Source organism: Poecilia mexicana, unplaced genomic scaffold (assembly GCF_051168715.1).
Source record: "Poecilia mexicana isolate PSO_F unplaced genomic scaffold, ASM5116871v1 scaffold_2, whole genome shotgun sequence".
NCBI classification, from domain to species: domain Eukaryota; kingdom Metazoa; phylum Chordata; class Actinopteri; order Cyprinodontiformes; family Poeciliidae; genus Poecilia; species Poecilia mexicana.
In genome coordinates this window covers 17,010,772-17,082,860 of record NW_028263371.1, presented here as the reverse complement: position 1 = coordinate 17,082,860, position 72,089 = coordinate 17,010,772, and positions in this window count along the sequence as shown.

Genomic DNA, 72,089 nt, shown 5'->3' with positions numbered 1-72,089 from the left:
AAACATTTTTGAAACAAATAATCCCCAAACAACGGACCATTTGTTCCTGGGCCACCGAGAACGATGACCGAGACGATCAAACTGTTAAAGGCAATTTCTTTAAAAATCTGTTCTTGCTGCTGCGCTAGAGAGGCAGCATATGAAGAGCTGCATGAGCCAAGCACAAAGCTTCATCAGAGTGGTCCAAACAGAGGCACAAAGGGTCGGGATAGTTAATGTTCGCTGAACTGCATCACGCCGCGAGGACGCCGTTCTGCAAAACATGTAAGACATGCCATATTCACTGCTGATCCATGCGATGTCTTAAAGGCAAATTAGCTACTTGAGGTGTCTTAAAGGGGCAGTATTGTGTGTTTTCCAGGCAGTCAAGTAACAACGTTACCTTCAGTTGCTTCAGATGCTATGTATCAAATATTATCTAAAGTAAATTTGACTTTGTAATTTAAAAACTCCTAATCTTTCTGAAACTCCACTTTCAGAAAGTCATCACAACATGGCTCCTCTATTAACCCTTTAACAACGTTTTTACCAGCATTGCTCTGAGAAGTAGCTCCTACAATGAGCTCAGCTGATGTGTGTTTGCTAATTGCTGTTAGCTAGTCTGTAGGAGTGGAGAAGGGCTGCTTTGTGAGACAGAAGCTCAGAAGCTTGAAAACCGCAACTGAGAGGAGGAGCTTTGTCCTTGAAGGCGGGGCTAGGTCCAACCAGGGGTTTTGCAAAGCTGAATGGTTGCCATGGAGATTAAGAATTTCTTAAACTTGTATGAAAGAATCAAGGCAACGCTCCAGGTATGTTTCTGATGAGGGAATAACATTATAACATGATGTGAAGCTAAAAAAAAAAAAAGAATTGATTTTACATCATACTGGTCCTTTAACAACATACCGATAAACTGAGCTGGGAGTGAAACTGAAACCAGTGGAGGGAGAACGGCTGAGCTGCAATGTAGCAATTGTTTTAGGATGTTCTGTAGTCAAAGAGCAAACAGAGAGAAAGCAGATCTCAGGTTGCAGTGGCAGAGTGTGTGATAGTCCAGGCTGAAGCCTCGGGCATAAAGCGCATTCCTGCACGGCATCGTTTCTGTTTAATGCGGAGGGAAACAATTGCAATTCATCCTGGTTATCGAAGCAGCACACAGCGACTTTGTCCCCTAAATCAATCCCACATGAAGTTCTGTTACTGGAATGCTAATGGGTTCAGCGCTCTGAAAGCCTGGGAATGTGTGAGGAAAAGGTTTGGCACGCTGACAAGGGGCTCTCTCAAGGAAAATAACTGGCATTCTTTCAACGCTTCTTGTCATTTATTGCTCATAAGTGGTTTTCTTTTTTTGTCCTAGTAAAAATTCAGCTGAAGAACTTATTATTTTAGGCCCCTGGCTTCGTCGAGATGGAGGAGTAGGAGGAATGTTGACAATTTTAATACGAATACCAAAAAGCACTTTTAACCCCTGGAAGTCTGAGGGATCCCGCCTTCAGCACAACAAAGCTTCTCCTTTAATGCAGTTTACAATCGTTGTTATCGGCGTTGAATTGAGAGGCAGCTCCTATAACGAGCTTAACAAATCCGCAGTTCCACCAGGTGTTTGCTAATTTCTGCAGGCTAGTCTAAAGGAGCTGAGTGGGAGTCGTGCTCTCAGAAGCAGAAGCTCAGTAATAAAGAAACTGACCTTTAGATAGCCATGAGGAGATGGAATTAGTTTTTTGTCCTCTTTTGTCCTCCACTCTCTTCATGTTGTAGACACACACTGAGCAACGTGCCGTTCTGGTCAGGTGGAATGAATAGATGACGAGTGGAAAAAAAAAGAAGCTGCAGTCCAACTTAACCCTGGACAGACCTTTAGAAAGTCTGAGGGAAAATATGATGTGAGGACTATTTAAAAAATAAAAATAAATAAAAGGTCTTTCACCGGAGAAATTGTGGATGGTTTGCAACCTTTGCACAACATTGTTTATTTATTTTTGTTTATTTTTCACCCTTGGACAGAGTTTCTCTGACATTTCTTTATTCAGCATGTGAAAAGAACTTCATGGAGAGTTTTGGCAGGTCTGTAATGTTTGAATTGTGCATTCCACTGTCAGGCTTTAGAATAACACCGTTCTCATGCAAAAGCTGCTGGTGCAAGTACCGCCCAGTGCAACCGTCACTAATGAGCCAGACCTGCTGGCTCTGGGACATTTACTGCATCCTTTGCAGCTGTAACATCGTCTGCTCTTCTTATCTTTGGTGGAACGTTTGACCTTTCTTCCAGAAGCACAACGGTGAGGTCAGACACTGATGTTGGATGGGAATAGCAATATGTGCTCTAATTCGTCACACAGGTGTTGTATCGCGTTGATGTCAAGGCTTTGTGTAGATCTGCCACAACCACAGTCAGGTTGGAACAGCAAACGTTGCTAAAGGGTGAATAGAAGAGCCATGCTTCAGAAAGAGCAGGAGTTTCTTAAAGAGACAGAGGCCTAATATCAATGTGATAAATTACAAAGTCAAATTTCTTTTAAACCATATTTAATATATACAAATACATCAAAACATTTTTATACATAGATATATGATGTGAAGAAATGTGCTCATTTCTGATTATTGTTATAAAAATACCTTCAGTTTTTCTTAGAGCAACTGAAGGTAAAATAGTTTCTTGATTGTGCTATAAAATGGCAATTTGTGCCTGAAAAAAACCGTAATATTTCCCCCTTAATATTATGGAACAGCCTAGTCAAAGTCATGACTTCAGTGGGATAGAGAATATGTGGAGGGATCTAAACATTAGGGTGATGGGAAGGAGGCTTTAAAGATTATTGTCTTGATTATTGAGAAGGGTACAAAACATGGCAATTATTGTTAAACGTACATAAAATTTTCTTATCACTATTATTATTACTACATGTGTTTGGAGTTCTTTTTAAGATAATGTACCCGACAGTATTTGGATGATTGGAAAAGTCTCCAGTTTGTTGTGGCTACCTCAGATGCAAGCACAGTGAAGTAAAACTGCAGCTCTATTCTAATATGTGTGTAGCGCAGACATGGCTCACTCCATGCTCCACTGCATACGAAGCCATACTTACACTCAAACTGCCTTTGCAGAAGGTTCTGGAGTATTCTTTCTGTTACGATGTTTCCAGAAGAGGATTGCTGGGTTGATATTCAAGCACCGAGGCTTCTGAGGAAGTGGGAGGCGTTAACATCCTGTCTGAGGGCGCTCTGTCCTCAGGCCCCAGGAAACATGGTGGTTGTCGTTATTTTAGGACAGATTACGGATTAAAAAAAACAAAAAAACATTTGCTCGTGTCTTTCAGCTGGCTCCTGCGCACTGAGCATCTTCGTGTGCGCCAGCCAACACCTCGTGGTGCCAGTTCCCCCTGTGGCTAAAAGCTCTCACAAACACTCAGGACCGAAATATCTCAGACGGCTGAAAACGGCGCTCCATGTAACAGACCGAAACCCGCAGACAGTCTGAAAATGTGGATCTATAGACGGCATGCAAACAGATGAGCCAAAGCAAACGGACTCACGTCTTCAAGGCCTTCCATAGGCCTCAATGGTCGATGCTTGGTCAGCATCGGCGAATCAAACGGCTTGCATTTAAGACCTTTACACCTTGATGTTTTTATGAAAAGCTGAGTTTGTACAAGACACCTCCCAAAAAGTTCCACTTTTATCTCGCTAGCATTTTGGGGAATTTTTTTATTCTATGCTTTACTCACACAAAGCAGAAGTCATAAATCTGCTTTAAATTTGATAAATTTAAGAATGCGATTCTCATTGTAGAGTCAACTATAGAACAGCGAAGCCAGGTGATTGGTTTTCAACCAGAAGACTGTCAGTTCGATGCCATGTGCTGAAGTGTCCTTCGGCAAGACTTTGAACCAATTCGTTTGATTATTAACATGATAAAGAGTCGGGGAAAAAAGAAGTGCAGAGAGCGCAAACCAACAGCAGGACCAGCGGACCAGTTATCGCTTCATCAGAGTGGATGTGAGGAAAATGTAATCCTAATCGGAAACAGGTGCAGTAACATTTTGATGTCGGCCATTTCTCTTTTTAATGTCTTCTGGCTTCTCTTCCAGAACCCAAACGTTCACATCAAACCCGTATGGAGGAAATGGCGAGCGGACGGCGTTTGATGGAATAATAACTGCCAGCTTTTTCCCTGGACATTTCCCGTCTGCAAAACATCCGCTTTCAGTTTTGGGCTGAATTTGTTTGTTTTATTTACTTACATAGGACATTTTCAGCAAATAAGGCAATTCAAGGCTGAAGTGTCTGGTTTCGCCGGGCAGCGCCTTTTCGCTAACAGACTTGGCTGTGATTACAAGAGGAATGAGATACTGTCTGCGCTATAGATGTGACATTATTTGCAACAAAGCTCTCAAAAACCAACACGTACTCCAGAACTGAGCCGGTGCTAAGCTTTCAAGTGTCCCCGCGCTTTGAACGCCGCGTCCCGCCTTTGATACGGATACGCCGCTCCCCATTGAGGAGCGGCGAGGCGGACAGTCTGCGCCGTCCCGATGTTGACATTATCACAGAGACAACAGCAGCAGGACTTCCACAGCGTCAGACCCAGAGGGCGCAGAGTCCCTTTAATGCAGACTTTCTCACACCATTACACACATGACCATGAGAAGCTGTTTTAGCAAAGCCTCTGTCAGACAACAGGAACTTCCAAAAGCTATGCTTTGATCGGCGAGGGAAATGTTTTTCCACCACATGCGCAAAGACCACAAAAGGAGACAAACTAAAATTGTTGGTTTTGGAGCATTTCCAAGAATTGTAACACGTTCACTAGGGGGAATCTGTTAATCAGCTCCAACTCCGTGTTGGGGGGACTGGTGTATATATGACTCGGCGAACGCGTTCCAGCTTCGTGGCTGGTTTGGCTGTTTGAAAGCCAAACACTGTGGCTCAAGTCAGGGCAGCGCGTTGTGAAGGAGGAGAGACGGAAAACGTTCCTGGCCGAGTTTGTTGTTTTCTACTCCGCAGATGGCCATAATTTCACACTGAACATGAAACAAATGCAAACAGTCTTGATGTGTTCACAAAAAAGAAAGAAAAAGATGAAATACATAAAACGTTACCAGGAAAGAATGGTTTCATTTAAATTTAATCGTTCAATTCAGTGATGGATTTAGCTTTTAAGGTGGTGGAACATCTGAAATGTCACCAAGATTGAACTGTAGAAGACAACCATTGTTTTTTTGCAACTCATGAAAAAGTCGCCAGACACAGAAAATCACCCATAGCTTTAATGCAATTTAAATTAGAATACATTAAATAGAGCCAATTAAAAAACCACTTCACGGGACAAACATGTCCAGTTGAAATCCAGTGATACACAGTGACATTTTACAGCATAATCAAGTACCTATGTTAACTTTCGTTGTCATAAAAATGCTACATGTATAAAATATTTTTAAAAATGACGTAAAAGAAATACATAAAAATGACGTAAACGAAATTTGACTTTGTCATTTAACTTGTAGTTGGGCCTCTGTCTCTTTAAGAAGCTCCTGCTCTTTCTGAAACTCCGCCTCCAGGAAGTCATCACAACATGGCTCCTCTATTAACCCTTTAACAAAGTTTTTACCAGCGTTTCACTGAGAAGCAGCTCCTATAATGAGCTCAGCAGATGTGCAGTTTTATCAGATGTTTGCTAATTGCTGCTGGCTAGTCTGAAGGAGCTGAGTGATGGGATTGTGAGGGAGCGGTGCTCTGCGAGGCAAGATTAAAGGATTTCTTTCCCAAAGTCAAAAGGCCATGAGTTAATGCAGTCTGCTTTTCTCTTGCTTCTTTCTTTTTCTTGCTTTCTTTTACAGCGGTGTACTTGCATTAACGTCTTGCTCCCTGTTCCCTTGCTCCCTGTTCCCTTGCTCCCTGCTCCCTTTTGCTACAAAGTCAACAACTTGATGCAATCATTGGTTAGTCAATTCATAATCAATCAAATGGTTTTTATTGAACTGAATTTTGTTGAACCTCAGCTGGGACTGAGTAGCCTCACAGTCAACAGATCATCATCAGCTGCTCTCCCTCGGTCCTGTAACTTGCTCTGACTCTGGTTCAGGTTCTATTTAGTGACTCGTATGGGGCCCCAGGGGGCTTTACTCACTTTGGGCTGAGGAAACCATAAATACTTCACATAAATTTACCAACAAGACTGTTTTACCACTTTTGAAGAGCTAAAGATCACAGATGAACTGTCTGCACTTCTATTGGATCTTACATGTTTTCTTAACTGAGCCCAGTTCTGCTCAGTTAGCAGAACCGGGCTCAGTTAGCTGCTAATAGTATGAAAACATGTTCTGCCCAGATGATGATGTGTTAAAATAAAATTCAAGAGCTCATAAACCAGAACTGACGACACTTTGTTTTCTCCTCTGTTCTAGGAGTGTCTTGGCAGAACATGTACAGATTGGGTAGAAAACTGGGCTGGTAAAAAAACAACAAAAAAAAAACAGCTTTGAGTGGGTTGTTAAAATGTGTGTTGCTTTTAGTTTATGTTGTATTCAGTCCAAAACTCTCAGACGCACATAATAATAGTTAATAACATTCTAACAGCAAATCAAACAAATTCAAATCAAAGTCAAATGAAATTAATTCATAAGTGCTACATAAATTGAAAAGGTGTTTATACGAACCTGCACCCCGGAGTCTTTCTGCATGGAGTTTGTATGTTCTCTCTGTGCATGGAGGGTTCTCTCCAGGTACTCCTGCTAATTGGTTAATTGGTTTCTCCACTGGGATAAGGGTGTAAGAACATGGATGAATGAAATATTAACAGAATCAACAGTTAAATCCAGACAAGACGAGAAAAATAGAAACAAAATCTGACAGACTGAAAAGTAAATAAATGTTTTGGGGGTTTAGAAAGTGCTCACAGGGAAAATTCTGTCAAAATACTTGCCAGAAAAACTAAAAATGTGCACATTTTTAAAAACTCCCTTGTCATGGCATTGTCCAGTTTATTTTAACTAATAAACTTTAATTAATAAAAATAGATTTTATTAGTTAATTTAGCTTGAAATGTGCAGAATCTGTTGAACGTGATCATCAGCGATTAATAGTGAAGGATTAATCAAGTCTCACTATGTAGTAGTGACGTCAAAAGGGACGTCCCAGTTAAAAACGACATAGCGCCACAAAAAAAAATAAAAAAAATAAACCACATAACAAAAAACACATTTTCACTCGTCCCAAGTTACATTCTGGAAAGTTTGCTTCTCTCTGAGCTCAGGATCTGCTACACACACGTCTTCCTGTGTTATGAGGAAAGTCCAAAACCTGGAAAATGTTCAGATAAAACCTGCAGAAATAAACCTGAACACAGATCAAACACACACCGTGTGTGTTTACAGCAAATTCACAGCTAAATTTATATTAGAAATACAAACAAAACACACCTCGGGCCTAAAACCCGCTCCGCATTTTTCCAAAACTCAGTTTAATGCAGTTTAATGCAGCCGTTCTCTTAAAAGAAACCTTTGACCTCAGCCCAAGTCAGAACCATGTGCTACAACTCGCATTCAGGGAGAATCAGAACAGCAGTTCCCTCCTGAGGTACCGCTGCATCGCCGCAGGAGCTTCCAGGTTCTTGTCCTGCTGAACACAGGTCAAACTTTTTATTTATTCGTATTTTTTTTTCTCTCTGAGATTGTATTTCTGCAGCTGTTCCAATAAAGTTGTTATAAAGCAAAGCGTTTCCACTGAGACCTTACCTTCCCTGGGATGACCCTGTGGCTAATGTGACTAGCAGGTTTCCTGCTTCCTGTGTCAGAGTCTGTTTCCTGGATCCTGAGGAATATGTCCCCCCCCCCCCCCCAGCGCCCCGCCCCACACGACCCCTCACCCCCCACCGAGACACAGCCGAACCCCTTCACTGCCACTTCCTTCCCCGTGTTTCCACTGACATCAGCGATCCCAGCCAGAGGCAGGGACTGACTGGTAACTGATGACGCTTCCCGCCCCGGAGCCCTCACTGAAAAAAATGTTTCTTCCAACCAACTTAAGAGAAAAAAAGAAAAAAGAACTAAGACTAATTTGTTACAGTTCATTATAGTAGTTTAGTGCAAGCCGTTATTCAGATTTGAATTTATATAATTATAATTCTGAAATGAGAATTAAAGCTTGAACAAAACAAGTAAAATTAGCTGTAACAAATTAGAACAATTTTTCAAAAATTGGTTCAGAGAGGTCTTTCTGTGCTGCTGCTTAGAAACAAAAAGCCATTTTATGAACAAAGGAGGATTTGTTTTAATGAGAAAATAAGAAAAACAAGTTGGAGGACGACGTTTTGTTGAGCGTTACATTTTCATTCAAAAGTCAAAATGTAGTTCTGAGTATATATATATATATATATATATATATATATATATATATATATATATATATAAACGTACAACCTTTTGAATTATGGTAATGCAGTTACACCAGGGTTAATGCAGCTCTGGTGTTTCTCATCACTGACCAGAGCTGCATCTTTCCTCTCTTTTGGGGAAAAACAAAGAGCGGCGCTGTGCTGTGCGTCTGCGTTGCCTCGTTTGGCCTCAGGCAGCAACACGATTCAATCTGCCTGCACTGACTCGGCCAAAGCAAGAGAAGAATTACAAAGTAAACAGCCAAACACTCAAATATGTTTTTCCTGAACCACATTTGGCTCTAATTATGGCATACGTGTGCTTGGCCACGGTTTAATTAGCTACCAGTGTGCATTGTCTCGACATTTTTCCATGAGTGATGTTCTGTTTTTTTTTTGTTTGTTTTTTTTTTGCTCTCCTGTCTTCTGTTATTATGTGGGTTGGATGATGAAACCTCAGTGTGAGTTGTTTCCTATTTTCACCCAACAGAAGATTATCTTATAAAATCATACATCGGAAAATATACATTAGACAGTAAAATATATACATGTATAAACACACAATGACATTTCTCAGTACAGTGATGCATGTTCTCTGGTATTTTTATGTGTGAGAGGGAGCGCATGAAAGGAAGCCTTTCATGATGGCCGCAGCAGAATATCTGCCCGGCCATTTCTTGTCCTGGAATCGTGAGGCAGGCATTACGCCCACACACACCTGAACTCTTCTGCAGAAATAATGTCAAGAGTTGCAGCTCCGGTCGATAACATGGCAGATTTTCTTCGTTTTTTTTTTTTTTAACACTGTTTTCTTTTCTCAGGCACAGTCACCACAGGAACGCGCCGCTCAAACACAAAGGTCAGGATGCGTGCAAAAATAAAAACAGCCAGCGGGCCCAGAGGAAGAAACAGGCTTCCAATCTGACTGCAGAAAGAGGTATAACAGATTAAATCTTATATCTATGCAGCTCTTTCTCTTTCTGTGAACACTGGAACACATCCGTTCTAATGTGCCTGGTTTCACTGAAACATGGGCACCACGGAAACATGTGAAACACTGCCATCTACAGGCCGGTTTTGTAAATCACACCAGACATGTTCCGCTTTCACTGCGACGCTCTTCACTTTGTCTGCAATCTGTTTCCCGGTAAATCTACAGATGAGTCCCCAGCGATGCAGTGAGTAAATAAGAACACAAGAGGGAGCTGTTGGTCCAGGAATATCTGCTTGACCCGGACTGACCCAGCAGGTAAACGCAACGCAGGGAGATCTTCATTAATCCTGACCTGTTGTCAAGGAAAAATATTGGAAATTATTTTCCTAGCTTAATAAAATGGTTTAAATTAGTTTTACATTCAGCTTTTTTTTTTTATATTAAATTATCTGTTTTTGTGTGTTTTTAGGCAGGTCCAATGGTTGAGTTGCTCAACTTAAGAGGCATGTGGAGGAGATATTTCAACTTGCACTACAAAAACACAAAATGTTACAAATGATCAAATATTTTTGGTCTAGCTTCTATCTAGTGCAAATATCTTATTACACTTGAAAATAGAGATGCAGCGATTTCATAATATCTGCATCGGTCCTGATACATAAAAAAATTAAATAAATAAAAAATTTCTAGATTAACGACGTCATTCTTTATTATTTATATTCCATTATATTTGCAATTCCTAACTGAATTTCTAAACCATCTGAAGGAAAGTTTGTTGCAGTTTATTTATTTATTTTTTACAAAAATATTTATTTATTATTTATTTATTTTACATTGGATGTTTTACTCCTGATCCCACTGACTGAACAAATTAAAGTTGTTTTTACATGTTTGAAATACAACATCATCTTCACAATCTGGGTCAGAGTCCTGCACTGGTGCAGAGTTACCAAATAAATGTGGAGTTTACGACATCCAAGTCAGCTCAGCTCTGTTTTTCTGTACCGGATTGGAATCTGCCGATACTAAACCTTTGATGTCCATATCAATATTGATATTAGTATCGAAAGGGAAAAAGTGGATGGGTGTATTCCTGTTTGAAATAAGACAAAGTAATTTTTTCCCATATCTTGCTGAAAAGTCACAAGTAATTTTTCAGCAAGATATGGGAGATTATTTCAACTCAATAATTCCTTAATATCTGAAAAACTACCAAATCCACTGGCATTCACTTAACTTAAAACATTTTTTCCACGTTATAAGTGAAATAATCTGCAAATGGAGCGAGTAGAGTTTTTAAAAAAAATCGATATTAAGGAATTATTGTGTAAAAACTAGCTCCTATATATTGCTGAAAGTTTTATAGTTTTGTCTGATAAGGGTTAGATAATATATTTGCTCTGGAAACTATAATTTTGTGTTTTTGCAGTGTAAGCAGGTAGCCACAGAACAAGCTGCGAACCCAAAGAAATCTACTAGATTCTTTTTTCCCCCCTTTGATTTCAGAATTCTTTTAAAGAGCTGTTGCCTGATTTGATGATAAAATAAAACAATGCAAACCAAAAGAATGCCAAAAATCCACACTGAGGTAAAACAGAAAATGACAGCAAACTTTGAGAGACTGGTCATTTTCCTGCGTCTGCGACATAAATCTGCCGAGCAACGTTAAACGTGAGTTATCCGTGTGGCTCCTGGGTGGTCCCAGGGATCTGCTGCCCCCTTTCTTTTCTGTCTCACAGTTCAGGGGCATTAGACGGATTCCTGTCTTCGTCTTATCTACGGTCGGACTCAGGCTCCTTTCTGTGGGATTAAACATGTTACTGTTACCTGTACCACTGCTTCAGGAAACCCAAGCTTGGCTTCACAAAAGAAGATTTAAAAAGAAAAAAAAAAAAAAAGGTCTTCCAGCTCTGAAATAAAAACTGTATATACAGCCAGGAGGAAGTTTGCAAACCTCGCTTTTAGGGGTTGAAACGTTTCCATCGTGTCTGGTTAAGATTTACAGTATTTGCCTGTGCTGCATTCCTCCATGGCCTCGCCAGCACCACTCGCTCCACTCGCTCCACTCGTTTTCCTCGGGGGGCCTTCTGTCAACTTTGACCCCCACAAAGAGCTTGTTAAATGCCTGTGTAATCCCTGCGCCTGTGTTTTGCGATTACATTTCCAATGCAGGTTGTTTTTGTTGTTGTTGCTCTTTTACAGGGGTCGTGTCTCTTCATGCTGTCGGTCACTCAGCAGACGTCTTGTCTCGGCCCATCAGAGCAGCGTGACTGACGTACGGCGTAAACCTTTAACTCGCTTCCCAACAAGCACTTCCTGTGGCCTCTGGGCAGCTTCCTGCTGCCGCATCACTGCTGTCGCCGCCAGACTACGATTTTTTTGTTTTCTTCTTCATCTCAAGTATGATGACGTATTAGGACCAATGTTGATTGAAAGAAAAAAAAAAGAGTATATTTCTGACAAAAAATCTCAGGAATTTTGAGTTTCTTCTCAAAAGATTTGCTAGAAAAACCTCAGAGTTTGAGAATAATCTAAGAACTTGGACATTTCTGAGCTTTGAAAGTTTAAAATTTTCTAGAAAAAACTCAGAAATGTCCATCTGGTTAGATTAATCTCAAAATTTGAGGTTATTCTGAGATTATTCAAAAAATGTAAAAAATTTTCTGGAAAATTTGGGACTTTTCAAACTCAGAACGTTCCCTGTATTTTTCTAGATTAATCTCAAATTTTCAGACATTTTTTTGTTTTGTTACAAATTTTTCCCCCCAGCCTTTCTGATTTTCTTCTTCTATGTACAACGTAGTAACGCAATCCCCCCAAAAGGGTTTTTGGGGGGAAAAAAAAGAAAAAGGATGAATGCAGAAGCCTCGATGGTGGCGGTGGGTCTCTTTGAATGAAGACAGCGGCCTGACAGGGAGACGTCCACAGACATGCTTCTCCTCAGCCCCGGTGTTCACCTTGCTGTGGAATGCGAAGGAATGCAACTGGGATGGAGAACAATCCAGGATGGGAACCAACTCGCCTCCCCTCTTTACGTTTACACATAAGACGACTGTGTGTGTGTGTGTGTGTGTGTGTGTGCGCGCGTGAGAGTCGTGGCTTGATGAGGACACTTGAAATATGCGGTGGAACAGTTAAAATAAGCTTGTTTGTGCAGGCAGTGCGAACAGATGTGCGGTGAAACACGATGGGGGTTTGACTCTGAGATGCTGTGGGTTGATACCGGAAGTGGAGATGCGGATGGTGGATCTGTGAGCCCGTTAGTTTGCGGGGGCGTTTCATTTCACGGCGCGTTTGGAGTACCTCAAGGTCGCCGCTTTGCTCTTCCTCTGCATGTTTCCTCTCTGCCTTCCTACTTCACTCGCTGCACGCTATTCTTCAACGCGATTTCCCAATCTGTATTCACTCGAGATGACCCAAGCAGCGCTAACAAATCTCCCGTTATCAGCGATCAGCGAAAATCTCCCACTCGGTCAAATTTACGCCTCGCTAAACGGTTCTTGGAAATGTAGCAATCTTTTTTCTGAGCTTTTGGAAGCGGAGGGGAGGTGAGGGGGGGGGCCGAAAATGAGGATGTTGGATCCTGCTGGGGTAAAAGAGGAGAGGGAGTGTGGGGCGGTGGGGGAGAGGGGGGGGTTTGCAGCCTGTCGATTTTGCACAGATCCTGCCAACTGTTGAGGAGCTTCTGGGAATTTGGACGTGTTAAATTCATGCAGCCCGCTTCTGTTCTGCAAAATACACAGCACCTTGCAAAAGTATTCCTACGTCTTAGAACTTTTTATCACAAACCTCTTTTTACTGTGATTTTATATACCAAATGTCATAATGGGTGGTTGAGGTGGTGAGGAGAGGACGCCGAGACCCAGGTAAGATGGTGAAAATGAAGAATTTAATAATAATATGCTCAGAATACAGTCCAGAACAGGCAGCACGGCAGGAAACAAGCACGCAGCTAAATGCCTTTAGCAACTGATAATAAGGACTAAACGGGAGCAAACACAAACCAGGACTTGGCAGTTCTACTGGAGAGTACAGATAGTGGCGACTTGTGTAAGACAGCAAAAGACAAGGACACAGACAACAGGTGGGTTTAAATACACACGGGGTAATTAAGGGAATGAGACACACCTGGGAAACAATCAACGGGGAAGACGCAGAGACAGACTCACGGAACAGGACTACACAGAAAAACTCAAAAATAAACACACAGAAACACGGATCGTGACACCAAATCAAAATGGCACATGAAAAGGCAAAGGATGCTTCTTCATTTTATCCAATAAAAATCAGCTTTTGCCCGTTCAGTCAGACTGAATGGTTCGCCTGTGACCCGTCATTTTCAATGGTCACCACAAATTCTCAATTAGTGCCTACGCCATTAAAACACATGAATATCTGATCTAAACTTCTCAACGTGTGGGGGAGCTCTGCCACTGGGGGGCGCCACAGCTTTTCAGGTTGGGCACTAGACATGAGGAAAAAACAATAAAGTGACAGTGGACATTTAGCTAACTTCACCATCCCTTTCATTCCTCCAGCCTCCGGGGGCACTGTTGTAAAAGTGCAGGCTGTGTGCAGCGGTCTGCTGCATTTCACGTCCCAAAACCTGAGGAGTTTGGAACGCAACTCCTCCACCACATCCAGTGATGTGGAGCTACCAGATTCAGCAGCGAGTTGCTTGACATGCAGGCTGTTTGGATCAGTTTGTGTGTGGAGGTTTATGCTAATTTCACTGCTAGCTTCTGTTTTCAGGTCGCATCTCATCTGTTTTTCAGTGTTAGCGGAACAGAACTTAGCATAGTGGAGTTTGGTTATTTTTGATAAGTTTGTGTATAAAACTATTTAGAAGTAAGACTGCTGATTAGCTTTGTCTTAAGAGTCCTCAACAATTCGGATAAACTCCCATTGACCCTGTAGTTTATTTTTCTGGTGTTTTTGGCATCTTTTCACATGCTAATGCTTGTAGCATCATCGGTGAAGTTCCCACGATGCCTGGACTTGTCATCCTATTGAATGTATTTTTAATGAACGACTGATGTGATGTTTGTTGCAGAACATATGATGCCTGAATCATTAAGCAAGCTAATTTGTGATTAATGTAAAACCTGATTACTAATTTAGGCCTAGAATGTCTGAATGGAAGTTTGAAACATTACTGGTACATAATCGATTTGTTAACTGCTAATTGCACTTTTTACTGACCTCATTTATAGATCAGGTTTTTGTTTTGTTTGTTTTTTGACTCCAGATTGTGGGACAATATTTTTTTCTTCTCTCTATCTTCAAACCTCGAATGTCTTGGGTTCCAATTTTAGTTCAATTTTTGTTGTTGTTCTTGCTAAAGACCTAGCTAAAGGTTACAAGGTTTTTAACTATTCCCACTGTTATGGGGACAGGCTGAACCTCTTGATGGAGTTGTTGGATTATACAGTAAAAAGTTTAGGAGTTAGGATTATAGCTTTTATAATCCTAAAAAGATAGAATTATACAGTAAAAGGTTTACAGAAATAATAGCAGCAATCTAGTTGGAGGGAAGTTTTGATGCTGATTTGCTCTCAAAAATAAAAGCAACCTGTGCGTTGCTTTGCGATTCACCATCAATGTGTTCCATCATGGGGACGGTGGGTTCACTGTTCGTTGTACACCAAATATGCAGGAAAGCCTTAATATTCACTTTTACATTAATCTCACTGAATCATAAAACGACTAATCGTTTTTGCCTGAAACGATTAATCGTGATGAATGGATTGTTGGAATAATCGTCAACTAATTTAGTAATCGATTAATCGTTGGCTGGAGTACACAAACCTAAAAGAAAAATATTTGTTGAAAGAACAACACTCTGAGCAGTAATTAAGTCAACACTACAAAAAATATAAACATTTTACATTTAAGATAACAAAACAACTTGTTTTTCTGTAAATCTGTTCAATCTAGAACTCAGGAGGCGGATTTAGCTTCACCTGGTTCAAATTTTGTAAGAACAAAAAAAAAGGTGGGGGGGGAAAGCACCTTATGATTTCCAAGTATTAATTCTTGAGTCCAACATATTTATTTTCTTTGAATTTTTAAAAATATATTTCTAAAATTATATAAAATAAGCTTGAGTGGTTAAATGAACATTCAGCAGAATGTGCCAGTTTCCCTTTTCGATTAATCGTCAGGATAAATGATTACCAAACTAATTGAACGTTCACAAAACAGCTGAATTTATACTGAAAATCAAAAAAGGGCAATTGATTGTGCTGGATTTTATTTGGAAAGGTCAGGATGACAGGGGGGCGAACACAAATCACAAAACGCCTTTCACATTTCAGCGTAGAAAACCTGCTGAGACCCAGATTTGATGACGCCCAAATATCTCAAACATGTACGCTGAGGTTTGTGGCTGTAATGAGACAAAACGGGAGAAAATGTAAGGTGTTTGAGTACCTGTGCAGGCTGCGGCGTCTTCTGGAAACCCCTGAGACGTGTAAATGTAAAGCAGAGCGGCGGTCACGCTCTCCTCTTTCAAGCGTTTGGCCGCTGTCGTCAGCTTCGTGTGAACTTCATCTGTGTACCTACGGGAGTGGGTGGTCCATTTTGACAAGATTCTCATGGTTCCCAGAGGACTTTAAGGCCTGACGGACAGAAACTGACAACCTCTTGTTATTTTACGAGATCTGTGTGTTTTGCATTTCGCCAAAGGGCGCATACCCAGGTGTGTGTGTGTGTTCCAGTGCCTGTGTTCGCTCATCCAGAGTCCGCGCGAGCTATAGGGTTCGTTTCTATCGGGCTAATGGTATTTACCGAGAAACATTTTATTTTGAGTGGGTGGGTAGTGAATAAATTATCACCCGTCTCTTTATTCCCTGAAAGCAGCCGAACTGCAGGGCGGGGATAAAAGCTCCTTCCTCTGACGCGGCTCTGTGCCTGAATCACTGATGGGCTGTCAAACGGCTTCTACACACCAACATGTGTTATTTTGACAGATATGTATCGCGCTCAAGCTAAGGCCGTAACGTACCACGGTGTTTTAGGGCCATTGTAGATAGACAAAAAAAAAAGGGCTGGGGGAGTTAATTTCTGCCAAAAAAAACTGAAATTTCCTTGAAAGAACTCAGGAACTGATGAGCTTAAAAAGTGGGAAACTTGCTAGAAAGAAACTCAGAAATCTTGAGTACACACATTTTTCTAAGTGTCTTTGTGAGCCTGCTTTATTTATTGTTTTTATTTTTATTATTAAATTGATCATCAGTTCACATTTCTGTTTAATTTTTGTCCAGGTTGACTTAAACGAGTTAATCTTCTAAGCTACAGAAAAGTAAATATTAGGAAGCTACACAGATATGAACATTTTGTTTATCATTGATTTCCTATGTTAGTAAAGCTGTTATGGCAGGATCTACCAATATTTTATTACATTTTTGATCAATCGCCAGAATAATCGTTAGATCACCCAGTTACTCTGGGCTTGAAGTGCGCTCAAGCCCACGAGCGTCGGAGTGAGATGAAGCCTTCATGAAGGGCAGAGCCCCCCCCTTCTCCCTCTGCCCCCCCAGGTCAAAGGTCAAGCTACTGATTTGCCCCCGCCGCCACGCTTCAGAGGGAGAGTCCCGAGCGTATCGTGACCCCAGCAGCCCCACTCACCGCCACCACTGGGGGTAAATACACAAGGCTTCAGGAGATGACCCCCCCCCACCGCCCACCCCGCCCCGCCTCCCACCTTACCCAAGAGGTCTTTTTCTTTTTTTATCCGCCACTTTCATTTTCGAAAGTCTCCCACTTCTCTGAAGCAGACGGGAACAAATCTTCGCCGCCCTTCGTTCATCTTCGCCTCCGACTCCTCTTCCCTCTCTTCCCCCCTCGGCCTCTCTGACTGGTGGAATCCCGGCCCCATCCACCTAAGTGTCACTGAAGAATGTTCCATCATTTAAACACGGGGTGGGTAGAGGAGGGGGGCAATGTGCCGCTAATATATAACCAATTACACTGGTCACATTTCCTGTGTCTCCTTTGAGCTCCCTGCAGGCTCAAAGTGCCAATCAGGCCTGGAATGCCAGAACATGGCTCTTATTTGCCAGGGGTCAGCGCACCAGTAACCTCGCATTCTAAAGGACCATTGTTCCCATGGCCAGAAAACTCAGAGAGGCACACACACACACACACACACACACACACACACATAGACCCTGGCCCCTAGAGGCCCCCACATCAAGGGCCCCGCTCTGTTTAAACAGCATCCGCCTGCACAGCCACCCGCCATGAAAGGGATTAAACAAGGTGCGTGTGTGACTGTGTGCATATGTTTAAAACATCTGCGTTAATATGTCATTTAGCTTATAGTAGCGATGGTTGGCTGGACTCGGCTCGCCTCAAGCAGGAGCTGCAGGACTCCTTTACTACGACGTCTCTGAATGTTGCGTAAGCGTTCTGGATTTCTTCCCAGTCATGTCAGAAAGTGAAACTCATTATGTGGAATCATAAAACATATAGCGTGATATGTTCCAATATTCCTTTGTTTCTTGCAGTTTTGATGATTATGGCTTGTAGATTAATGAAAACCCAAATTCAGTGTCTCTGAAATCTAGAATATTATGATAGAGGCCGTTGATGGAAATTCATGGTGTCACGGCATAATCACCTAATTAACTCCAAACACCTGCAAAGGGTTCCTGAACCTTTAAAGGGACAGTGTCATGGTTTGTATGTCATGTTATGGTGCTGTTACCTAATCAAAAACACTCCTGGAGTGTTGCTTTGATTCTTTCATTCAAATTTGAGAAATCTTTTAATCGCCCATGGCAACCATCCTGCCGTGCAAAATGCCTGGGAGGCCTTAGCTCCACCTCCAAGGACAAAACTCCTCCTCAGAGCAGCAGTTTCCAAGTTTCAGCCTCACAGAGCAGCCCTCCCCTACTCAGCTCCTTCAGACTAGCCAGCAGCAATTAGCAAAAACCTGATTGGAGCTGCGGATCTGCTGAGCTCATTACAGGAGCTACTTTTCAGTGAAACGCTGGTAAAAATGTCGTTAAAGGCTTAGTAGAGGAGCCATGTTGGGATGACTTCCTGAAGGCGGAGTTTCAGAAGGAGCAGGAGCTTCTTAAAGAGACAGAGTCCCAATTTCAAGGCATTAAATCAGAAAGTCAAATTTCTTTTGAGTATATTTGATATATGTATGTTTATATCAACTGAAGCGTAATTGTCATTGATTATGCTGTGAAATGGCTCTATGTGCCTAGAAAACACATGATTCTGCCCCTGTTTTTATACATATACATTTAATATGTTCAGATATTGGATATTGTTTCCTAACCTAAGCTTGCTTCCTGATGTTGTTCATTCTGAAAAGTTTTTTTTATGAAAAGGAACTGAATGGGCTGCAATGTTCTGACTTTTATTTGTAAAAAAAAAAACAAACCAAAAAACAGTCAAAACCTTTTTCACACATCATTTTCCCTGCCCTTCATTATTCTGCGCTACTTTCTCATAAAACTCCAATAAAATCCACTGAAGCGTGTGGCTGTAATGCCACAAAACATGAAGCAATTCCATGGGCTAAGAAGGACTCTGGCAGGCTACTTGATGTGCATATATTTCACTATAAAAAAAAAAAGAAGAAAAAACAGATTAAAAAAAGAGAAAACTTACCTCTCAGAAAATTATTCTCACAACCATGTGTGCTACCACCTCCAGGTCTGCCTGTTTCTAAGTGTCTGTGCGATTGTGCGAGACAAAGACAAAGACGCCGTCTCGCTGGCTGTTCACACTCAAACTCGTGTAAAAAAGAGAGAGAAAAGAAACGACAGCAGAGCGGCTTTATCATGCATGCTGCCGTTTAGAGCGTTCTGCCTCTTACATTTCCCCACAGGATTTGAAAACATAAACATAACATGACTCAGTCGCAGATGAACGCTCGCCATATAAGTGCGCGTTAGAAATTGAAATATCAATCCTGTTTCTCTCCCTCTCGCCCTTTCATATGACAAATTTATTCTGCTTTTGTTTCTCGCCCCGGTCAGTTCATCGAGTATATCTGTAGCAAGACAGGCAGTGTGAATTATAAAGACGTTCAGCGTCTTCTGGGTCATTTTTAAACTCCTTTAGGGAACCGGCAGGAGAGACGAGGTGCGTTTCCATACGAGGTCCAGCATCCCCTTCACAGTGATTTAACAGAGATCACGATTTTCATTGTTTGGATTTACTTTTATTTAAAATAGAAAAAAAAGAAAAAGAAAGTATTATCAGAATAAAATTAATATTCAATAGAGCGTGAGAAGGCAGTCTGAATCGTTCTGTAGCAGTCTGTCACAGCGGCTTTGACGAAGCCTCTGACTGAAGGTCTACTGCATGACAGAAGCTGCGTTTCCATTGCGAACGTGCAAGACTTTGTCGATATTCCGCAATCGCTGTGTTTCCGTGTGCAACTGAGACGACACAATTCACAATAAGTGACTTTGAAAACCGAGGCACCAGTTTTCATTGGTTGTAAATGTTGTTCAGAATGAGTGAAACCGCCCAAACAGCAACTGGGACGCAAACACCGACTGAGTCGAGGATTTACGACTCAGTCACCCAGGACGCCACCCAGCCTGCGCCCCGTACGTTAAAACAAAAATATCCAATGTCTCTTTGTTTCCTTTTTCCTTCCTTTAGTCTGCAGCCAGCTTCCCCTGCATGAACAGGCAAGCAAACCAGCAGATGTAAAATACAGAGAACCGATTGGCCATCTGAGGACATCAACAATTACTTTATTTCACTCCCCACACACACACACACACACACACACACACACACACGCACACTCTCATCCGTCTCATCGGCAGGCATGCAAATGCATGCAGTTTCACCCAGGTATGCAGTGGAGTTAGGAGAAACCTGACCTACCTGACAGATCGAAACTACTCCTACGCCGCTCCGTTAACCCCTCAGTGTTCGGCGTGGGAAACAACGCTCCGGCGTCAGCTGCTAATTCCTGCCCAAATACCTAAAGATGGATGGATGGACGGACAGATGGATGCTGACACAACACTGAAAGGAGAAGGAAGGCAGAGATTTAGAGGCTCCATGTTAGGAAGAGAAGGTGAGGTGAAGAAAAAAGGAGATGAAAGGTCCCCCCCCATCTCCTCCCTCCTTCCTTCTCTTCCTTCCTTTACTAGCCTGTAGCAGATATGTGAGGCCAAAGGGCACACTGTCTTTTCAGAGAAACATGATTGCAGCCTTGTTGCAAAAGGCCCTTTCATTTAGAAATATGACTTCTGTTGGCGCAGGAAGCCGAAGCACTGCTTTTCTCTGCTGCACAAAACCTCAGCAGAGAGACCTTGCGCCTCTGAAAAGGCCTTTCAAGACACTTGTGTTGTCAAGGTCCTGCCGTGAAAGGATGCGGGTTTATAGATGTTAAAAAAATAAATAAATCACAAGTTAGGATTTTGTCTTTCTATTTTTGAAATATTGCAGACAGTCCAGTCCATTCCTCTGCCCCTCTGTGGTTTATCAGTCGTTATTAATCTAGCCAAGGAAATGACGTGTTGTTATGCAGCTGCAGAGTTCAGTGAAATGCTTGGCTACATCCCCGGTTCCCATGGATACTCCCTATACTTTGGTGCTTAATTCAGGTTGGGGTTAAAATATACCACTGACAAATGGGACTCTCCTTCAAGAAGCCGAGCTATCGTCAGGTCTCAATTATTTCAAATATGTAAACAAGCATGACTTAATGTGTTACTTCATCGGCCCTTAATGTTTGTCTTCTGAAAGTTTCGGTTCTATATTTGTGGCACTGGTAAACAGAACACAGGCGTATCGATCCAAAAATACTGATAATATCGATACCAAGTTGGTATCTGTATCAGATCGATCTATCCGATATATATATATATATATATATATATATATATATATATATATATATATATTTTTTTTTTTTTTTATATATATATATACACTGCTCAAAAAAATAAAGGGATAAAGGGAACACTCAAATAACACATCCTAGATCTGAATGAATGAAATATTCTCATTGAATACTTTGTTCTGTACAAAGTTGAATGTGCTGACAACAAAATCACACAAAAATCATCAATGGAAATCAAATTTATTAACCAATGGAGGCCTGGATTTGGAGCCACACACAAAATTAAAGTGAAATGTTCCCTTTATTTTTTTGAGCAGTATGTATACGTATGTATATATACATATATATATATAGCTTATTTTAAGTCAATAATTCCTTGATATTGATGAAAATGTACTAGTTATAAATAAAACAATCTGCCAGTGGAGCCAGTATTTTTTTGTTTAATCAACATAAAAAAATTAATTGACTTAACACTTAACACCTGCTCCTGTATCTTGCTGAAAAGCTACTTGTAAGTTAGCTTTGCCATATTTTAAATCTACTAAAATATTTGCTCTAAAAGCTGCTAGACCAAAGACACTTGGTAAGATTTAGTGTTTTTGCAGTGTGATGTCTGAGTTTAAAGGTGAGAGAGAACTGGGACACTCCTCATTCCTCTTGAGGTCGAAGAACAAGGAGCAAGTAGAGAAATGAATGGGATTCAGCCTCATTTTCAGCTCCCTCCACGGAGCCAAGCGGCGCAGGTTTGCTCTGTTACTCTGACTTCCAGCACTCCGGAGGTTATGTAGCTCAGGTCATTGCCACCTGCGTGTGACCGGTGGACCACGCAGCGACGTCACACGGCTTGTGAAAGTCCTCTTTGATGTTAAGTCGAATCCTCAGCCGGCCTCAAACCTTCAGCCTGCTGTTCCTGGCACATGTGTTGCTAAGAGACGCCCGGGGGGGAAAACATTTGATGTCTAGATCCTTATCAGCGACGCGGTGCCGCACAGCAAACGAAACGGCCCGTCCTCACGTCACGTCAGCGGGTTTATGACGTGATATTGTGGAATGGCTCTGTTGTTGCCACAGCATAAACACAATCCTACCGAATATTTTTGGTCTAAATTCCTAGTGCAAATATCTTAGTAGACTGGAAGTAAGACAAAACTAAGTTACAAGTAACTTTTCAGCAAGAGACAGGAGGTTGTTTAGAGTAAAAACTAACTTCGTATTGATGAGACTTGTACCGTTTGCAGGAGTTTTCACTTGTGTGAAAAATGTCGACTTAAACCAAACTTCTGTATCTTGCTGAAAAGTTACTTGTAAGTAGCTTAACACAAAATCTTACCAAGTACCTTTGGTCTACTTTCTAGTGCAAATATCATAATGCACATAAAACAAGACAAAAGTTTTGAGCTTGTTTAGAGTCGATAATTCCTTAATATTGATGATGATCCATTGGCTGACTATTTCACCTTTTCTCTAGAAACTAGACTAAAAATACCTGGTAAGGATTTTGTCTTCTCTTTTTTAGGGTATTATATTTCACACTTAAGTTTAACAAATTGCCTTTGTCGGGCATTTCATGTCGACTTTATTTCATGAAGGGAAACCGTTTTGAGCTGCACCCTGACTTTAATCGGCCCACTCCTCTCTGTGGCAGGCAGGGCTTTAAACGCCACGCGAGGGCAGGTCTGCTCAGTGCATGACCTGAATGTTGCGCGATGTAGGCCACGCCGATAAGGCTGGGTGGGTGGAGAACCATGCACTGCCTTATCACCTACCTGCCCTTTGATACAGTTCGACTGGAGGCAGATGAAAGCCGCCGGCCGGCTGCGGGGGACGACGTTGAAGCCGCCGCATCGCCAGCCGGGCAGACCCTTGTTGTGGACTCGAGCCAGCAGCTCCCCCTGATGCTCTGTCACAGACTTGGAATGACTTCTGCAGAGTTGAGTAACAATGACAGGACGGATTCCAGCAGGAGCGGGAGACTCGCATACCTTGGCAGGGAAAACTTGATCCCCCTGAATACCTGAATGTCTGTGGCACGGGGACGGGGTTTCCCTCTCGTTTTCCAAACCTGTTCAGAATCCTTCCGCTGTCAGAGGAACGGCGGCTTGCAGAGCGTTGACTCCATTTGGGGTCTGGGAAGAGAATCCTTCTCTTTATCTCATTTAATAATTAATATCTAATAATTATGAAAGTCATCAAAAAAAAAAAAAAAAGAATTTAAGATGGGGTTTTTTCAGCTAGTGAGTAATACAAGAAATCGTTCAACCAAGGACTAGCTCTACTAACTTTCCTTCGCACAAAACGTCTGCTTTGTTTTTATAATACGTCGCTGTTTTGGACAGGATTGTTCGTGAACGTCACATGACTGGTACCACCAGCTGTTGTTCTTTCCAAGAACCCACCTGTCTCTTTTGGCTGACCTGTATTGCTTCATTATTTTCCTTTTATTTCATCTGCTCAAAAAAATCCCACCTGAGCATCTCTCACATATTTTTAGTTGAGTCACACACAGGACCAAAGACATCGACAGAATGAATTTAACTGTAATGATTCTTGTCGCAGCTCACCGAGGCCGTGTCGGTGGAAAGAAAACACGGTCCTCGTGGGATCAACATCACGCATCGACACAGGACGCCGTTCTCCCCGATGGACCGTCGTGACACACTGAGCTGACTCACAACATGTGTCTCTGTTTTTGTTCCTTTTAAAACGAACAAAGAAGAACCGCAGTATAGTTCTGCTGGGCGTCTTTCTCTAAACCCCCCCAAGTTGTGAAGACGGAGACGAAGAGCTGTAACAAAAGGCGACGTGAGATGAACGGGTGCAGAGGATCGGTAAATGAAACGGTAGCTGGTGGCCAGAGAAGAGGTAGGACTCCCGGCTGGTCACGATAAACACATGACTCACGTACAGTTGGCCATGTGGACTGAACAGATTCGACATGTTCGGCCAAATGGTACTTATCAGACCTTTTATGCTCAAGTCTCGGTATTGCTGCGTTCAAAGCGACAACGAGAAGAAAAAAAAAATGTAAAAAGAAAAAAAAAAACAGACAGTGCCTCGTGGTTAATAAGATTCAGCACAAACAAGTGATGAATTTGATTTTCTTTTATTAATGAGGGAAATAACAGATTGAAGAGAGATGATTCAAAGGACGCAGCGACTGAGAGCTGCTGAACTTTTTTCTTTCTTTTTTTACGTATGGAAGTGTGATAGAGAGATGCTGATGTTTCCGGTTAAACATCTTAAGGTCAGTAAAGGAGTGTCGGATGCGAAACGGCAAGAAAATAACCCATCCTGATGCATCTGGGTCAGTGCTGCTTGTCTAGTAGGCAAGATTTAGTTAAAATGAAATAAATAAGAATCACTGAGATTTGAAGGGATAGTTTTATGTAAAATTGTCTTTTTTTGAGCTTTGCATCATGTTATAATTGTATTCCCTCATCAAAAACATACATAGTGTTTGTTGCCTTGATTCTCTTATGTATATTTGAGAAATACTATAATCTCCTGTAGCAACCATCTATCAGCTGTGCAAGACGCCTGGGTGGACCTAGCCCCGCCTTCGAGGTGCAGATCCGCCTCCGAGCTAACTTTTTTATCGAGAAACCAGTTTTCTCAAAATCAGTGTTTCCATCAAGCAAGTTTATTTTTGAAACACGGCCGCTGTGTGAATAAGATGTATAATGTAACCAAATAGTTAAAACACTGCGTAGAAAAGAACCTTTAATTCTGACGGTGTTGCCGGACGAAACGCCGCTGTGCTGCATCGGATTTCAGATTTCTTCCTGTTTACATTCCCTGACAAAAACAGCGAAGCAACAACTTCCACTCAATTCACTTTATTTATATAGCACCAAATTACAACAGATCAAGGCACTTTACACTTTAATATGATATTAACACATTTCTTTCCAATTCAGTCGAATCACAGATGCACATGCAAACTTGGTCCTAACTTTAATGCAACTCAAAGACCAGTGATCCAGAATGTCAAAAGGCAAAACATCAGCCATACCAATCAAACTCCATGTCCTACAATACAGTGCAACAATGGGGGCAAAGGGGTGCACAGGCTGTACGCTGTGGAGAGCCAGATGCAACAAGGACACTCGCTGCACTTTTCGTGTTGCCACGTAATGACAAACCTTGTCACCGCCACAGAGCTCCTAAGTGACAAAATGAGCATGCTGCGCGGTAAGGTCACACTTTTTGAAGCACAGAGAAATAACTCTGCTTGTGGAGAGCCCCTGCAAAAGACCAGGTGGAGCTTCTGGAACTGCAGTGTGAACACAATGCAGGCTAAGGCTGATGCTTTTGTCCCCTGCATCCCTGAAGCCCGCTCCCCCTCTGAACTGACTCAACATGCTGAACGTAGCGTGTTCTTGTTGAGAAAGACCAAAACACTGAGAATTTATAAGAAAGAATAACAAAGTTGCGCATGTGCATAATTTGGAGGTCAGGACAATAAATTAATAAAAACATATCGCAATAGACACTTGATCAGTATCAATAAATAAGCGTTATTTCTGATTAGAATATTCAGAAATAACACCTAATCTTTGGTTACCTAGCAACAACTTTTTGAGCGTCTTGTGCAGCAGCAGTTTAAAGTATCGCCACTTTGCCTCATAACTGCTTAAAAATAAAAAAACTATTCTGAAAAGTGAAAACTGTGGATGAAACACGACACATCACACCACCAGTTTGACAGCATTTCGGATATTTAAAACAAAAAATAATCAACAATTACCAATATCGAGTGACATGAAACCTTTATATTGTGATATGTTTTGTCAGCCATATCATACAGGACTAATATCTTTATATATTTAGCAATTCAGATTAATTGGATTTCCAGTTTCGACCTAAAGTCCTCTCTCCTACCAGGGCTCACCTAGTTAGCGGCGCATTACCGGCGCGACACACAGGGAGCCACGAACGGCAGCGATAGACCTCATCAGAGCCTGCCGACCATAAGGTCCAATATAAGTTGAACTTTTTTCAGCTTGCTTATGTTGAGCTTGAAATTTCACAGGCACGAATTTCGCCGGACACTGGACAATGACGAGCGACTATGGCCTCATCGCACAAGTTCCCATCAGAAATGAACGATGAAGGAGCGACGAGTCGAGCCCGTTGCTTGGTTTTCTACTGGGACTGTCTAGCTGCTGTGCTTAGAGCCAAATTGAGCTTTAAAAAACACCCCCCTGGAAATATGGAGAAAACCAATGTGGCATGTACTTACTGTAACGATTAACTATCCTTCCACTGAATAACAGTTAGTTTATAGTTGACATTTCTAAATTCAATGTTTAAAACAAAAAAAACCTGGACAACTGAGATGTCTGGTTTGAGACAATAAAAGATTTTCTTTAACATTTTTTTTTGAAAATCTTTAACAAGCTTACCAAATAAAGCATTGGTGATTAAATGCATCCTGCATAGTGAGTTCCCTGTGTCTGTAGGCCACAGCTAAAAGTGGCCGTCGTTGGTTTTTATTCCTGTTTATTCCAGGATTGTTCAGATCATTGTCATGAATCAGACGGACTATGGAAAGCCTTGACACGCATCAGCTTGAAACAGAGAACAAAAGACTAAGTATAGCTTACATATGGTTACGCTATAAGACGGCAGCATAAGTTTTCACCTGCACTTTCTGTTGGTGTATAATTACTGTATGTCGAAATCAACCTTGATAGGTGTTGCCACTTCTGGTACAGTCGGCCCACCAGCCTAATTGAATCCACCTACTGCACTGTAGTTAAAACCAGTGATTTTTTAGTGATGGATAATGTCTACGTCTGTCTGTTTTTACCGTTCTATCTTTCCATCTATCCTTCCAGCTCACTTTCTCCTTCGCCATGTGTGGCTTAAATTACAAAGCTTTCACTTAGAAGTGACTCATTTCCCGAGAATGTTCTTTTTTTTCTTTCTCTCAGGCTTTTTTTTTTAAGCTGTCTGATTTCCTTTCAGTTAGACTCACACTCCATTTATCTTAATCTGCTCTTTTCTTGTCAACCCATGCCTGCATCACTGTCCTACACTCGTTTTTTTTTTTTTTTTTTTTTTTTTTTTTGGCCAATTGCAACCTGGAGTACTTTGCCTTCGTACCCCTTAAACCTCTTTCACGTTACAACAAACCTTGACGTGATTTATTGGGATTTTGTGCGATTAACCGAAACAAAGACCTGCATAGTTGTGAAACAAAAAACGAAATGATAAATGTCTTCAAAATTATTTACAAATAAAAACTCTAGAGTGTTGCATTCATTTGTATTCTCTGTCCTAAAGTAAGTGGTTCCATTTGGAAGTCCCCCTATAACTAAATACTTACTAATTGTGCGCAATTTAACTTCACTATAAATCCAGCTTATCTGTACATATTTTTTATGGGTAACAAAGTAAAGGACAGAGAATACAAATGAATGCAACACTCTCAAGTTTTTATTTGTAAATAATTTTGAAGACTTTTAAAATTTCTTAATTACAGAACATTAAAAACATGTCAGGGAGAATTTTGGAGGATGTTAAAGCAGTTAGGTCAGAAAACAGTTCATTAATCTAGTACTACTTAAATAGCATTATTTATTTTTTTTTTTTTAAGTTTTGATCTTACCTTCTCTTTTTATAAGTCGCATGGAGTTGATCCAGTTGTTTAGCTCTGTTCCACATCCAGCCACTAGGGGGGGCCTGTTGCATTGGTGTACAGGCTTAAGGGCACCCAGAAGGAGAATGAAACTTCATGTTGAACGCTAACAAAAGCTCAGCGTGTGTCTCATCTGTTCTGCGTTGCAGCATCAATCAGTGCATCTTTCTTCTGCTAATATTATAAATATATTCTCATAGTTGAACAAATATAGCCCGGTCGCAACCTGTTGCACAACTCGCAGGAGGGATGGTTTAATTAAAAGCCATTTTTAAAGAAACATTTTCAAGTTAAAATTGTAAAACGGATCTAGTATGAAAAAAAGAAATCTTATAAGTCATATCGCCCAGCCCTTGTCAGTAGAGCCGTGTGATAACGTTTTTTTGTTTTGTTTTTTGTATTGAGCCGAAACCAAGTAAATACATGTCAGTATCGGCAACATCCAATACTGATACCGATACTTTTTGTTCAAGTATCATATGCCATCAAACTTCTGACCTTTAGTCATTTTAGTAGTTTTTCCTTTGAATTATCTTGTTCAAACCCAATTTGGACAAAGTTTACAGGTATCTGCAGAATACCTTAGTGCCATATTAGCATGATTAGTGTGCATGTTTTCATTAAACAAAGGGCAAAAATGTTCATCTGAGAGCAAATCAAAAGAAAATGTTTTGAGTTAGATTTGAGAAACTACAACACAAAAATAAAATAAAATTTAAAGAGGTTATCTGAATAAAGTATTGATAGTATAGTCGTCCCTCTGAGAATCTTGACTGAACTGATGTTGAGGTTTCTTTGTGTTTTTGGTGACAGTGCTTGAGTTATGGTACTCATTTTAAATTAATGTATGATGCTTCCCCTTTTTAATTTTACTTTATTTGGTGTTGACCTGTCACAAAGTGAGCAGAAAAACGTTGCGGTTCAAAATTTGTCACATCCACACTGTACTGAGTTGAAGCAGAGGACGTTTATGGTCCAACTTAAGCATCTCTATATATTTTATCTGCACAAAACGACTTCCTCTCTCTCTTTTTGTTTTCTCAAAACAAAGTCATCCTCAGATCTGAGTCTACGTGGAGACACGAGGTGGGGAGAAGAAGAGGCAAAGCAGGGATTTAGAGGAAACCGAGCTCTGGGAGACGGGTGGACACTTAGAAAGTAGGAGAATAAAAAAGCACAGCACAATTAGTCATCGATTTCAAAGACAGCATATAATAAAACATTTCCCCCTGAGGTAAACCTGGTAAATGCAAACAAGAATTAGCTGCCTACGCTCAGTGAATAAGGCTAAAAGAATGCATGACAGCCTCATGGAGCCACTCTACCCCCCCTCACCCACTCACTCATTCTTTCTGCCGACACATCTTATAATGGGCTTCACCTCCACCACTCGAACAAGAGCTGTGGCAAAAAAAAGAGGGGATAAAAAAATATTCTTCTGAAAGTAAAATTGAAGCATTGTTTAAAAAAAAAAAAAAAATCCACGCTTGAAAGATGACAGTTTTTGAGATGCTTTTTTTTTTTTTTTTTTTTTCAGCCGTGGGATTCATAACCAAATAGCAGCACAAAGGCGAGGGCGTGGTGAAATAATAATAATAATATATATAAAAAAAGGATCTTTTGAATCCGGTGAAAAGCATTACAGTTAACAGAGATAACGTGGATGTGGTGGGGAAGGACCGTCGGATAAAGACGAGGCCACTAATGCTGCGCCGCCACAGAACGCTTGTTGATAAAAGTTTCGCAGCGCCAGTCCACATTAGATGAGGTGAAGACCTGTTGAGCAAATAAAAAGAAACAAACGGAGTGAATGGACAAACGGAAACAAACGTGGGTGATAAACGTAGAACCAGCCGGGTCCGAGGATCAGGACCTCTCAGAGGAACACGTTTCCACGGCTCTGCCAAAACACACAGGGGAAAAAAGAAAAGAGGAGAGAATCATGAAGAGTTTGTGTGCACTCTCGCTTTCGTGTCATGCTCACCTGAATTCGTCCTTGCGGTTACCGGAGCAACGGGCGAAATTTTCAAGGGCTCTTGTGCCGCACTGGCAGCCCGCTGTTGATTTCTTTATCAAATATGCATTTTTTTCTTTCTTCCTCTTCGCGTTTCCCCGCCGCGGGCTCTGCGGAGACTCAATCACAGTCACTCATAAAGTCATTGTAGTCTGTGCATAAGCTGACAATCAGCAGATAGTGACTGTTGTTTTGGGGGTGTTGGCGGTGGGGAGAGAGAACAAAAGCCAGAAATTCAAAGGCAGAATTTCCCTAAACCACATTGACGTTTTTTTTGTTTTGTTTTTTTGTGTTTTTTTTTTTCTTGCATTGTGTCAGAACCATCAAAAACTCTGACAGAGGTTAAATGAATGAGGGCTTTTGTACTTCTGTCGCTCCTTGGTTTGTGTGGGCAAGAGAAACAAAAAAAAAACCGCACGATTCGAGACAGAGCTTCTTCGTTGCTTATGGAGGGCGACCCGAGCGTCCGAACGTTTGTGACCGGCGGGAGGGGAAGCCGATGTTTAGTCAGAAAACGACATTCTTTTTCGCTATCTCTCCCGATCAGTCTTTCTCACACAAACGCTCTACGCGGCTCAGCTTTGATAGAAATAAAGGGAAACCACAGCAAGTCAACGACAAAACCACAACATACATCAATGCTTTCACTGAGGGGAAACACAGTGACATCAGATGTGACCTTAATCAGCTCGCAGGCACAACGTGTGCATGACTGTCATTTTATTGTACATTCAAATATAAAAACTGGCAACAGAGAGAGAGAGAGCAAAAAAAAAAAAAACCCTGTTTAATGTACTGCATCTTACCCTTCAGCTTTTCTAATAAGCAGCAATCAAAGACCTACTGGAAACGCGAAACTGCCCACTCAACTCTTGAACCTCGATATTACTCGCAATTGAATATTCGCCTCTCTTCCTCCGAAGTGAAATACTTCACTTTTGAGAGTTTTCGAGCATGCTCCTCCGCTGCAGGAACTACAGACTCACTTTCCATTTCTTTCTAACTTTCACCATGTCTTCAAGGAAGCTAATCAGCATCTCTGTGCATTAGTCACCTCTTTACCCTCTCCATCCCTCTCTCCTTCGTGCTCGCCGTCTACCTTCTGTTAGCGCCTGCACCGGTTGGCTACGCGCGTGTCCTTTTGACTGTCATCTTGTCTGGGGCTTCAATACACTTTTCCCACCTCCGCTATTTTTTATATTTTTTTTTGCCTTAATGTGTATGAGTCAGGATCTTAAGCACAGCTTTTTACAGTGGTAAGTGTTGGGGAGGGCTGTGTGTGTGTGTGTGTGTGTGTGTGTGTGTGTGTGTGTGTACATGCATATCTTGCTTATGCTGGTTTGGTACCATTATCTTCCAAGTACTCCATTAGAATTAAATGTCAGAGCGATTACCTGGGTCTCTGACTCACCCCACAGCCAGGTGCTTTCTCTCTGCTCCCACATGCAGCATGCACACCAGGAATCCACACTATGCAAATACTTGCACAGGCCCACATTCACACTTACCACTCCTGACACATGGGAAAAGAATGGGACATACCCTCTGAACTAACTGCTCGCCCACGCGAATACCACACATACCATCCCCTAAAGTGCCAAACAACCGAACAAGACCCACACCGTCGCGCAATCGCTCAACCTCAAGTCCAGGCTCATCCCCGTCTGGTTGACTCATGAACCACACGTATACTAAGTGACACCATCGATAGGAACATCCGCTGCTTTGACACCACCCGGCCACTGACCCGGTTATGCAGGATGAACACCTGGCACTTCTGAACTTTGGTTTGGCATCTCATATCCAAGGGATTCTGTCACCGTGATGCAGTGCTGCTTAGCTGGAGATGCTGCAGCATGATTTACATAAGACTGTGTATCTTTCTATGCCACGGAAATCCGATGCAGATACACGACGGTGGGATAAAGGTATCAGATTACTCCAACCACTGGGATAAAGTCCTTTCATTTAATTAACCGTCCAACAGCAGATGTCATGGTGGGACAGTGGGGGTTGTCTAACCTATTTAGACAAAACTGTCTAAATAGGTTATTTAGAGTTCTATCTCTTTATTTCTGTGCGCATTTTCACATTGTTGTGTGTCATTTTACCTACCAAGCACCTTCGGTCGAACGGTGCTTGGTACAACTTTGTCACTTATGAAAGGTTTTCTCGGAGTTGGATTAGCAAGTAGAGCGTGTCCACGGCGAGTACTGGACGTTACTCGGCTTCGTAAATGTGTGACTTGTATGTAATGTGGACGCGGAGCAGATCGGATCTCCTCTGCTCTGACTGAGGAAGTGGGAGGGGCTTGCGGCAGCACTCGCTGCTGGCTCGCCGTAAAAGACTCCAACAGCACAGAAAGAGAGTCGCTAGATTTGTAACTTGTTGTTTTTTTGATAAAAAGTTACTAGAGGGTGTGAAAAGTAGCTAAATATAGCAGCAAAGTTTTCTTTCCTTCCTGATTACTTCTTATCTTTTCCACTCAGCCCCACGCTCAGCAGTGTGTCTTGGCTCCGCCCACTTTAGTGTTATTTTTTGTACCAGGGGCGGGCTTATGCTTTCACAGCGTGTTGCTACACTTTCCCAACATCAGGAGAGCCGTCGGCAGGACAAAGTCTGAGGTAACAGAAGCTATTACTAATATTTCGACTTAAGTTTCAGTTTTTCACGTCAGGTAAAGGTAATTTTATTCACAGAGCACATTTTCAGCAACAAGGCAATACAAAGTGCGTCAAATTAATTTTTATAAAACTGAGCTGCTTAAATAATTATATCACAATATAATGGTGCTGTTTAAGGAACTAAGACTCACAGCACCCTTGACTGTTACTTCTGGTAATTAATTATATAATTCTATCTTATATTTTACATTATCTGTGCTTGAACTTCTTGCTAAAGGTTCTGTTTACTTCTTGCAGTCAAGCTAATTTGCCAAAAAGCCTGACTGTTCAGGTTTTTGCTGTTTAAACTGGCCAAAATCACAGACTAAAGCCTCACCAAAAAAAAGAGAAAAAAGCCATTAACAGCTCCAAGACCTTGTTGTCTTGGTGGAATGAAGTGTGCATTAAGCAGCGAGGTAAAAACCACGTTTTCTTGGAAGGATGCACTGTGTTGCTCTCATGAAAATGACCTAGTTAGTGGTGTAATTAAAGCGGCGCTCAGAGGAGTCCACGCTGTGCCCGCTTTCAGCTCTCTTCACGCCATCAATCGACTCTTCAGCTTCTCAAGTTGGAAGTTTCGTTCTAAGCCCAAATCGTGTGAGCACTTTGTTCCTATTCTAGGACTTTTCCAGACATGAAATACTGGATAATAAGATGGTCACCTATGATTTCACATTTTGTGTTGTCTTCTGGTTGTAAGCTTCATGTCAGAAATCTGTGTAAAGATTTGATTTTCTGACCAGACTGTTCTTAAGACTTCTGATTCAACTTTGGCTACATAAATGAAATTCAGTCTACCTCCTACTTCACTTGTAGTTTTTTTAAAATAAAAAAGTAAATTGAGAACAAATGAGGAGAGGATTTGAAGGACATACAATTAGACTCTAAAATCCAGTGACACAGAAAAAATCCAGTAAAATTCAAATCCATTAAATTGAATTCACTCCATTTCAGTACAGTTGATTCGGTTTGATTAGATTTTTTATTTCATTTAATGGAACAACTGACATGGTTTGAAGTCTAGTTGAAAACAGTTATTACAAATAGCAAATCAGTATACTGTGCACTTTCACATTTACTAGTTTTTTTATTTTTTACAAAAATTCAGATGCACTTTTGCAGATTAAAAGAAAAGTGAAAACACTGACATCCACCTGCTGCCAATGAGTGTGACTTTGTGTTCATGTGTCTATCATCTGAAATCCAAGTAAAATACAGAAAAATGTTTGTAAGGCAATAAAATGTCAAAGGTTACTTCAGCAAGGTCAAGTGTCTATGTGGGAAAAACCAGGTTTAATTGAGTCCATGCTGCAAAAGCTCAAGTATTTTTGGTCTAGTTTCTATTGAAAATGTCTTCGTCGAAATGAGACGAAGACATAGGAGCTCCTTTAGAGTCAAAAATCCCTGAATATTGATGAAAAACTACATCCACCATTTTTCCCGTGTTGTAAATGAAATCTGCTTTGCACCAAGGCAGACCGTCTCCCTCTCTGTGTGCTGGGCTGCATCATTATGTGTGGGCATTTCAAAAAGGCAGGTAAAATTAACTCTCAGGTTAAACACTGTTAGCATAAAGGTCCTGATGATGCGCATCATCTTCGCTGATAATAAAGCTTTTCCCTGCATTGCAGCGGAGCGGCGTTTGGCCCCGACACCCACGCAGTCACAAGGCTGCTCAGTGCCGAAGACCTTGAGTTCCCCGGGACGTTTTTCTGTTTCTTCCGCTCCACGTCGTCTCTGAGGTTTCAGTTTTCTGCCGTTGGATCTTTTTTTTTGTTTTTTTTAAATCTGTATCTTTATGTTGTTTTATTTTTTTCCCACACTCTAGCTGCATTTCTGTTGACCATGTAATTGAAATTACGACAATAAAATTGGTTAAAGGAAAAACAGCAATTTAAAAAAAAAACATGTTTTTTTTTTTAATTAAAACTGTTTTGCTTTATGATGAGCAGTTTTAAAAAGTATTTAAATCAGTGTGGTTTGCGAAACTGCAATGGAAACACTTTTTTTCCGCATCGCATGAGTCATACGATCAACAACCAGATGTTACTACTGGTGGAAACGACAAAGAAGACGACAGGAAGTGGAGGATGACGTTTTTTAAAGACCTATTTGTGAACAAACTTTTTCATGGGTGATTTATTTAATTGCGTTTCTTATTTAATCGAAACACCACAACTGCAAAATTGTGTTTGTTTTTTTTTACATTAGTGAAATATTGACAAAGGGAAGGTTTTACAATGAGCCCAATTCTGGTCATTACTTCTTCAAGCCACACCTACTGAACGGTTATAAGAGAAACTATGCACTTAAACGTCAGTTTTACTGAACATCAGTGTAATAACCATAGTTTAAATGACTGACCTTTGCACAGTCCTAACTATAAAAACATTCTTATGTCACCCATTTCTTGACCATCAGCAGAAAGTTTGATCTGTTTCTACTCCTGAGAACCTGAGCTGTAATTTTACACTGATATCTATTTCTTGACATGGAGTGGTTGAAACCAGCTGGTAGGTCAATAAATCAATTTATTACTGTCTTTTTTTCTCAGCTTTTCTTTGGATAAGACACCAGAAAATAAATAGCATTATTTAATATATAAAACTAAAATCATCAACCCCTCTCCACACACCCCCAAAAAAACATTTACAGGAACCTTTCCCAAGAATGTGGTTATAAAATAGTTTTTACCAGACTTTGTAATACATCTTCACACTTCTCTGTGTGGATTATTAACAGATTTCTGAGGTGTTGCTAGGAGTCAATGCTGCTTTGGTACAGAATCTGTCAGGCTTATTTATGAAATGTTGAAAACTTCCTCCATCTTTGAAGTGACTGTAAATAAGTCTTTGATTGATTGATTGATTGATTGATTGATTGAACTGAAGTTGAGATGAAGCGGCGGTGGAACACGGGGTAAACTGATCTGGCTCAGAAGTGAAGCGCTGTTGTGATGATGTCCTGAAGGCAGAGTTTCAGAAAGAGCAGGAGCTTCTTAAAGAGACAGAGGCCCAATTTCAAGGCGTTAAATTACTAAATTTAATTTCTTTGATGTACACAACATCTTTATAACAATTGAAGGTAACATATTTGTGCTATAAAATGTCACCATGTGCCTGGAAAATACATATCACTTTAAATTTGATATTTCCTTTCGTAATTACAAAAGATTATACTTAATATTATGATTAGCTTAGCGTGTGAAGAAAGCTGTTTTGATCTTAGTAATCTACACAACCTGAAGTCGGGGTTCCTCCTCTGGAAGAAAATGTGACATTTGTTCAGCTGCTGGCACCTGAGACCATGTAGAAACACATAATGGTGTTAGACTAGCAGGCAGCGATGTCACAGCCTTAAACATCATTGCTCAGCTTTTAAATGGATGTGGTGCTTCATCAGTTAAGGGTCGACTGCCTTGGCAGAAAGTACATCCTGCGTTAAATGGTTGTGCTGGTGCTGGATGATGTCAGAGCCTGCGAGGTGCTGTGCAGATCGGATCCATTAACCGTGGCCGCTGAGAGAAGCCGGGAGATCCTGGGAGTTCTGGCAGGATAAATGAGGCAGAAATCTGCTTCCCTTATTACACAACACATCATTGACTTCTCATCTGTCTGCACAGGGTAACACAAGACTCTGTCTCTTGATTTGTCTCACACACACACACACACAATCATATATAATGAAAAAATGAAGCGACCGCTGCATTAAACCCCATTGAAAACCTCCTGGTTATTCCACCAAATACTGATTTCTGAACTTCCTGAGTTAAAACATTAATAATATTGTTTCTAAATGAATATAAACTTGTTTTCTTTGCATTATTTGAGGTCTGAAAGCACTGCATCTCTTTTGTTAGTTTGTAAATTTCTCATTTTCTGCAAATAATTACTAAGATTTTTGCTTGGAATTTCAGAGACATGCGGTCAGGAGTTCATAGAATAAAAGAACAAAGTTCATTTTTACTCAAATATATACCTATAAAGAGTAAAATCAAAGAAACTGATTTAAAGTGGTTTCTTAATTTTTTCCAGAACTGTATTTTCATCCACAGGCATGAAAATATTTCTCTACGACACAAAACCGTTGCACACCGGTGTTGTGTTATAAAAAGGGACTCAAGTTGTGCTTTTTTTTTTTTTTTTTTTACGTCGGAGCACACTTAGTCAGGAGCACCTGTTTTGCGCTCACCTCTCCATGTCAAATGCTTGAAATGACCGCATGGGGACATTCACACTGTTTAGCTCAGACCTTCTTCATCCTTAGCTGAAACCAAACTCTGCTCCTCCTCAAAGGTTCGAATCCATACGTGAATGCTGGCGGAGTGGAGACGGCTCCAAAAGTAGGAAGGCGACCGTAGCGCTGGGCATTCTGGGAAATTACAACCAAAGCAGACACGAGATTCTAGCACTAGCGGGAGAAAGGAGAGTAGTCTCTTACCAACGATAAAAGAAATCTGACACCACTCCACTTTTGTTTAAATGTCGTTTCCTTCTGTGGTTCTCGATGCAGCGCCACCACAGGCGAGGAGGGGAACAGGTTTCTCAAAGGGTTTGGCTGGTTTGACACAATGCAGTGTGAAATCGAACTGAAATGCTGTAACAATGCAACATTTGTTTCATTCTGCTGAAAATGTAACAAATATTGCAACTTTGGTTCCCAATCCGCCAGGTGGGAAACGCCGACAAGTTGGTGAACGTTCGCAGTTTCTTGCTTGTTGTTTTGGGGTCTTTAGAGAATTCTCACGCTATTTTTCAGGGGTCTTTTAAATCTCTTCTTCGTTCTTTTGCCAGGTTTCCTCTGTGCTTTCTGTTCTTCTGGGCTGTTTATGTTTCTGTGGAATAACTTCACCGGACTTATACAAAATACCAACAAGACCTTCCATAAAACATTCAGAACTATCTTAAAGTTACATTAGCGAACCAACAGCGTTAGCACTTCTTATCTGCAGCGTTTCCCATGTTGGCAGAAGGCAAAGGTGAGACCGTAGATAACTAAATCGCTTTTTTCCCCCTTTTTTTAAAGTACAAGTCACAAAAACATATTGCTCTGCGAAAGATTATTGCACTGTGGAGTCCTTTATAACATTAAAACAAGAAGAGGGTTCCTGTAATTATCAAATTACTGTGCACTTGTTAAATATCAAGTGGGAGTGTGAGAGTCTCCACTGTTTCTTGGTGTCAGATATTGTAGCGTTCATTTCTGTCCCCTGCTCCATGTGTTTGTGAAGAGCAGAAGAGGAAGAGCAAATATAAGTTAGTCATTATTCCACCTGCCACCCTGAGGATGGCAACCAATGGATGGAAGCTAATGTTTTATTTCTGTTTTAAACCTTTACAAGTAGCTATGATTTGGTGAGTGAGCTTCATTTTACTGTGAAACGAGTTTGAACAACTGATTCATCTTTTCTAATTCAGTTGTGTTCACATACAGAATAAGGTGATTTAAGACCACAAAAAGAAAAACCACAGCGTTTTACACTTTTAACAAAAGATCAACAAAAAAGTGTTTTCCAGCTGGATAGCTAATCCGAGGCAATAGAAAAAACTTCATCATTGAGAGGGTTCCTGTTGCCATCTAGCAGAGTCTGAATCAGCCTGAGGCAACTTTATCCCACTCAGCCTCGAGATATTCGTGTTGTAAACTAGTGGAGAGCAGGAATCCAAATGCACGGAGGAGGCAGGAGGTGGAGAATGAACTGTTTACTTCCAAAAATGAGCAAAAAAAATAAAAAATAAAAAAATAAAAATATATATATATATATATATATATATATATATATATATATATATATATATATATCACAAAAGCTAGGGTTGAATCTAAAGTAATAGAGGATGAGAGGAGCATGAGGGAACAGGCTGGTGGGAAAACAGGATGATCTGATCCAACATTCATTAAATTAAAAATGCAAAAAATTAATTTTTGGTTTTTTCTGTTTGTGTTTGTTTTGCCTGCTCAACAAAAAAAAAAAACTACATTTTTATAAAATCGGTTTGTCATCCAAAACATAAAAAGGGTTTTGGACTGTTGCTTCATTAAAAGAGAAGTCCTAAACCCCCCAGAACTTACACATTTTTGGGGGCTTCATTTGTTTTAGGTTTGTGTTGGCCAAATCTCTCCTGCTCCAGACCTGTGGTCACTTTTGGACACCATTGATTTTAACGGTCTTGTTAAAACATGTTCAATAGCGCGTCCTAATTTGTTCAAATGAAAAATAAGCAAAAACACAGCGATGCTTCTCAGACTAGCTGCTCTCTGAGAAGCTTTTATTCCTGTTGCCGGTGAAACACACGGCTCCAGTCGTACTAACCTTGGTTGTCCTGCTGTGTATTCTTGCACAGCCAATAAACGCAACGTATCCATCGACCGTCTCCCGCTGAGTGGAGCGAAGACGGTGAAGGTGAAGATGAACCTGCCAGGCCCAAAGCTATTCTAGGGACCATTACCACATCTGTCTGCTTCTTCATGTTTCTCTTTTCTGCCTGACTAGTAGGACTAGTGCTAGTCTTGGTTTTAGCTGCAGGCAAAAAACAAAGAAATCATTCTAGCTGACAGGACTGCAAACAAACCTGGAGCTTTCCTCTTGTCAAACACACACACTGGAAAGTTCATTAGGTTCACACAAACAGGAAGAACTGATGATCTACTGGGATTTTGTTTTTCTTTCCAAGAACATTAGACAGTCAGTAAGTAGTACTGTACTCTTAAAATCATGATTCAGTATGTTTTCCGTTTGTTTCCATCAAGAGAAACAAACATGGATGGATGGATAGATGAAATATGAAACTACAGAACCAGCTGAAAATGGTCCGTGTTATCTACGACTGCAGACATTCAAGAATCCAAACGGTTCAGAATCACTTCAGAGTTCATTTTAATACTTAGACAATCCAGCACTGAAAAAAGAGAACAACTGATCCAACTTAAATATATTGTGTTAGCTGGTCACAAGGAATCAAATTAAGCTTATCCAAGTTAATTTATTAAGTTTATTAAGTTGTCAACTTTAACAAACGTAAAGTAAGTTTTACAAACGTTATTCAACTACTTTTGACCAATTAACACAAATTTTGGAGTTGGAGCTGCTTCCTGTTTTTGTTTTCTTTGAGTAAGTGTACGAGATGTAATTGAATGCATCATAACAGTGGAGCCTGTACCAGTGTGTTGTTTAAATTGACACTGTCCAGCAGCTGGATTTAGACTTTAGATGATTTTATTTTATTATTTTTTTACCAGTGATGTTGCTTCAGGTGAGAAAATCAGTTAGCTACATGACTTATTAAATTTGTTGAAAATGAGTACAATATCATAAAGTTCTAGGTTTCTCCATTGTCACTGCATGAGAAACAGTTTTTAAAGTTTAAATAAGCTTTTAAACCTGATTTTAAACTGTTCCTCAGGTGTCCCAGGAAATCAGCAAGACAAACTCATTTAGAAATTCATTACGAAGAGAAGATGACCGTTTGAGACCAGGAAGCTTTTTCTTTGTTTGCTGCCTTTACTATTAATAGTTTTATTCATTTTTCATAACTTATTCCAGGTTTTTATCAGTGAATGAGAAAAGAATGAACTTAAAAACAATTTGGTACCTAAACGGATGTAGGACAAGTCGTGTTTTTTCACTTTTATGTTTCTGAATTCATGTAATTATTATCCATAGGCATAAAAGCAACATATTATTTGTGTGAAACGACTTAAATAACTGTTTTCTTTTTACTAAGAAAAAAAAAAAAGATTTGAACTAGGAAGTTTTCAACAACAGGTCTTTGAAAATAACTTCACTTTGCTTCTTCCAGCTTTGTTCTTAATAAACGACACATATTTCTATTTCAGAGAAAATCTGAACCAAACTGGGATATAACTAAACATAAAGGAGTATTAATAAGATTAGTTTTATGAGACATAGCAGGCTGCCATGGACCTTTTTGACATTTTGAAAAGTTCTGAAGCATGAACAAAGACTGTATAAAACCCATTTATACCACTGCTGCATTATTTACAGAGTATTCAGATATGACTCAATAATAACAATAATCTCTTGCAACACGATGCAAACAATCTGCTTGCAAGGATGATGATTCATTCTCCTCAGAATGCAGGAAACGGATCCTTGAAACTGAAAGCGAAACTGACGGCATGGCCTACTTTGTGACTCGGCTAATAATTATCTGGTGACTTGTGGCTCATAGAGAACTGAAATCTGAAATGTGATTCTCAGACATTTCCCCCAGATTTTTCCATGTCTCCTGATGTTTGTACACATTTTTCTCTCCCTGAAATGGTGGTATAAGGGAAAGCAGTAAAACTGTAAATAACATATTTTGTTGGGTTTACTTCAGGCTAATAACTGAAGCTGACCAGTCGGGTCGGATCGCGGTCAAACGATGTGCTTATCGGCTTGGGTCGGGTTTTTAGGCTCAATCTAAACTCTACTACAAAAGCAGATAAAACAGGACGTACTGACCAGCTGCTCCGCTTCCTTGAAGCTCACTTTGAAGAAAGAAAACTGACCTAATCCTACGTTTACTTGAGTCTTTCTCAAACTGCGTCCCCAGACCACTGGTGGTCCGCAGGCTCCCCCCAGTGGTCTGCAAGGTGCTGCATGTAAACAATATTTGCCGTGAAGTGAACTCAAAGTGCGAAGCGTAGAGCTACCCGGTTTGGGTCACTAAAAAGAAAAGCTGAAGATACGACTGGAACAAAAGCGACACCAGGACTGGTTATATTATCGGAGCAATTCGTGTCTGCAGGAATATTTTTCAGTTTCTCAGGAAACGTTTGTTTTAAGAACACTATTCCAGTACGTGGAATGCCACCGGCACGCAGATCTACGCCTGCGCTGAGTGCGATGTGAGCAGCGCTGCGCCCCACGCTGACTAACTGCATCTGTGACATCTTAAATAAAATGAAAGAAAACAAACTTAGAATCCACACTTTCAGAATCTGTAACTCAAAACGTCCGGAGTTCTTCATGGTTTTGTCATGACCGGTCACGCTCACTAAACATTAGGAGGAACAAAGAAGACAACAATAACTTTTCACTTCACGTTTGTATATGAATTAAGATGTTGTGTTACTGTGGGGGCAGTTTCAAGCTACGTGGTCTGTGAGTTTTCATTAAATGGGTTCAGAGGTTGAGAAACACTGATTTAAATGCCACTTAAAGAAACTTAACAACAACAACGTTCTGAGCCAAAGCATTGGGTCCGAGGAGTCTCTGCTTACACGGCAGTCTGTTGGTCGTTTTTTCTGAGTGAAACGCTTCACCTTGTTGTGTCTGGTTGTCTTTGTCGCGACGGAGCCACACGTCGTCACAACAAGGTGCAGTTTGGCCCTGAATGAATTGATCCCCCACCCACACCTCTTTCCAACGAAGCCAGAATGTAATATTTGCCTCAAAGTGTTTTCATATTCACAGCAGAGTTTGCCGTTGCAGCAAATTCCACTCATATGTACTTCATTAACACCGACTTTTCACCCTTTTTTTTTTCAGTTTTTGTTTGCGGCAGACATTCTCCCCCACGCCCCCCTTTTTTGTTCTTTGTACTGTAATACCGATTGTTTTGTTAAATCGGTGTCAAAAAAATGATAATCCGGTATTTGTTTTGCTCGACTGAGGCTGGTTAGGGAAACGAGTGGCGTAAAGAGCTCCGCTCTGCTGCTCTTCATTCAGCGGCGGCGGCTCTTGAGCGGACCCTGCTAGGTGTGATTACCGCAGCGCCGAAAAGTGATGGAGAATAAAACAAAAGATTCACAAATACACGCTACTGGAGGCTCTGTCAAAAAGCTACAGCACACTCCTACACTGTGCCGCCCACACACTCACACACACACACACACACACTCGAAACAAATCCTCCAACAAAAAAAAAAAAAAAAACAGCACACACACACACACACACACACACAGGCAAACACAATAGCCCAGAGGCTTCTTTTGAAAATCTGACATTATTTTTTCTTTCTTTCTTTCTTTTTCTTTAACCCTCTCTTCAGTGGAACCATATGGGAAATGGGAACAGAAAAAAATGAAATATAAAAAAAAGCACAGTACAGCAGAGGTGCAGGTTATCTTCATATTTATTCATCAGGGTTCATCTCTCCCTCTCCCTGCAGACAGAGAACATCTGATGGAGGGCTGTATCTGCATGCTATTCTCAGCGACGGTTCTTCTCAGAGCCCGGAGGTGCCGACGCTTCCAGAGGTGACTGGTGTTGCTCAGTCCAGCGCTGAGATCAGCCTTCGCTTCCGACCGGAAACCGTGTTTGTGGAAAGAGATGAGATTCTGAGGGAGTTTTTTAGCATCTGTCCAAGTCAACCATGCGAGGCGATCGCGTGCTATGAGCGGTGTGTGTGTGTGTGTGTGTGTGTGTGTGTTTAGGTGAAGGACTTTGTCCCGTCACATTTGGGAAAATACAGATGAGCGTTCTGATGCACAGCTCAGCCCATTTCCTTCATCCTGAACTGCAAAGCCTTTCCACCCTGCAAAAACACAAAATCCTACCAAGTGTTTTTGCTCCTGGAGCAAATATCTCAGTACATTGGTTCCCAAACTTTTCCAAAACAGCGTTAGCTTCTGTTTCAGGGACGCCCTTGGCAAACCGACAGATGTTTAAAATTTTTTTGTTGTTCATCATTCAATAGGGTCCACTGATGCATTTATGTGGCTCATTGCCAATCACCAATCTTTAAAAGGCCTGACCAGCCAATTCTGATTTTGGTCTGAGATGTTGCAAAAATAAGGCAAGAAAGTTGTTAGGGGGCAATAATGGGGTGACTATTGTTGAGTTTTAGGCATTTTCTGAGGAAGGTAAATGTCTTCTTCTCCAGGCTCCTAAAATGAAGGGATTCAGGGCCGATTTATCGATCCGCGCCTAATGTTCGATAATTATTACGTTCCCTTAGCAAAAGCACAATTCCTTCAGTCTTTCATCTGTCAGAAACTTGTCCATTTCGCATTTGCTAGCTACGCTAGCTTGAAGAGCAAAGCAGCTCCATAAATTTGACCATCAGCCGACCAGAAAGACGAACACGGCAAATGACATTCCAGTAAATTATCTTTGCCTACATTTTACAATGACTGGAGACCAGATTGGATTTTGATTGGAAAGTTTCAATTCAGTTATTTTGTTTTTGTTTTCTCATCTTCCCTCCAGCTTTCTGCGACCACCACTGTGAAAAAAGACTAACTTACATGAAGATATAGGAGCTCGTTTTAAGTGAGTAATTCCTTACTGATACTACAAATGTCTAGGCAGATTATTCCACTTATAGAACAAAAATGTCTTTTTAGAGGTGAAATAATCTGTCAATGTTAAAATAAGCTCGAATATCTTGCTGAATATTTACCTGTAAGTTAGTTTTGTCAAGATATTTACAGTGGAAACTAGACCAAAAAAAACATTTTATTTCTGTAATGCATCATCCTTCTTCCAAGATCTTTTTTTTTCTTCTTTGAATTAAACATACGCACTTTATTTTTCCGTGCCAATTTCTAGAGCAAGCGCACCAGTTAAGGTGAAGTGTGTGTGTGTGTGTGTGTGTGTGGGACTGTGAAGCAGAGGGTAAGTTGCAGTCGGTGTTAGCCCGGCTGAGTGGATGGATGGATGGAGAACATCGGCGTTAGTCGTGACTGCTCAGGCATCTGTAGGAGGATCTGACTGGCACTCGCTGCTCCTCTTACATAACACAGCCAGCGCTGGTTGGAAGGCCACAGGTCAGCTCTCTCAACACCTCTGCATCCATGTTTCGGGAAGTTTGCGAGATTGGAATTACGTAAATGTGAGAGTGGGCTCGCTAGCCCGTCGAACAGACTGACCCAGAAATAAACGGCTGTTATATGGAAATGGTTTGAACGTCAGTCGCTACGTGTCGATGCTTCGGTCCACAGGCTGCAGCTGCTGTGGGGGATTTGTTTCCTTTTTAAAGTCGCTGCTCTGATCTGTGACGTCATTTAGCAAAGTGAAAATGGAAGGTCTTGGAGAGACCGCTGTTCACTCGCTTGCACTTTAGGGATTAACTGAATCTGAAGGCGTTCATTAGCAACCGGAAATGTTTTCAGTCAATTTACTGTTGGAAAACCTTTCAAAACTTCTGACCTGAAAGCAAAACTATAAACGTAATACCTCATTTCCTGTTCTACTTTATGCTTAAATTTAACTGTTTTTAAATTATTATTGTTACTTTCATGGAAGTGGTGGGGCGCTGTTAAAAAATGATACAAATAGGAAGAAGCTTTCAAATAATATTAAAGAGGAACTATTATGTGGTTTACAGGCATAAAATTTGATGTATCAAATATGACTGTAAAGAAATTTGCCTTTGTAATTTGACACCTTGAAATTGGGCCTCTGTCTCTTTAAGAAGCTCCTGTTCTTTCTGAAACTCCGCCATCAGGAAGTGATCACAACATGGCTCCTCTGTTAACCCTTTCACAACGTTTTTACCAGCACTGAACAGATTAGTAGAGCTACAATGAGCTCAGCTGATGCTCAGGTCCACCAGGTGTTTGCTAATTGCTGCTGGCTAGTCTGAAGGAGCTGAGTGGAGGAGGGCTTGGAAACTGCAGCTCAGAGGAGGAGCTTCGTCCTCGAAGGCGGAGCTAGGTCCGCCCAGGCGTTTTGCACAACTCAAGGTATGTTTTTGTTGAGGGGATAACATTATGACATGATGTAAAGTTAAAAAAAAAAGTCAATTTTATATCATGCTGTCCCTTAAGTTGTATTTATCAAATAGCAATGTTTGACAGAATTAGCATTGTTTTTATATTCAAATATATTTTCGAAAGACGTTTGCTGCTCACAAGTCTTATGTTGGCGCTCATTTATTCTAACTACATGGTTTAAAAAGCCTTTATTGATTCATCATTACTTATTAATACAGTAGAATAGAATAGAATAGAATAGAATAGAGTAGAATATTCTTTATCGTCTCAAAAGGGGGAAATTCAAGTGTACCAGTGGTAAAGTGAAAGACAAAATGGAAGCATTCAGATTCTCATAAATGTAATTTATATAAATTAAGAGTAACTGACTGCTACTGTCTTTTACAACTCTTCAGATTTTCAGTGTTGTTCCAGTAACAATATTCAGATAAAATGCATAAAAAGAGGTTTGTGTTTGTAACATTACAAACTGAGAAAAACTTTTGAGGGGTATGGGAACTTTTATTCCACAGCTTCTTGCTCAAAAGAAACAACCAGTGGGCAGAAATGAGCCAAACGGAGGAACAGCAGCTGCTGCTGCGTCTTACTTTCCTTCTGTGCCTTTGTGTAAATCTGGTGATGGTCACATTTCAAATGACTCCTATCGTTTTATTTTGTGTGTTTTTCTTATTCTCATTTTCCAACTCCCATCTACACCAGGCAGTTGTTAGTGAAACACTTCTGCAAGCGGTTCTGTTGAACCATCACTTATTTAAATAAATTAGCTCTCGGAGTTGCATGAAATGGTTGGAAAAATGGAGTTATTGATGAGATGGAAAACCCAAATCGAGGCAAAATGGGCGATAAGGTTGCGATTAACACAAAAGATCTGGTGAACGGAGACAGAGAGACATGCAAACACATTAAAGACGAGTCCTGGTTCACAAATCAGTTCCAAGCGAAGGTGGAAACTAATTTATAGAAGGGAGAATCCAACAAAATAAAACAGGAGACGAGGTTCACACAGAAAACCCAGAATACACAGAAAACACAAACCAGAATCTGAATGGTCTCAATAATGCAAGAAAGCATAAATCATAAGAAAATTTCTTTCTTTCTCTCTTATTATGTTTTTGATGGACACCAAAAAAACCCAGAACATTATGACCCACTGATTAGGCTGGAGAGATTGCAGTGGGGAGCACTAACTGTTTTAGCATCGGTCATATAATTGCACAATTTGACATTTCAAACATAAATTCGCTTAAAGTAAACACGAGAATTTAGAAAAAAAAACTCGCTTTTCAATAAAAGGCTTTGGTGCTGGGATGAGTTTTTATTTAATTTTTTTTTTTTTTTTGCTGTATTGAATTTAGTTTATTTCGCAAAACTACAATAGAAACACTTTTCTTCCCATCACAGGAGTCACATGATCAGCAACCTGATGTTGCCAGAAGAAGAAGAAGAGGACAGGAAGTGGGCCTGCTTCTTTTTTAATGACTTGTTGCGTGAACAAACTTATTCAAGAGTTTAATTACTTTTCTTATTATAATGGAAACACTGCTAATGTGGTGACGGTTCCTCTAATTCAGACATAAATGTGTCTAAAAAACCAGTTTTATTAGGTGTCAAAAGAAATCTTTTGTTAAAAGAAGCTCTAATCTGCTGTGAAATGTAGAGTTATGCAAAAACACCGTCATGAGTGGCGTTAGCTTTCTTCTCGAGGACTTTGAACTTTACCAAGCTGCTTCAGTTTTAATAATAATAATCAGTTTTAACTCAGATCAACTCTCCATGATGTCATCAAGGTGATTTGTTAGTGAATTACATAAACTGCAAAACTTCTGATGCGACTGCAGCCATTTATGCAGAAACGTCGAGGCATTTTCACCCAAAGGTAAGTGACGGGTGACTGCTGTGTTTTCTATGCAGTTAAGAGAGACGCTGAGAAGAGTCTGACTAAACCTGAAGTCTTTTTAATTAAGAAAGGCATTTCACTTCGATTTAAAACCGCCTTTTTAAACGGAGCCAGTCTGACAACCTGAAGTAGGACTGAAAGACCTTGAAGAGCAACACGTCTTTTCACGTGTATTTTAATATTAAATAGAAATGCTGAAATTCTAGCATAACTGGTAATCTCAGCACTTTTTTGTCTGTTTTTTGGTCCTCCCTCAAAAATACTCAAACCTTATATTTTTTACCACAAAGCGCTCAAATGGTGTGACGCCTATTTTCTCAGCACAAACCAAAAAATACAAAATAAATAAAATGGGTGGGGGGAAACAGTGTTAATTTAGTCACTTTCCTTCACTAGATTTTCATCACCTTCTTTAAAATAAGTTAATGAAAACATAAATAATGAGGGTTGGGGAGAACAAGAACCTTGGCGTGTAAGAGGAAATTTTACAGGTTGCTTTTTAAAATTCATCAAACATCATCTTCTCACCTTCTCTCTCGGTCTCCTTGTGTGTGTCTTTATCCTTCTCTTTCACACTCTTTTTCACAGTGACTGTGTGTCCAGATGGAGTGTTTGCCTTGCTCCCAGACGGCCTTCTGGCTATTCATCCCCCATACACCTCCAAGCTACGTCCCCATGCACAGAAATCTGCTCATGCAAACACTCAGAGACAATCTGAGACGAGCTCCCAGCCAAAACGGCCCGGCTCACCGGCTCACATTATTATTCGCGTGTTTGTAAATCAACCTTTTGAAACTTTCTCTTCAGAGTCGATGCATGTCGCCCGTGAACCCATGACAACAAACTCACAACGTATCATAACGTCTAGATGGCAAAAGCATAAATTAACTGTTGCGTGACTGATGGATTCGCTGAATACTGAATGTTTCATATGTGGAATAGAAAATATTCTAGGTGAAGGAAAATTAAAAAAAAGCTTAGTGTCATTAAGTGAGTAACTCATTTTCGTACCAAATTCTGCGCTGTGGATGACATAAAAATGGTGACATAAAATAAGAACGTAGCAAAGGTAATGAACACTTCCTACTAACAAATTGTGTAAATTCAATATCAATGCAAATGATGCACCTCCTCCCCCCCCTCAAAACCCAGACTGAAGCTGACCAGGAAGTAATCAGAAGCCATGGCAACAGCGTGGCGCCCAGCACATTCACAAGAGGCAGATCCTTGTTTACGCCGCTAACAAACCTGTTTTCCATTTGCTTGCTGAACTGAATCCAAGGCACACATCGAGGATATTAACACTTCTAGCAAGTGTTATTGTTTTGCTGTATGGGAAAGTTACACCTTTAAGTTATTTCTCTTTACCTGTGGCCGTTGAATTGTCAGATTAACAAAGCGCCAGCTGTGTAACTGATTATTTTTTTCTGCTCTTTGCTAGAATGAACGTATTTAAAAAAATCTCTAGTTATAGAAAATGAGATACAGTATCGAGTGTTTTAAAGGGATAAGACGTTTAAATGTAGCACATTTCATAGTCTACCTCAGTTTTGTGTCATTGTGGAAACAGGCTCATGACTTTGGCCTGAAAACGAGACACTTGATCCTTTCACTCTACTTCCCAAGCCTTTCATGAGGAACAATTGCACTTGCTTCTTAGGTAATCATCTTTCCGAAATCATTAACAAAGGTCAAGAGCTTCCCATAATGTTTACATCCAAGATCAAAACAGGGAGAGAGAAGGGGGGAAAAAAGGCGCACAGGAATTCTCTTGATTTTGGTTAAAAAAAAAAAAAAGAGCTACAAAAAGCCCATCTTATTAAACAGTTTGTGATACTTGAACTTTATCGATTTAGAAACAACTGTAATATTCTTCCGGCTTTTCAACCTGAAGAGGCGTGATGAAGATAAGATGAACGTTTGGTTGTTTAGTCGCGGTCAGACCAGCCTGGACTCCTCCAGTCAAACTGGGTGGTTTGGCTGATGATGGCACAGAGTAGCTACTTGTCATCCTACTGGACTCTCAAGCTTGTAAGTTTAGGGAAACTAAAGAGTTCAGGTAAGTCGGCTTACCTAAACAGCCATGAAGGGTAAAGTGTCAGCAGCGCCGTTCGCCACGTTGGGGAGATGAAAACAGCTCAGATTCCGACAGACATTTTAATCTTTGAATAATGTTTTTTTTTAGTAAAATATAAAAATATATATTTTAGCATCACTCAGAACATCTTTGTGGTTTGTGCATATTTACAACAGGCTATATATTTCAATTGTAATTATATAATGCTATAAAACCTGTTAGACAGCAGTCATTTTGCATCGGGTTGCCACACCATAACGTTCTCACGCCTGGCACGTTGATTTGCTACATTTCAAAACGTGTGAGGCAGGGAGACGTTTCAGCTTATTCGGCTAAAAGCTGTCTGTTCCTGAACATACGCCTTACGACAAAATGTAGTTTTCCTTCTTCTGAATCTTTTCATTTCTTCCTTTAATTACAGCTCTGTTTCATTTTCTCCACATTTCCTGTCTTAATTACTGTTTTTCAATCTCGGCAGAGTAATGTCATCTCCCTGCGGCGAGTCCAAGCGAAGCGAAGACTTTTACATCTCCGCTGGTGTCAAAATTGTTTTTGCTTGTGCGTCCGTGCCGGGGTTCTCGGTTTGACTCGCTAAATCGTGCAGCAATTTGCACCGCTTAAGCTGTTAACAAGTCATTCACGGAAACACACGGCGGGAGGCGCTGAATGTGTTCAGCTTGTCCGAGCGTCAGCTGGCATCGGCGTGCGCGTCCGCTGGGGCGCACACGGCTCCGCGACCTGAACCACCTCTGCCGTTAAGAGGCGATAAAACAGGGAGTAAGATTTGCTCTCATAACAGTTTTCGATTACAGTGCGCTTGTGATTGTGTGTCAGACAAGCCAGACATATTCAGGGAGGTCAGGCGGGTCAAATTCCTCAGGAAGAGAATGTGGAGTCGAAGGCAGAAACATGGGAACTCAGGAACCCACCCTGCAGCTCTCGCTGCACCCGGCGTTAACTGTTGCTTGGAAACCAAACAGCGCTCCTCGCTTTTCTATCCTCCCTTCCTTTTTATTCCTGCTCTAAAACCTACAATTTTCATTATGATATGCTGTTAAGAGAAGCGGTGCCGAACCCTTGTGCGGAATTGGTCTGCTGATACTTGGGCGCAGCGGGCGTTTCTCTGACAATCGTGTTCTGATTGTGGCAAACAATCTGAAGATTACTTGACTAAAATATTGGGTGTGGCTGACAAAGGACAGGGTTGTGGCATGTGGCACTGAACAGACAAAGATAAGGAGAAAGGAGCCAAAAAACAGGGAAGGGAGGGTAAAGAAAGGAATTGCCAGGCATTCTCTAGTTTTTATGTTTTTAATAGGCTAACCTAGCCTGACCGTTGCCTTCCTACATAATTCCACTCGATTTTAATTTGGCTTCACAGCAAGTCTGGGTTTTCTCCCATTGATTTGGATTCTTCTGGTAGAATTTCAATTGGACCAATCCTCGAATAGAAGGAAAAGTTGTATTGGATTGTTCTGTCCAAGACAGAACGCCATGTCGATTATTCAGATAAAGTCGAAGAAACACCATCAGATATCACAGGCAAATGGGTTTGTTCTCACAGTAAATCGTTAAAAAACAAGGGTTGCCATCATCCTCCACTTCCTGTTCATGGTTTGCGCCAGCGGCAACATCCAGTTGTTGATCATGTGACTCATATGATGCTAAAAAAGTGATTCTGTTGCTGCTTTGCGAATTAACTCAATTTTGATTCAGCCAAAAAAAAAAAAAAAAAAAAAACTGATCCTAGCGCCAAAACTTTTATCAAAAAATAAGTTTTTTTCAGCAGTGCTGTTTTTCCATTAAGCAATTTTATTTTTAAAATGTCAAATTGCGCAACAATATAGTAAATCGAAACGCAACCAATGATCTCGTTTCTACTCTTTCTGAACAGTTTCAAGAGACGGACTGATGAATTTCACCAGTGTTTCTTCATCTGTAAAGCAAATGTTTGTTTTTTTTACTATCCCATATTAACACCATGTCAGGTTTTACCCTTTCATGCCTTACAGTCAACCTGTCATAAACAACTTGTTGGCATTTTATTGGTAAGAACCTAAAAATGTAAGTTTTGTTACCAGAAGCCCAGGGTCAAGCACCGTGTGTGTGCGCTGTAACAGATGAAGTTATGTAACGTTACATAATCTAAAAAAGAAAAAAAAATCGAAAGTTGATTTCACCGATAACCGTCCGCAAAAAAAAAACCTTAACACTACATCTAAAAGACACACTCACTCTTTTTTTTAAATCTTTGATGTGGAGCGGACTTTGAGGTAGGAGGAGGGAGACGGGAGAGAGCGAGCGGCGGGGACCGGGAAGCTGGAAGGTGGAGGACGACGTAGGTGTAAAAAGCAGCTGGGGAAGAGGAGGCAGGATTGACACACAAAGGTGGACGATGCCTCATTTCCACGGAGACGTTTTCCCGCGAGTCCCTCCGCCTCCTTCCGTGCGCGTCCCCGGAGCCGGCCGAACCCAGAGGCGCCCGGGCCGCTGAGGCGGGAATTTCTGCGGCTGTTATCTCTGTTGACTCACAGACGACACACAGGTGAGGTGCAAGGTTAAGTACATGGGGGGGAGGAGAAGGAGCTGGGCATTATTCTGTCTAATATGTAACCCTGGGGATGTGGTGGGAGATGTTTGAGCGGGTTGGACTTTCCTCTGTGTGTCTGTGTATGATTTTTTTCTAAAGGTGAACAATATGTCCCTGAAAATAAGACGTCTTTTTGTTCTACGCTTCACTTCGTACACAGAGTTATTGAGGAACATTTGCTTCCTGGAGACATGAACTCTTTAGGAATGTTACCCGATCGTGACGTGTGCAATGTGCCATGCTATGAAGCTTACCGGAAATGTCTTCCGCTGTGAACTGAGAAGTCCGAGGCGTTCAAGGCGGCTGTTGATGTTAACTCGGTATTTGGAAGCACGATCAACACGGATTGAATGGTGTCCTTCACCTAAAAGCTAGAATTGGCTGAGTAGCTAGACTACAATTATAAATCAGCACTGAAAATCAACAACATTGTAAACGCCTTCTTCTGTTCGCCGATTGGCTCGGTAGAAATTCTGCAGGAGCAATCCAAGTCAAAGGGAGAATTGAATCGAGCACAATTGGAAAAGGCAACAGTCGAGCTAGAAAGATAGTCGAAAACGAAAAGTTTTTAATCACAGAGGTGTTCACTCCCCTTGATTTTTTGTCCCCCCGTTTTGTCACGTTACTACCGCAAGGTGAAAGATATGTTAACGGGCTAGATTAGCACAAAATAGTGCTTAATTTTGAAGCAGAAAAAAGTATATGCAGCTTTTCAAATGTCTGTGCAAAAAATCTCAAAAGTGTGAGATGCGTTTGTGTTCAGGCGTTTGTAGAACTTCCCTGCAGTTACAGCTGGAACTCTTTTGACTTTGTCTAAACCATCTTTGCAGATTTTTTTTTGCATGTTCTTTTTTTGTAAATCTACAGAAGAAAAAAAAATTTAAGTCAGAATTCTATTTTTTTGTTGTTCAGTGGCTCTAAGCTCAATCGTCTTCTGTAGAAAACAGCAGTTGACAAATTCTCTATTGGGTTTAGGTGTGTTTCTAGATCCAGAACATTTTTACTTTAACAGTTAACATGAACACTTTTATCTACTAATTAGGAAATTTCATGAGGCTGTTGGCAGGACTGGACTGTGCGGATGAAGGAGCAGAAAACAAATGCACACCGCACTTTTGAGATTTTTATTTCTGGAAAAACAAACCAAAAGCGGTTAGCTTTTTTTCCACTTGATAATTATACTATACTTGCTGCTGCTTTATTATTCAAGTCCAGTTTATTTGTGTAGCACATTTCAGCACCATGGCAGCTCAAAGTGCTTTAACCATACAAACATAATACAGTAACTAATTATGAAACAAGCAATAAACATTACATTTTGTCAAAGTTATCAAGCAAATCCACATCAAATATAATGATCAACGTTCCAGTTGCTACTAATCAAAAGCAGCTTTTAACAGGCGTTCAGGTTTCAGCCTTGATTTAAAGGGACTCAGTGTTTCAGCTGTTCTCCAGTTTTCTGGAAGTTTGCTCCATTTTTGTGGTGCATAGAAGCTGAATGCTTGTTTAAAATCTAAAAATTAATAAACTTACAAAAGACACTCAGTTGACTCATACTGGGGACACGTATATTTGGTATTTAGTGATGGAATAATATTACAAGATTAAATTTGAGTAATAATTAAAAAAAAAAAGCCAGGAATCACAGTTAAAAAAACCCACGAGGTCTTTTAATTTAAGCATTTTACATATCAAGCTATGATTAAAAGAAAACAATAATTTGACGTGTATCTGGTTCTGGACAGTGGGTGGATTAGAAAGAGGATACTGGTGATGGAGGAGCAGATGAAGACCACAGAGAAGATTCACAGACTGACTCCTGCTTTTATTACTGAAACAGCAGCAAGAGAAAAGCTGTGCCTGGAAACTTTGGAGGATTTAAAAGGGAAAGCAGCAGCCAGGGCTGCATAAACGTTTTAATGAAGTGATCACCAGCAAGTGTGACGACCTCTCTGGAAGCAACGAGTTCTGCCAGTTTGTTGCTTTATTGCAAACAGGTGTGTGTTAACGCGGCGTCAAACGACAACTTCCAAGAAGCAATTGTTGCTGCCCATCAATCGGGGAAATGCTAAAGGGCCTTTACGGCAAGAAAGATTATTCACAATAAGAAAAATTAAAAAAAAATAGAAAAACAAAACGTTTAGGACGGCTAACCTGAGGAGTGGGCATACCAGTCAATCGCTCCACAAATACAAAGACATTTTTATCGATTATTAAGCTTAAAAGCTTCAAAATAATTGATCAAAAACCTTTCTATTGGTCCTGGAATGACAGACAATTTAACTGCAGGTACAATGAGCCACAATGCCGTCGGCCACTTAACCTCTGACCTCATCCCACATCGATCACTCAGTAAGTTATTCTTCCTGATTGACATCAAAACCGTTTGTAGATCATCCAGGTACCGTTTTATTCTGTGGATGTATGGAGCCAGCTTCAGGAAATGCATGAAAATGAAAAGGCGTCAGGTCTGGGCTCATCAAGTAAATGTCACTAAGTGCATTTACTGCTTACTGCAGGTGTCAGCAATCAACCAGGCTAATCACACTGCTGCCTCCGTATAGAGGAAAGTGGAATTTATCTGGCATTTCAAAAACACCTAGTGAGTTATTTGGAGTCATTTTCTGTTTTTTTTTTTTTTTCCATTGTTCGACTGACATTCACTTTTCTTTTCTTTTTTTTAATTTTCCCTGTGAACTGTAAATTTACACACCAGACAATTAGAGAATGAATCACAGACCCTCTGCATCAGACCTGACAGACACACACTTTCACACTTCCTGTACGTGCGGCCGGAGGTTTCTGCGAACAGACACAGGTTACTGTAATCCTAGAGCTCCGACCAGAAAGCCGCTCTTCACGCCTCGGTTCAAGAAACAACTGACTGGTGGGAGTTATGGTTTTAAAGCATGACATGGACACAACTGCTGCTAGAAGCAGAAAAAAAAAAGATCTTTAACACGACGTTCCAACGCTGATGAGGAGAGATTTACCCAGGAGAATAGAGAAGGCTTCATGACGAGCCCAGTTGCACAGTTTAACAGTTTAATAGAAAAAAACAATTAAAATCTGGGATTCAATTAAAACTTGACGTCTAACTCCATAAGAAAGGCTCATGTGAAAAGTGGACGAAACGATAACGATCCACAGATTAAAACAGAACCAAAAAGTCTGTGGGCAGAACCACTGCAACATGTTGTTGTTGATATGTACTGGGAGAGTTAAAGCTGCATGGATGTAACGTTTATAAATGAAAGATAAAATGTTTCTTTTGTTTTTTTACACATTTGTTAAAACTGTTGTGATTGCATGTTAAGAAACAGATAATCTGTGGGGAAAAAATCAATTTCCCTGAGGGTCTATTAGTGTGTGAAGAAATGCACCGTTCTGGGTCAGAAACAACCAACGAGAACCAGGAGGAGGGTCTGAGCGCTGTCAATCAAGCTTGTGTACATGCTGCTAAAATGTGCTAATGGGGGGAGAAACGACTTTCGTTGCAAAAACACATAATCTTACCAAGTACTTTTTTCTTTCTAGTGAAAATTTCTTGGTACACTTGAAATAAGAGGAAAAATAACTTAGAAATTCTGAGACAGATACAGGAACTTGTTTAGAGTTAATAATTCCTTAAAGTAACTAGTCCCACTGGCAGATTATTTCACTTATGACGCCATTTTTACGTACTGCGTATCGTAAGTAATAAAGTGTCTATGCTGATTGATCTGGGTATTGTGGGAGGGTTTGTTCTTTTGACATTTAAGTTTTCATTCATAACCATCATAGATCAACAACATAGAACAGGAAATGATGCGATAATGCATCTCTCAGAGAACACAGAAAAAAACTACAGTGAACCCCCCCAACCCCACATTCTCAGTTTAGTATTCAAAGATTTTTTTATTTTGATGAAATAACTCCAAATTATTCACCAAAAATTTGTCTATGAATATTTAAATGATATATATATATATATATATATATATATATATATATATATATATATATATATATATATATATATATATCAAAAACACAAAGAAAAAGCAGACATAAAGTATTTTTAATGACATGACACTGCAATGAGTCAGCATATTTCATTATTTCTTTCCCTAATAAGAATGATCGACTCGCCTTAGATTTTTTCCCATAAATAGAAATGTAACATTATATTTGATCAGTTTCAACTTTAGTTTTAAAAAAAACAAGAGACATGTGATAGTGTCAAATTATGAACGTAATCTGTTGAGAATCTTTTTTTTTTTTTTTTTTTTTTGCAAATACTGAAAAGAATATTCAGCACGCAAAGTTTATTAACAGGAAAAATGCCAGTTGGAGCGTCGTTCATTTTCCTTTCCTGATTGGCTGAACCTGGAGATCAGGAAGAGAATCGATGTCAGGTTCTGCAGTAGCACCAAGGTGTTTTCCACCATGTTGCGTATTAATGCACTGTCCATTTTTCTATGTAAAACCATCTCCTGAAACCACAACAAAAGGGTTCAGCGTTGTGGTGAATTTTTTAAGCCAGTCTTATTCATGTTACTCAGGTTATTTTAAGTTTGAAACACTTCAACAGAAATCATGATTTTTTTAAAATTTGTAGTTTGTTTTCACTGAAACCACAGAAAAGTCCGACTCTGACACTAAAGTATCGATGACTAAATGTTCGGCCGTAGTGACAAACCTCCATTCGTCCCTGACATGACGTGGGCGTTTGGTGTCACGGCTGCAATACAGGCAACAAAATCCTTACATTTAAAAGACCTTCCTCCCCCCAGAAAGAGAAAAAGGAGCTTTTCAGAGGTCAGACATTATTTTTCTTCAGATGATTTGATGGTGATTTCCCAATAAAAACCCTGCAGCTGCTGAGGGGATTTTGTGCTGCAGGAATGGCAATGATGCGTTCCTACAAATAACTCATTTAAATTTCTTTTTTGAAGGTACGAGTTATTGTAACTGCTACAGCCGACTAACTCCATGCTGTCAGCTTCTAAGAAACTAAGTGAAAACGAATTACCCTGGAATCACCAGAAGTGGAGCTTCTGGTAACTGCCCACAACTTCTTGAAAGATAAAGGTCAAGTTCTTCACCAATTCTCCAAATCTAATAAACATTTTGCCTTTAGAGGAAATGTGGCCGGGAGAAAACTTGAGCTCAAAACTCAGTGATGCATCAGACTAATGACTATTCATTTCATGTCCGGTCACTGTAAATATGTATGCGTTTTGTGGGATGACAGCTGCTGCGTTTTCATGCAATTATCCAGTCAGTTGTCGAGCTGCGGTGTAATCTATATGATCAGAACCGGCCGGAAGATTCGTGTAATGTTCCTGTCAAACGTGTCATTGGACTTACAGTCATTAGAGTTGTGTAAACTTTTACCACACTTCTTCTTTTTTTTTTTTGCTTCTGTCTGCAGCGTCGATTTAAACTTCCTTTATTGTCGAGGCTTTTCCTTCACTGAGACAGTTTGACAGTAGCCCCTGTTTGAATAGCTATTAATATGTGTTGTGCTTAAAGAAATCTCTTCATTTGTACAGTGTGGTGATGGCACAGAGACTAAACACGTTTTAAAGGGTTTTATGAAAGTATTGAAATGAAGGAGAAAATGTTCCATTTCTGGGACCATTCATGCTCTCCTTCATATTTAATTAAAGCTGTCAGTCTTGAGCCTTTTTTGAAATTTTCTTTTAAAGTTTAAAGTCACATCGTTCCCATAGAAGCTCCCAGTCTTCTTCAGAGAAACCTGAAGCAGCTTGGACTGTGACCCACTGACACCCATCCATGCAGAAATGACCGTTTTTTATGAGATCTTGATACAGAAGTTTTTAATGTTTTTTAATTTCACATGGAACGTTGGTGTAGAATTTTGATGAATAGTTAATACAATTTGGAATAAGGCAGGAACATGACAGAATGTGGAAAACTTTCTGGATGCGCCGCATCTAAAAACAAGCTAAATTTCAAAGAGTGAAATGTGGGAATAACGTTAATTTTACAAAAGTTGTAACAAAGTTTTATTTATTCTCAGCACTCTGTCTTTGGTGCGTACGATGGACCGTAGATAAAGAAAAAAAAATGTGAGCACATTTCCACCAAAAAAACTCAGAAATTTTGAGATGAACCTCATAAATTTTCCAGAAAAATTTTAGAAAATTTCTCAGTTTGAAAAGTCACAAATTTGCTAGAAAAAAAAATCAGTAATTTAAAAATGAATGTGAGAAATTTTCTAGAAAAAACACGGACATTTCTGAGTTTCAAAAATCAAAGATTTGTGAGTTTTTGGAATTTTCATGTAAATATTTTCCAAAAGTATTTTCTCCATTTATAAAAACGCAGACATTTTCAGAAATTTCCAGGTTTTCCCAAATCCTTCTTTTTTCCATCAACAATGGCCCCAATACATCGCAGACACGAGCCACCTTCATTTTGTTCCTGACGAATCCGTTCTTTTGTTAATTCAGAAATAGGCCTGGGCTCTCTGTGATGCTGGAAATATAAAAATCATCTTCACCAGTTCAGCAGAAATTTAAAAACATGCTTCTACCGCTTCTTGTTGACTTCTTCATCTTTTCTAGTAGTGGCAACATCCTGTAGTTGATCACGTGAGGGAAAAAAGTCTTTCCATTGTAGTTTTGCGAATTAGACTAATTTTGATGCGACCAAAAAAATTGCTTCATCTTAGAAAAAAAAAAGTTTTATCCAAAAAACGTGCTGTGTTTTATTTTATTTTATTTATATTTTTTGCGCTTTTGCTATAAGCAAATTTATTTTTGGTGTTCCAATTCTGTGGTGGATGTAAAGATGGCTACAGACACACTGTTCACTTGACCCTGATGCAGATTAAACCAACATAAATTCACACTTAAAAACACCTGTGAACGAATAAATAACATCCAACACTGCTGCCTAAAATCCTGACGGCTCCGTCCAGAACCCCTGGGACGCCGTCCATCCGAGACTGAAATAAACAACGTGTGAGAATGTTCCCTGTTGTTTCTCATCTTAACTGTTAAAAGAAAGAAAGAAAGAAAGAAACAGCCATCCAGCAACATCCAGCATCTCTCAGTGAATTTCACAATAATTTACAGCTCTCTCCTTATTTTCCTCCAACAACATTTTCCTTGAGTTTCAGCGAAAACCTCACATCCCCTCGTCTGAATCAACATGTCACTCAGCTCTGTAATGCCTCTCGGCACCGTGCCCTGAAATGTGCGAACATCTCATCGACTTTTCTCGAGTGCCCTCAGCGTCGGAGCGGTGAAGGTTCAACTAGCTGCGGAATAACGTGGCTGGATCAGCGAGGGACAAGGACTCTTCGGTTTCTGTCACACCACACAGAACTTTCTCAAAGTATTAACACAGACGTTCTCAGATGTTGGAGCGTATTTAAGCTAGTCCGTTTATCCACTGGAGATGCATTCAGTACATGGTTTTTGTCCCTTCTCAAAAGCTTCTCGCTACGAACTAAAAATTCTAGTTTGGCTGTGAAATATTAGCCTGGCCAATGTCTTCCTGTGCAATTCTCCTCGAAAAGGTTCTCACTTCCGGCACAGTCCGGGCTTTCTCCCCGTGACTTGGATTCTCTCCGGTAAATCTTTGAATGACCGGGCCAGTCAGCGGACAGAAGAAGTTGTGAATGATGACGTTCATCTTTTGAGCCGTGTTTTTTTTTTTGTTTTATAATTGTAGCCTGGCTATAGTTTTAGCAGTGGCAGCAGAGGAAGTGAACGAAGCCGTTCGGTCCGTGTTGGCCACATATTGAATTAACAATAACACCCACCTCGTTTGGCTCAAAGCTTCTCTCTTCGCAGTGGAGGATGGAGAGATTAGGAGCTTCTTAGTGGTGCATTATACATGACGGACAATTGCTAGCAGTTGGGTAAAATTTTAAATTTCAAAAGTCCTCGCTTCCAGGAAGCAATCGTTTCTCAATAGCTGAGAGCCCAGACCCCCTTTTCCATCTTCATATTTAGAGGCTTCTAAATATGAACAGATTTTTATTTTTATTTTTACTGTTGCATGCATAGCTGAATCAGTCAGGACAGCCTAAATGTTGTCCTGACTGGACAGAGTGATTGTGGTCATTTATGAATCATGTCGCAGCAAACTAATGAAACAAACTGGTTAGCCGGGGCAACGCATGACAAACGTCCATATATGGTAAGGACAAATTTATTTTTGACAATTAGAAATGTGGCTTACTTATCCTTCATTGAACTGATCGCAATGCATTTCGCTTGTCGCTGTTCATTTTGACGTGTTTTGTTCTCAAAAGAATTGATGGGGGAGACCTGATGGAGGCTGATGGAGCTTTTGCAACAGATTCTCCTCTGCGCTCCGTGTTTTCATGATTATTTGATCAGTTCAGTGGAAAGATCAAGCTGACTTCTCAAGAAACTCATTCCCGTCATTTATTAGTCTAGGGTTCATCTTGAAAACGTTAATGACTTCATACAGTCATAAAAGTTTTTAAAAGTGATTGCAAGCCTTTATGAGCGGTATAGGCTGAATGTGGCCCCGACACCTTGACGTCAAGGAAACGTAAAGAATTTCTAGTCTTCATATTTACTGCCTGATGACTGCTGGAGAGAGACGCCAGCCTCTGCAGCAAACCTGCAAGGATAAGCATGCGTAGATAATGAATGGATGGAGGTTAGTTTTCCCCAACGCATTGAAATCTGCCATAATGCATTGGCAACACTCAAGAGATTGACAATTACTATTAGTGGTCTTGTAGTTTGTTCGAATGTTATGAAAGTTAAAGCTGCACAATTCACTTTTCACCTTGATTCCAAAGCTAATTTACAACGTGTACAGATTGGATGGAGGGAAAGAAGTCGGTCTTGCTCAAGGCTTTTCAGTCCAGTCAGTCATTAAATGCTATTAAATAAATAAACAAATTATTAACACTTCCATACAGATAAAAAAAAAAGAGGTTTAGCATTTCCATCGATGAGCTAACATTGAAATGTAAAAATGTGCAAGTACTGCCATATGCTGATAACACTGAGTTTTATACCTACGGGTAAACCGCTTTGAGGATGGAACTAACGACGTAAATGCCTGAAAGGATTCAGTGCTTGCACAGTTCCTGTTTGATCAAAAACACTGGAAAAATATTGTTTCACAAATAAGCATAAAGTTAAGGTTAACTCTCCTGATAGTTTAGGTGCTGGACAAAAAAAAATTAAACCATTTTACCAACCTGGATCTTACCTGTGACTCAACTAAATGTTACAACCCATTTCAGAAAGTTAAGCTAATTTTAGACATACGATTGTTGTGCTTCCAGTTCCAAATGGTTGTTTCACATTTTCTGTAGTGCAGCACCAGCAGTTCCCAGGCCACTTGAATGACTACATAAAAACATTCAGGATAAAAATGTCTAAGCATCTTCCACCCACTGGTACATATTACTGGATTAGACATCGCCAATTAGCCGCTTTGCAAAATATTTCATCCTAATACCGATATAGCTAATAGTCGGTTGATTAGCTATTTTAGTACTGATGACATGTCAGAGTGGGTGGCCACTTTATTTTAGTGTTAAATGAACAAAAACACACCGGACTCCACAGCACGTCTACATGTTAAGGTTGTCAAAATCAAGCTAGCATAACTGACCTGCTTCCCACTTTCTCAGTATTTGTCTTTATTAAACCATTTTCCATGATGGACCTTGTTATCTAGCTGTCACAGTGTTGGTAATTAATAGCAAAAACATTGCATCGTTTCTTCACTTTCTTTGCGTCACTGTGTTATTTTTCTGACCACCGATATTCCTGACTCAATGCATAGCAATCACGATAAGTTACATGACGTAATAACCCAGTAATAGTTACACCACTGTCATACTTAATAAATATAACATCTTAATTTCTGAAAACCAATTCATGCGTTTGGTTGTTCCTTAATGTGTAAAATAATTCGTGGAGTTCTTCTTTTGCCCTTTGTTTTAAATATACAATATGGCCGATCTGTTTTAAGGGAGGAATCCAACAGCTTGGTGTTGCTAGTTGGCAAGAATCTGGAAAAAAAGGATGCATGCAGTGTTTTGCTATTAATTGTCAACACTACGACAGAGGTCAAAGGTTATCACATTTCACAGGTCACGAAAAGGTTTGAACAAAAAGATAAAATACAGAACTGAGAAAGTGGAGAGTGGGTCAGTTAGGCTAGCTTGACTTTGACAACGTTAACCTGTGGATGTGCTGCGCAGTTTGGTGAGTTTATCTATGTGTTTGGGTTGACCGCGTTAATATCACCGAACAGACTTCAGAGCTCTAGATGAGGAGGTTTGACAGGAAGTGAAAAGTGAATCTCAAAAGTTTCCAGCAGTCATTTTGAGAGGTGTGTTCTCTGCCGGGACACAAGCGGTGCGTCCCTCTGCAGCGCATAAAAACGGAGGGGAATTCCCGGTGCAGGGAAATCACACAAACACAAACATTAGCATACATGCATGTGCACACGCAAGTAATATTTGTGTCCCCTTCGCATTAGTATTTCCCCCTCGCTGTCACGACAACGCAGGCACTCAGAGCGCAGGGGTAAGTGTGAAAGTAAAGGCTGGCGCATTTAGGCTGAGCTCACATTATGATGGCTCCTCTGCATGTGCCTCTGTGTCTTCTCTGGGTGGGAGAAGACGGTTTGTGGTGAGTGTTTCCTGTCAGTGACAAGTTAATGGGACCACCTTTCTCCCAGAGGAGGGGAGAACCCCCTCAATGCCCCATCTTTGTCTCCATATATCAACAGTATTTGCGGCTGCTTTTTCACGCTAAAACCATCAATACGTGCTGTGAATGTGATACGATCGACAGGTTTCTGTTTGTGTTTCTCTGCATGTCATTTAATATTGCAGAGTTTCTATATAGCCTCCATCGAAAGCTTAAGCTAAAGAGACATTTTTTCATAATGCACAAGAAACCGCTCTGCTCTTGTGCTAACAGAATGACCTGGATACGCAGCTTTGCTCAATCCTGAAGCTCAGGTAATCCGTACATTTAGAGTAAATATGTGCAGTGAAACCTGCTCGGCGTTGTGTACTGTCATCACAGCCATCCTAAACTTTCCCATGGACAATCCCTTCTCTAAAAAGCCTGTGAGCGCCTCAGCATCTGATTTCTCTGAAATGTGTCGCTTCACCGCTTTGAAGCAGAAAAAATTAATGTTGGTTCATTTTCGTTCTCTAAATATCTTGAGAAGATAAAACAAAAAACATATAAATTGCTATTAAAATGAAAATTTAGGAGCCATGAAAGCTGCATGTTTAATAAATGCAACGTACCGTAGTTGTTTTTCTTAGGTTTTAAATTAAACTTCTCATCTTAAAAAAAAATTTTTCAAGCTGTATTTCATGTAACACTTTGCTAAAAAAAATTTTTTTGAAAATTCCCGTGGGCAGGAAAGCATGACTGCATTTACAGTGTCACATTATCACCAACCATCTGTAGTGATCCAAGGATTGTGCCCTGTGGAACTCCTGAAAATTGAGTTGCTTTATTTATAAATTTCAGTTTTCCTCTTTAAATCTCGAAAATATTTTTAAATAAATTTGAAATAAGCTTTATTGAAAGTACTTCTTTTCTTAATTGAGGATGTCCGATGTAATCAAGACTCTATAAAACCTGAAATAAACTTTAGCACAGACAGGAAGTGCTGACGCAGACGCTAACTTCAGGTTGATTAGCCGTTAGCAGTTAGCCAGTCGTAGTCAGACAGAACCTTTTGGACCTGGAATCTGAAAATCGCAGGATCTCATCAGAAACATCATACTCTGATAGTCTGCTGTATTTTTTAAAAGTTTTAGCTTGCATATATATATATATATATATATATATATATATATATATATATATATATATATATGGAAGAACATTAAGGGAAAAAATTAATTCCTTTTCTTCTCTGACTTTAGAGTAAATAGGAGCCACAAGCTTCAATGACAGAAATCTGAGTTGGGAAGATTAGAAGGAACATATTGGGTTCAAGTGAAGTTTTAAGTGGTCGCATAAAGTCAGGATTCTTTTAAAGTCTGATTCTTCTTTCCAGTGGCTCTAATCCTCTTCCACACAAAGCTGTCATAGTTGCACAAGGACCAGTTTAGATTTGGATATTATTGGTTGTACGAATTTGGTTTATTTTACTCACAAGTATTCTACGAATCGGGACAATGACGCAAATCTTTTAAATTTGTAAAGATAAATTTATTTTCTTGCTCTTTGCTGATTATCAAAAACCCACGTGAGCCATGCTGACCCAGTCGCCCCCAATGCAACAAATGAAAGTTTGATACAAAACTGAGTAAGTCAGTAGTCGAGCCGTGTGGCAGTCAGGCTAGTTACCAAGACATTTTTGCATCGACATCAAAGCATTCTTTGCTTTTGGATGGAAGTTTTCACCAGATTTAACTTCAGATTTAACAAAGAGACGCTTTCACTGAAATTCTTGCCGTTTAAACCGACAAACGAAACTCATGGTAGCAGCTTGGCTGGACCGCTGCCTCGCTTTGCACGCAGCCTATTTTACTCTCCCACTGAGAGGATTCATTCTTCCATGTGTTTGGACGGGGACTCGTGCTCACTGCTGCTGCCAACGGAGACCGGAAATAAATAAATAAATCAATAAAATCCTTTGATTACCGAACGATTATTAATATGATCAGTGAGAGAGAGAGAATAGAGGTTCAGTTCCTCCAGTTTCCGGCTCGACTCGAGCGGGATCGGACTCGAACAAAGTTTTTAATGTTTACCTGCCGGGTCTTTGAGACGAATTCAAACACGACGGCCTCTTGATGAGTAATGTAGGAGAGAGAGAGGGAGAGCTGGGAAAAAAATGAAATGAAAGAAAAAGAGAGGTGCGAGGTCCTCATCATCATCATCATCATTCGCCCACACATTCCATCCACTTCTCCATCACTCCATTACCTCCATGTAAATGACAGCTCTCTGTGTCCTGCTGAGGGGAGAAAAAGGCCTATTAACACGGCAGCACAGAAAGCCCGAGCACCGCTCAGCCCACACAGAGTGCTCCTCCTTCACCCTCACACTCCCACACATGTAGAAACACACTCGTACACGCCAACACACACACACACGGCTGGCCTGGGGAAGAGGTACGGACTCAGAGAATAGGTGGGCTTAGCAGGATGGTTATTCAGTACGAAGAGTCGCTAATTTACAGCACAAAGGCAGAAAAAGAGATGAAGTCACTGACTGCGTTATGCCTTGATTGCCGCCGGTGTGGGCTTGAACGCTTGGCAACTTCAGGCGTTACACAACAAATCAGCCCTCTTGTTAGCGTCTCGCCTTTTGTTGCTAAATTCAAATGATTTAGGGAGAAAACTGGGTAGACGGGCGAGCGGACGGGTCGGCACGTATGGAAAAATGTTAAAGACATAACGCCGCGTTACAGTTGCGCTGGACTGTGGGTGGGAGACGGAGACGCAGAGAGACCCCCGGCAAGACGTCAGGCAGGGATTCGAACCCGCAGCCTTCCCGCTTGCTCAGATGTGTGGTATTGGGAATCATGTTTTATATATTCTGCACTTTTTTTATGTAATTTTTGTCTTGGTAAATGTACCCATACACAACTGTGCATGTGTTTATTGTTTGTCTTGTTTTTTTACTTAAACACCTTAATTTATCCTTTTGCCTCCATTAGCAAAACAACGTCCTACATGATATTAATAAAGTATCTATCTGTACAACAGAGCATGTTGTGTGTTGATTTATATGATAAATAAAGCAATCTGATGAAAAAAAAGAAAAAGAGGGAAAGTAGCAAAATAAAAAAACTGCAAAAAGTCGTCAGTGCGGTAATACCAATAATAATATGGACTTAAAGCTGCAGTGTGTAACTTTTGTAAAACAAACAAAAGAAATAAATATATATATATATATATATATATATATATATATAAACATGAAAGAAATCCCACTCTTCTACCTTCTTTTAGAGCTAACTACACAAATACTCCACTTGGTCATAAACAAACAATCAGAGCCAGGAGGCAGGTCTTAGCGCCGTCAATCACCCTTGTGTACTTTCTGCTCACACCTTCCCCCTTGCTCTCTGCTATGCTGCAGCTTATTCTCCATACATAGCCTGTCATGAATCCTAAGGCTAGTTAGCATAGCCACCAATGAAGGAGATAAACAGTTTTCCTGCAACACTAAGTTGTTTCTCTGTCATTAGCATATTTAGCGAGTCGCCTTTGCACAAAATACTTTTTTACTCATACTAGAGTAGAAATATGTTGCTACTTGAGTCCTATTTTTGACTACTCTTTTGGTGATAAAGGAGGATCCCCCTGTTTTTAGTCACATGTTCATAGAGATGTGTGCGAGGACCTGGTGATGTCAGGCTCATTTGCATATTCTCAGATGTCTCTTCTGTGTCAAATCTTTATTTTCCCCTTTCTTATGTAATTAGAATATTCAAATCTGACCCCCACTGCTTCTAATGGGTGTGAAAAATGAGTAAAGGCACAAAAGTCAAGACAGATAATGAATCTGCTTTTGATTGCACTTTTACATGTGAAGTGTGTCACATGTAAAAAGTTCCCCAGATAGCACATCCACTTCCCTTCCACAGCGCGATGCCTGGGAATGGAAAAGAGAGCGGCAGGATATGGACAGCGTTGGCTCCAGCAGCAGCCCTGGACGGCGTACGGGTCGCCGCTGCCCTGGTAAACCACATTAGGAATTCCAGTTGCAACATCAACAGCTATGTATTTTCTCATTTTCTCATGGCCACTGGGTTCCAGAGAGCACTGCAGATCTGCAGATGAATATCTGAGGAGCTCTCTGGGGAAACTCCTGTTGAACGTGATCATACAAACTTAGAACGGTGGGCCTCTGGCGTTCAAAATATTTAAAAGAAATTAAATGGGCGTGATTGAAATGGGTTTGAGATAGGCAAAAACACTACAACACTACAAACACTACAACATTTGAAGCAAGTAATTGTACTTTGCGATGCTTTATTAAATAGTGGTGGACGTTTGTTCGAAGACGGTTAGCATTAGTGAGAATAGAGGTTGCCATGTATCAGTAATCATCCTTAGCCTTCCGAAACATAACTGAATCGAAGAGCATAAAGAGCTCCACTAATAGTTTCACCCCACTTTGTTTCTATCTAAGGCAGTCTGAATGCCAAAGAAGTGTGGAAATGATATTGTGCTGTGTTTTTTATTTGTAAAGAAAACGTTTCATAAATGTCTGTTTATTGTATTGCTATCTAGTTCAAGTACATTCTGAGCAAAACTGCTTAAATCCAGTCCAGATTTCTTGAAGGTGGTGAATTAGCCCGTTAGCATAGCATAATGTAGGGTAGCGTGGCACAGTGAATGAAAGTACTCAGTATCATGGAAAAGTCATATCTACTTACAGCACAATATGAGGGTGGGTTTGACCTGAGTGAAGAGCCTTGTTGCTTCTGTGGGCACTTTATTTATCTGATAAAACAATAACAACAAACTAAACAACAATCCAATATAAAAGTGCATGTTAATGCATTATTGAATTGCTTGTTTGCAGGACTATGAAGTTTCAGTTTTAATACCATCAAGTAACTATGTTCTCTTTATATATATATATATATATATATATATATATATATATATATATATATATATATATATATATATATATATATATATATATATATATATATATATATATATATAAAGAGAACATAGTTACTATATATATAAAGAGAACATAGTTACTATATATATATATATATATATATATATATATATATATATATATATATATATAAAAAATATGATTTGAAAAATTTTTTTTGTAATTTAACGGCTTGAAATTGGGCCTCTGTCTCTTTAAGAAGCTCCTGCTCTTTTTGAAGCTGTGCCTTCAGGAAGTCATGACAACATGGCTCCTCTAGTAACCCTTTAACAACGTTTTACCAGCTTCTCACAGAGACGTAGCTCACGTGATGGGCTCAGCAGAAGTGCATTTCCTCCAGGTGTTTGCTAATTGCTGCTGACTAGTCTGAAGGAGCTGAGTGAGGGAGTCACAAGGGACGACTGCTCTGTGAAATGGGATATTGGAAACTGCAGCTCCGAGGAGGAGGTGGATGTCCCTCACTGGAGACACAGATGCTATCCCGACTGCAAGGACAATCTGGTTTAGACAATGGATGACGGTGTGATTGGAATTCTATCATCAAATTCTGGGAATTCTTTTCTCCCATCCCTAAAACTCACCCGAAACAAGATGCAGGGAGACATTTCAGTCAATCACCAACATCCAGCCCAGTCCAAACAGAAAAAAAAGAACCCACAGTCTTCAGGGCAGCTCAGGCTACCTTGGGAACAGAGTGACGTCTACATCAACACGGCTCCAATCAAGGACAGAAAGATACTCTTTCAGAGACAAATAAAGCATTTCTCTATCAACTGAATGAGAAAACAAGTGAATAAAACTCCTGCCTTACACTAACAAGAAGCATTGTGATCAGTTCAGATGACAATCAGGAGCTAGACGACCCACACAGACAACAGTGATGACTGCTGACACGCTAAGTGATTCTTTTCACCCGCAAGTAAATGCAGACTCTCCTCAAGGCTGTTTCCACAGGTTCGACACTCACAGATGAATACGGTTTTGTGCAGCAGCTCAGCACAAGGTCACCGTGTTGTCGAGCTCAACCTGAGCGGATTTTTTAATTATTTTTTTTTTTAATTAAAGCACTGAGCCTGAGCTACTCCGCGCTTAACACGTCGGAAATCATTTCTGTCGTTACGCGTTTGTTATTTCCAGCATCACCGGAGATAAAGAATGTGACCATTTCATTTGGGTTTGGCTATAAGAAAGGAAATGCTTGCTTTGGTCTTTAGCTAGACAGCAGAGATGCCTCAGTGTATCTGTATTTGATTATTTATGGATACGGTGATGAAATGATGAGACATTTCCTGAATTGGCAGAAACTGTTGCATTAATCTTTTTCTAAACTGTCTTCTATATTTGTGAAGAGAGGTGACATACAGACAATTTTCTTTTCAGTCTCAAAAACTGCTCAATATTTGAGAAGAATCAACATGTTTTCACAATCATCTATGGCTGCTGATTTTTTTTCTGAGATGGACATCATAATCCAACAATCAAGTAACTATGTAAACTTCAGTCATTATAAAAATGCTATATAATAAATATGACTTTAAAGAAATCTGACTTTGTAATTTAACACTTTTAAATTGGGACTCTGTCTCTTTAAGAAGCTCCTGTTCTTTCTGAAACTCCGCCCAGCAGAAAGTTCAGAAAAACACAAACCATGAACATGGTACAAACACTGCTTGGCCACAGACGTTTTTCAATGTTTTCTGCATTTTAACATGCCTTAAAATCAATCTTGTTTGAAAATTGATCATTTTAATTAATTAATTTCTTTAGATCTAGTTTTGTCTGCTTTTTCTGGACTTTGCATGTCTAGGCTGTTGTTTATTTCACTCCTGCAAAAGGTATTACTTTTTAAATAGTTTCATATCCGACTTTTTCCAAACACAAAACAGAACAATCTGCAAAAAGGACTTTTTGTGCCTACAATCCATCCATTTGTGTCCCATATGGGGACATTTTGGCAATAGTTGATTTTGACTTATTTTCTAATTCTAGTGTATTATAAGGAAATGAGATGATGTGACTCCAATAAATAATATTTACCAGCAGGACGTTGGTTTGACTGGTTTTTGGTTTCATCTTCAGTCATAACCTGTCATCATTAATACAACATGTCATCTGAGCGAGTCAACTCACCTGGAGGACATTTTATCATCTCATTTTCAGTTTATTCCCTTGTTTTTTTCCCCAGATTTTATTAAAATGAATTACTTAAGTGAATGTATTCTTATGAACTGAGTTAGTTCAAATGTTATTTTATTTCTAGATCATATAGCTTATGTTGGATCTTATTTTAGTTTTACATGTAAATAGTTTTTCTTTTCATTTTTCTCATTTATTCGATTGCGTTTTTTGCATTTTTTTACTGTTTTACAATTGCTGTGGTATTTTTTTTAAATAGTTGTTCTTATTTTATAAGTAATGTTTTGTTTTTGTTGAATTTTTCATTATTAAGTTGAATTTTTCTTTGTTTTATCGTGGTATTTACATCATAAAACTGATGCAATAGTTAATATGTCATAGATTTTCTGAAAAATTTCCATTAACCATAAAAGTGAACAGACAAAAATAAATTTACTAAACGGAAGTGTAGATTTAAAAATAATAATAATAATCATGATTTCGATTATTTCATGCAACTGTTTACATCTGTTTGTCGTGATTTTTAATAACTTATCACAAGAACAAACTTAGTCACTGTAATTTTAATTTCATTTCTTATTTAATTTAACATTTTTGCTGTTGTCTTTCTCAAAATGAACAGAACAGAGACAAAGATTTGTGGCGCATTTGTGACGGAAACGCAGCTAATAGCAGCCACTTTAAAAAAAAGAATCAAGTTCCTCATGTTTATCGTCAATATAATAGCAGCACAAAATATCGTGATAAAATCGAAGTCCATATCACGCATGTCGAATGTGCATCATTTTTAATCTGAGAGAAATATAATAAATAAGAAGTACAGGATGACTTTACTGTCAATATTTTTTTTTTTGCCATGTCAGTACAGAGTGATCGCACATTTTAAAATTCTCAACCTGTGAGGTCAGAGTGAAAAAGATGTGAGGAAGCAAGAGATTGACAGGGAGGCAGCGATCGCATCACTAAGTGTTGGTGATGGAGAAGGGGGTGGGGTGGATAAGGAGAGGATTAATAAATCCCTCTTACTTCTCACTTTAGCACACAGCAGTTCCCTGGGCTGGACAAAACATCCATGTTGCTGTTCTTTAAAAGAAAGAAGTGCGGGCAAGTTTTGAAGAGAGCAACCGCCGAGTGAAAACAAGAGAGAGGAGAGGAGAGGGGGAGGAGAGAGGGAGTGATAGAAGGAGGGAGAGGGAGGACGAGGACGAGAAGAGAGGCACAGTGAGACGGACAGATGGAGGAGAAGCATGCAGCAGCAGCGAGGAAGAGGAGGAGGAAGAGCAGGAGGAGGAGGAAGAGGAGGAGGAGGAGAAACAAAGCGTGTTGACTGAGGAAGTGTGCGTGCCATGCGGGGCCATGTGCTCAGGTAGCTCCCGTCCAGATCAGCCGCACGCACCGCCTCACCGCCCGCTCCCCGCAGCGCCGCCGTGTTCTTCTGTCACGCAGGGAATCCGTCAAAAAAAACCAAAAAACACAAAAGGTATGATTTAATGTTTTCACGTGCAAAAGCATTAAATTTTTTTTTTTTTTTTTTTTTGCACAGCGTTATTGTTTTTGTTTTGTTTTTCATTATTATCGGCTTGGGTTTGTTAGTCGGCTTGCTGCTTTTTTCTTCGCCCTGGTTCCTTCATGCCAACATCAGCGCAAGTTTTGCAAGTCGAGCTTTGAAACGTTTGCGTGATGCGATCAGCAGAGAGAACGTGGAAGTGTTCGTGTCAGAATGATACCGCAGATGTAGTGCAAATGAGGAGATTTTATTCCGATCTGGCCAACTCTTGTCATTCCGCGTCTGTGTGACTGCGTGTGTGTGAGAGAACGAGAGAGAGAGAGAGAGAGAGAGAGTGTGTGTGTGTGTGTGTGTGTGTGTGTGTGTGTGTGTGGTGTGTGTGTGTGTGTGTGTGTGTGTTGAGTTGTGATGGTCTGGTGTACTGGTAGGTTATTGGCAAGACTGTGGAATGTGTGAGACTTCGCCCCAGATCTCTTTGTTCCCTTTCTCTCTCATTTTCTTTCTCCATTTTTTCCTCACTTCTTTTTCTTTTTTTCTTCTCTTTTCTTTTTTCTTCTTTTTTTTGCGCACGCAAACCAACTCCTGCTTGTAGAAAAGGAAAAAAAAAAATACTGTTGAAACTTCCCACCGGCAGGGAAAAAGAAATGTCAGGAATGTGATTATCACGTATTTGTGTTTATTTTATCACTGCGGGTCGCAAGCAGAAAGCAAAAAGAAAAGAAAAAAAAGAGAGAGAGAGAGAGAGGAAACCAGATCGGGCGCACTCACTTTAAAGAACGCATCGCGCGCACCAGCGTGTGCGCGCGATGCGTTTCTGGCGCTGATGGGTGGATGTGCGGGGGTGGCGGGGCTGAGGGGGTGGAGGGGGGGGTTAAAGAGTTGGAGCTATTTGGCAGTGCACGTGAGTGTGTGGGTGGTTGTGTGGGTGTCAGGGTGAGTGGGTGCAGAGCTCTCTGAGTGAGAGCACATGTGACTCCGTGTGTGTGTGTGTGGGTGTTGAGTGCGTGCGCGTGCAGAAAGGTGAACGTTAGCCTGCCTGTGCGTGCAAAAGGTGAGGCGACTGCGTGTTTCCGAGTCACCTCTGCTAAAAAAGAAAGGAAAAAAATTGAGGTGGGTGTGGAGAGGGGT